The 72,089-nt window shown below is 39.9% G+C and overlaps 2 protein-coding genes, 1 long non-coding RNA gene and 1 other non-coding gene across 5 annotated transcripts; 2 read left to right on the top strand and 2 right to left on the bottom strand.

The window, feature by feature from the left end:
• The first annotated feature begins 37,199 nt into the window (after positions 1-37,199).
• LOC127099318 (small nucleolar RNA R71) lies at positions 37,200-37,305 on the top strand. The gene has a single exon (XR_007793835.1). It is a non-coding gene; the product is annotated as a small nucleolar RNA R71 (small nucleolar RNA).
• Positions 37,306-41,289: 3,984 nt separating this feature from the next.
• On the bottom strand, positions 41,290-42,797 carry LOC127096209 (uncharacterized). Its single transcript, XM_051034806.1, has 4 exons — positions 42,637-42,797; positions 42,428-42,564; positions 41,899-42,340; positions 41,290-41,812 (listed from the first exon to the last, which is right to left on the bottom strand). The coding sequence occupies exons 1-4, from the start codon at positions 42,795-42,797 to the stop codon at positions 41,290-41,292; spliced, it is 1,263 nt and encodes a 420-aa protein (XP_050890763.1).
• A 5,129-nt stretch (positions 42,798-47,926) lies between these two features.
• Positions 47,927-48,749, top strand: LOC127095292 (uncharacterized). The gene is made up of 2 exons (XR_007792665.1): positions 47,927-48,246; positions 48,442-48,749. It is a non-coding gene; the product is annotated as an uncharacterized LOC127095292 (long non-coding RNA).
• A 63-nt stretch (positions 48,750-48,812) lies between these two features.
• LOC127095291 (uncharacterized) lies at positions 48,813-56,671 on the bottom strand. 2 transcript variants are annotated; one of them, XM_051034002.1, is made up of 10 exons: positions 56,370-56,671; positions 56,183-56,277; positions 51,209-51,273; positions 50,870-50,913; positions 50,593-50,670; positions 50,248-50,401; positions 49,963-50,136; positions 49,745-49,804; positions 49,554-49,668; positions 48,813-48,956 (listed from the first exon to the last, which is right to left on the bottom strand). In XM_051034002.1, exons 1-9 carry the CDS (start codon positions 56,498-56,500, stop codon positions 49,558-49,560), a joined length of 912 nt encoding a protein of 303 aa, XP_050889959.1. In that variant the 5' UTR covers positions 56,501-56,671; the 3' UTR covers positions 48,813-48,956; positions 49,554-49,557. The 2 variants fall into 2 exon arrangements, with proteins under 2 accessions (XP_050889959.1, XP_050889958.1); XM_051034001.1 differs by lacking the exon at positions 48,813-48,956 and having other exon boundaries at positions 49,353-49,668.
• Positions 56,672-72,089: the final 15,418 nt, after the last annotated feature.

Here is a 72,089-nt window from a genome sequence, read left to right as displayed (position 1 = left end):
GATAGTTTTGTTATTTTCTACATTTAGATTTAAAATATTATGTTTTTTTGGATATGTATTCTGAATTTTGTTGTTCTTATTTTTTATGTATTGTGTTTTCTAACCATTGTTTGCTTGGAGTTAGTTGCTGAACTTCTTTGACATGTTTAGGTTTTAAGATTCAAACTTCATAATAAATAGATTCAAACTTGAAGTTGAGATTTATAACTTTTGTCTCCAGTTGTGTTTTTGTGCTTAAATTTACTGGCAGCATGATTTTGTTTTATAATTGATATATTGAAATTTATTCATGCAAATGTGATTCTGTCGCGTAAAGCAATGCTCTTGCAAATATCAGTTACTATGAAAGAAATGCCTTGGTACTGGTTACTAATGATGGTAATTATAAATCATAACTCTTTCAGATACAAGTACTGATGGATGAGTTTTTCACTATGGAGTATTAAACATTGTGGGACTTCTTCTTTTAGAGCAACACCTTTATGAGAGACACGCCATAAATTCACCCAAAACCTTAAGGTGATAGGTGGATGGACTCTCTCACTTATAAATGTTTAAGTCTCCACATTTCCATCTAATGTGGGACTATTACCCACACTACTCACACTTGATATATTCTCAACACTCCCCCTCAAGTGTAAATCCACAATGCTCCCCCTCAAGTGGAAGCTTTTCTTACTTATACAAACTCTTGTACCACATGAAACGTTTCTTACTCACCACCCTTGTGGCACCGTTGAGACTCTTCAATAGAACGCTTCTTACCCGTTGACTTTCGATACAAGTAATCTATTCATTTTCTCGAACCAAATGCTCATTATACCATTTATTGGGAGAGTTTTTCACTATGGAGCATTGAACATTGTGTGACTTATTCTTTTAGAGCAACACATATGAAACAGAAACATCACATATTCACCCAAAACCTTAAGGTGATAGGTTATGTAACACCCTAAATTTTCCCCGCGTAAATTTAAAACATTTATCAGAGTAAAAAAATCAACATGTAATTTAGGATGTCACACTACAACATACAATCAACATGCAACAACAATATCATGCACAAAGACTCATCTCCATAGTCAATGTACACCGCCAATATTGACCATCATGCATCAAACACATGTTATATAGCTCAACAACATCAACATACAACATAACATGCAACAACAATCCAGTGTAACTGGTTACCCTAAATTTTTTAAGTTATAAATTTTAAAAGTTTTTACAAAATTACTCACAGTGTAACCGGTTACCCTAAAACCAGTAACCGGTTACACTACATCCAGTAGTGCAACCCACACTGTCGCACACACATGGTAACCAGTTACTCAAAAACTGGTAACCAGTTACACCCTCAATCCAAGTCACTGTGTGGCCTCTGTTTCACAGGGTAACCGGTTACCCAGAAACATGTAACTGGTTACACCATTCAAATTTTACCCAGAAACATGTTTTTAAGTAGTGTAACCGGTTACTACAATTCGGTTAACCGATTACATTGTTGCAGAGACACTTTTTCTGCAACTTTTTCAAAAAAAAAATCACATAAAAATTTATCCCAAAATCCCATTTTTCTTACAAATCATTTTTATCACATTTTAACAAGAAAATCATTTTTCCCAAGTTCAAAACCCCAACTTATTTACACCGAAAATCATCATAACTCAGTTCCGACTCTGACCCAAAACAACCTCAATCACACAACTTTGACAACAACCAATCCAATCAATTTTATGATTCTAACAGCAACAATTCATCATTCACACATGATCATGAACATAAAGAAGAAAACACAAAATTTACATGGCATAATATACCCACCATCATCATGTTAACCTTTAGATCATTAGAACTCCATCCTTACCTTAGAGTTCATAGCAGTTGACTCTTTAACCTTCGACAATGGTGAATTCTCCCCTTGAGCCCTAGCCTCTTCTTCTTCTTTTCTCTGTTTCTTCTCTTTTCTCCCAAATGTTACATTCTCTGAGTTTCCATCCCAAATCCCTTTTCTATTTTTATTATAATTCTTATTATTTTATTAACTTATTATATTATCACTAATTTCTTAACAACAATAACAATAATCCACTCACTTTAAATAATTAAATTAATATTCCTCTAATATTAATTAATTAACTAAATAATAACTAATATAATTAATTAGTTTTACTCACCACACCCGAATTTCTACACTTTTACTCACACACTCCCCAACACCTTAATTTCTAAGGCAACTACCTCACACCAAGGGTACACAATACATCAAAACACCAATCAACATAATACAACCACAACTATCACATAATTAAATTACGAAAAGTAATTTAAATGAAATCGGAACGTTACAACTCTCCCCCACTTAGAACATTTTCGTCCTCGAAAATTACTTGATGCAAACAACTCTGGATACGACTCTCGCATTCTGCTTTCCAACTCCCAAGTCATATTTCCTCTGGCAGAGCCTCACCACACTACCTTCACGAGAGCAATCTCTTTGCCTCTCAACTGTTTCAGTTCTCAATCATCAATCCTTATAGGACGAGCCTCAACTCTAAGGTTATCCCTCACCTGAACCTCATCCATCGAAATCACATGCGACAGACCTGGAACATACTTCCTAAGTTGTGAAACATGGAACACATCATGTAGATTTGACAAATTCGGTGGCAATACCACTCTATAAGCTACGGGTCCAACTCGTCCAGATATCTGATATGGACCAATAAACCGAGGAGAAAGCTTCATCAACTTCAAAGCACATCTTACACCGGTCACCAGAGTGACTCTCAAGAATACATGGTCTCCCTCTTGAAACTCAAGATCCTTTCTCCTCTTATCATGGTAGCTTTTCTGCCTATTTTACGAAGCTTTCATCTTCTCCCGAATCAACTTCACCTTCTCAGTAGTCTGTTGGACAATCTCAGGTCCAGGCACTACACTCTCACCAGATTCATGCCAACACAAAGGTGTCCCACACCTTCGACCATATAAGGCTTCAAAGGTGTCGTTCCAATACTAGAATGGAAACTGTTATTATACATGAACTCGATTAACAACAAATGATTATCCCAAACACCTCCTTTCTCGAGAACATAAGCTCTCAACAAGCCCTCTAATGACTGAATGGTCCTCTCTGTCTAACCATCGATTTGCGGATGATAAGTTGAACTCAGCCTCAACTTCGAACCTAAAACTTCCTATAAACTCTCCCAAAATTTGGAAGTAAACTGATCGTGTTGATTCGCAAGTGCACGAATTATGTCAAAGTAATATAAAAGAATATCGATCCCACAGAGATCAATCGTCAATCTATCGATTACTATCGTTACGGTGTTTATCTAAGACGATATAAAAGAGATATTGGGTTTGCAAAACAACGGTAAATAATAAATGCAGGTAAAGACAGGTTGAATGTAATTCACGTCAGTTTAGTGATGTTTCGATTGTCTAAATAGAACTACTTATGAGGCAATATTTTCTACTCTTGAAAAGAATCCATTTAACAGGAACTGTCGCTTTCGCGTATTCAGAACCAAGTTTACCCTTAAATTAAGGCCTTTTATTGTCACTTATAAAAGGTGCGCACAACGCTAAAGTAGTAAACCTATTTTTAAGAAATGAGACTCGTAAACTTAGTTGAAAAGTGATTTTGATTTGGAAAGTTTACCCAAGGAGTTTCCTGATTTTAAATCTATCAACGCGTCCGAAAACAGTTTCAAAAATAGTTTTTCCTTAAAGTGATAAAAATTCCTAGTTACTAAGCCAGGGTGCTTTCGCACTCCTCGAATAATTAAAACTAACCAAGTTTGTTTTAGAAAACTCAAGTTAAAAATCAAAACAGCCTTGAAGTATTTCTACAGATTCAATATGTGAAACATTACTTTAACCGCGATCCTTACATTCTAACCTTTAAAAGATTTAGCCAGACACGGTAACACAAACAAACACAACGGTGTTAATCATGATGAAAAGTTTGTTTTAGAATGTGAGGCGTAAAGAGCGAGTAAAGTGCGTAAAATAAATAAAGTAAAGTGAGTGCAGAAAATAAATAAAGTAAACTGAGTGCGAAAAAATAATTAAAGAAAGCGAGTGCGGAAAATAAATAAAGTAAAGCGAGTGTGGAAAATAAATAAAGTAAAAGCGATGCGGGAAATAAATAAAATAAAAGCGATGCAGGAAATAAATAAAATAAAAGAGATGCGAGAAATAAATAAAATAAAAGCGATGCGGGAGATAAATAAATAAATCGATAAATAAGAACCTGCTCCGAATGGAGGGATTTAAATCTGGTAGAAAAATAAACCTCCGACTCCTGAAGCTAAAGAAGACAGCAACTCGAAGTGACCCAACTCAATCTCACTAAGGTGCGATAACACCCCGATGTGACGGATTACCGCTATTACAAATGATAAATATATGCTTAGTGTTATAAAACTAAGTTGGATGATTAGAAAACAAAATGGAATGAACTATTTATAGAGGATTTCAGCAACTTGCAAAGACCATGGTGCCCTCCAACTTCCCCTTAGTGGGAATGTGACTTCCAAAGATGGCGCCTGCCATCCCTTCATGGCGCCCGCCATGTGTGTAAATGGGGTGGATCATGGGAATGTGTCGGTTACCTCCTAGTTGAGGGCTGATGACTCATGGCTTCTCCTATAGCGGCCGCCATGTGCAACGCCATATGTGTAATTTCGCCGAAAAACCCTAATTTTAGGTCTTTTTGCTTCGTTTCTTCCAAAAGAGTCCGAAAGTGCTAAATATCTGAAAACAAGAGAAAAGAGAGCATAATACAAACAAAATGATAATAAAGTCCTAATAAACATGTGAAATCTAAGTCAAAAACACGGTGTAATTGAGTGTGATCAAATTCTCCCACACTTAAACCTTTGCTTGTCCTCAAGCAAAACTCTTTATAGTTTATGCAAGAAAATCAGTATCAACTAGAGTTAATTCGAGGCAAAAAGACTTACGAGTTCATTCAAGGAAGGTATCGATAGGTACTAACGAATCGAACTAAGGGTATTGTTGTGACACTTCCCGCAATTGCGGTTGTAGGCTTCGTTCCTATACAAACTAATCCACATTACCCCACCATACCTAAGCCTTCTTTTTGTTTTCTTAAAGTCCTTTTCATTCAGGTGCAATCACATTAAGCCCGTTATCCGTACATGCTCATAGTAAAGTGACCGGTTAGTGATTATGATCTTAAGCATGGGGCTCTGGTACATAAGTTGGTGTAACCCTTTCATTCAACCCAATTTGCAGTCGTGGGGGATTGGATCGTAATCCATCCTACCAAGTTCAGCACCAGATACCTCTGAACCAACAAGCAAATATGCTTATTTTTTTATTTTTCTAAGCATGGGGCTCCGGTACATATGTTGGTGTAACCCTTTTATTTAACCCAATTTGCAGTTGTGGAGGATTGGATCGTAATCCACCCTACCAAGTTCAGCACCGGATACCTCTGAACCAACAAACAAATAGGCTTATTATTTTTTTTTCTTCTGCATGTTCCGCATATGTTTGTATTTTGCTGGGTTAAATGACCGTGTGAGAGTCACCTAGCCTGGATTTTCATGCGATTTGAGAACAAATCAGGAATTTTTGTGATCATTCACTTATTTTCATTGGTCCCCTACGTAGAGCATGCTTAAGCCGGAGCTGACTGCTAGGATAAACTACTTAAGGACTTATTTGGAACAAAAATTGGGGTTGCAGCATATGGGGTATCGGTATCAACTCTTATAATCATGAAGCCTAAGGTGTTAAGACAATACCTATTTTTAGAAAAAGTTTTCCCAAGTCTTTTACTTCCTGTTATAAACCTGTCTTATAGCCTGAATGTTCAAGATGTACTGTTTTCTTGGCTAAAATTTTTTGGTAAGGTTAAAGAAATGGGGGAAATAAGGATACACTACACAGATGACTCGTCAGACACATGTTATTTTATTGAAAGGAAAAAAACAAGCAACTAAAACATAAAACATACTAAAATTAAAGGAAAACGGTAAAAAGCGATAAAAGTAAAGGAAAGCGATAAAAAGCAATAAAAATAAAGGAAAGATGAAAAGTGATAAAATCTCCTCCCACACTTAAACCGAACATTGCCCTCAATGTTTCGATATGAGATAGGGTAGGAGTAACCTGGAAGAGAGAGAGAGAGAGAGAGAGAGAGAGAGAGAGAGAGAGAGAGAGAGAGCGCTAGGGGTGAGCACCGGTACCGTCACCGTCACCGCCCTGGTCAGGATGCCTGGGTCGACGATGTCTGGTTCGAGTACTAATTCCTTCTTGCAGCTGCTGAGAGCGACCTAGGAGAGATTCTTGGGTGGCCTCGATGAGAGCGAAGTGACGCTCATTAGCCTGTCGCTGGTGTTGTTGCTCGTTAGTGATCGCAAGCAAGGACTCAATGACAATCCGATGTGCTTGCTCACTACGCTGCTGGGAAGCTACCATAAAATTCATATTATCTAACAGTTGTTGGTTTATGGTGTTCAGGAGGGTGTCACGCCTTTCCTCACGAGCCAGGTGCTCGCGCCACATCTCCTCGGTGATGTAAAAAACGGGAGTGGTGCCTGCAAAAGGGTTAGAGGAAGAAGGTGCGGTGTGTGCAGGTGATGCAGCAGGAATATCATGAGCAGGTGACTGGTCGCGTCGGTCATACTCATCATCGGTCCCTTGGCCATCTTCCATAGGAACGTTAGGTGGCAAAGGACCAGTAAAGGGTGGAGCATTAAGATCGTATGTCCAGTTACTCGCATGTCGCACATCCGTACGCTAAGAGCAAGGTAGGACAACACTGGGTACAGCTGCACCATGTATCATAAGATAGAAACCACCTTCTCACCGCACCTTGTATAATTTCATATCTTTAAAAAACTTTAAGTTAATGGTGCGGTGAGGGAGTGGTTCCAAGGTGGCTAACTCAGCGTGTAAATTCAATGCTCTAGCGATGGAGGTAATCAAACCACTGAAAGAGATGGTTCCTCCTTTCTTAAGGATAGCAGACATATGGGCCAACATGAAAGGAACGGGATTGATCCTGCGATTAGTGAGGCAACCCTGTAAAAATAGCAATTCTCGGGCATTTACTTTGTTAGAATTTTCCCAGCCAAATATAGTACATGCCAAGAGGTAGCGAAAAATACGTATGGTCGGGTTATGGATATTAGAAGCCAAAATTCCTTCAAAGGAAGTGACATTCACATTAGATAATCTGTTCCAAAAAGTAAATGCCTCGAGTGCCCATTCAGTATCTAAGGGCGTCTCACAGATAGCACCATCACCATAAGGCATTCCGAGCAAACCCGCTAAAGCATCAGTAGTGTACTCGTATTCTACATAGACGGTACCTACCGTGCTAGCAGTGCTGGGGTAAACAGTGTAAATTAGGGAACTCAAAAATTCCCTAGTGAGCCTATCGTAGGTGGGTGCTTTACTAGCAAAAATATCGTGTAATCCTAGATTATCAAGCATGTGGAAAACACTATGGTATGTGCCTAGAGTGTACAAACAGTCTTCCTCGACATACCTGGTAGCGGGGATCTCTCGAGTTTGCAATCTTTTCAAAATCTTGTTTTGTCGCTCACCGGGCTTTCCTCCATGAAGAATGATGTCCTTAAATTCCATTCCGGCCATTAATGGTGATTATAGAGAAAAATGAGTATTTATAGAAAAGAAATGAAAAAATGGAATTTAATGGATTTTTGGTGGAGAAATGGAGAAGTGAAGTTGGGAAATTGTAATGGTTTGTAGTGAAAATGAGAAGCTTAGGAATTTTTTATGAACTTTGGTGGAGTTGGGAGAAGAAGAAAATGGGTTTGGAGAGGTTGAAGAAGGTATAAATGGTGAAAGAGGAAAATCTGCCTGTTACGTCATGGCGCCCGTCATGAAGCCTATGGCGCCCGCCATGTCTTCGGATTTGGTTGGGCCGACTATGCTGTTTGCTTCTTGGGCCTCAATTCTCTCGTCTTCATTTTTGTAATGGGGGGTGCATATAAGTATCCATGAATGCTGTTTTTTTGTTTTTGATTTAAGCTTGATAAAATAAAATAAAACGAAATAAAACAAAACAAAATAAAGTAAAACAAAATAAAATAAAACAAAATAAAATAAAATAAAATAAAACAAAATAAAATAGTAAAGTAAAATAAAACAAAATAAAACAAAATGGACATAAAAACATAATAATTATAATAATGCATATATATATATATATATATATATATATATATATATATATATATATATATATATATATATATATATATATATATGTATATGTATATGAAGAGTCAATAATAATTCACGAGTCCAGAGATCTTAGGAAAAATAAAGCAAGCATAATGTCAGCGGAAACAATAAAAATAGGCATGAATAATAAGTAACGGGAAAAATAGGGAAATTCAAACGGTGTTTCTTGGTTCATGATGGCATCAATGCTCGGGGTATGGTGGAGTCTATTCGTCTTTGTATCCTCGAAGCTCCATGATCTGGCGTCGGAGATCGGCAATCTCATCATACAGCATATCAGTCTCGGTGTCGTGTGAGGCAACTGATACTTTAACCTGCAAGGCAACATCAGCAAGCTCCTGGCGAAGCTGAGCTATCTTCATGCGAAGCTTAACCAATTCGGACTGTATGCTCGGAGTCTGGAGATTCGGATTGTTGGTACGGACTTTGATTCTGATCGGTGCAATCTTCGGCGCATCTACCGTCTCTCCCCGCCCTTCTATGGCGTAGGCCCAGTTGGCCTAATCAATCACACAAGTCACATGAGGGTCAGGTAAAGTGAAGTAGTGAATGGGCTCACCCTCAATTAACAACCTGTATTGATTCGGTTGGAAAGAAGATCTCCTCATGAGGCCACGGTCCAGACAGAAATCAATATCCATCAAGGTGTAGCTGCAGTAAGACGTCAGGTGAGATAGTCTTCTATCGAGTCCCAAGGCTGAGGCTATATGAGTCACCATGCTTCTAACATGTATAGGGCTTGCAGCAGAGCGAGCATTAAGATATAGACTCTCGATCAAGAAAGCTCCACAATTTACTGGGCGTGACTGAGTGGTACAGTACATGAAGAAGATCTCTTCAGCACTCACATGCGTATCAGGGTCACTCTTCCCCAGGAAGGTGTGGGCAATGATCATCTGGAAGTATCGGAAAGCAGGGTTGTGAATCTTGTTGGAGATTTGGGTGGAAGGGTCAGGACTACCTCCACACATAATATCGCTCCAAAACTTCTCGATGTCTCGGCTCAGAAAGTAGCTCATGGGGAGCTCAGATGAAGCATCATAGGCAGTCTGAAAACCAAGCAAGTCGCCGAAACGCTTGTGGTTGAAGGTGTATTCTGCCCCAAACAACCTGAAGTTAATGTATGCTCCATCACTGGCGTGACCAACATAAGGCTCGTAGATAAGCGAGCTCAGGAACTCCAAAGTCAGGTTCCTGTAAGTCACGTGCATAACATCAGTGTATTCATCCCACTGCAACTGATTGCGCAAATGCCTGACACTAGGCTCAATGCCTAATGCCTCCATACAGCTCGAGTCGGGATATCCGGTGGGCAGCATTGGGCACTGTGAAAGCATGGCGTAGTGCTGCTCTTGAACTGGGTCACGAAAGATTACTGGCATAGTGTCGATATAATCCATTCCTGAAAAGTTAGATTAGAAATAGAGGACACCTGAAATCACAAATATTATAATTGTTAGTCTCCACATAGATATACATAAAAACAAATAAAAACATAAATTGAAAATAGTAAAAGTAAAGTAAAAGAAATCATGGGTTGCCTCCCATGCAGCGCTTGTTTAACGTCTTTAGCTTGACGATTCGAACTTTATATGTTAGAGGTAGGAACTGGAGGGTCGGTCAGAGTTTGGTCATGACATTCTGTGGGGATGTCACCTCCTTGGTATTGCTTCAATCTTTGTCCATTTACCACGAATGGATTACAGGAGTTGTTTCGGGTTTCAACTGCTCCAGATTTTAGGATTTTGGACACCTCAAAGGGGCCTGTCCATCTCGAATGCAGCTTACCTGGAAAAAGACGTAATCTCGAATTGAAGAGGAGAACAGAGTCTCCTATATTAAATTCCTTTTTCACGATCCTTTTGTCGTGCCAAGGTTGGTTCTCTCTTTGTATATAACGGCATTCTCGTAAGCGTTCTGGCGGAGTTCCTCCAATTTGTGAATATCAAGGATTCGCTTCTTCCCAGACGTTAGGTAATCCAAATTTAGGGTCTTGATGGCCCAATATGCCTTGTGCTTGAGTTCAAAAGGTAAGTGGCATGACTTCCCGTAGACCAACTGGTACGGTGTAGTTCCAATAGGGGTTTTGTAAGCAGTTATGTAAGCCCACAATGCTTCTGTTAGCTTTTCAGACCAATCTTTTCTAGATATTGATACAGTTTTCTCCAAGATCTTCTTAATCTCTCTGTTAGAAACTTCCACTTGACCATTAGTCTGGGGGTGATATGGTGTTGCTACTTTGTGTTTCACTCCATATTTCCTTAGGAGTTTATTAAATATCCTGGATATAAAATGTGATCCACCATCGCTTATGACAAGTCGTAGAACTCCAAATCTGGGAAAGATATTATTCTTGAACATCTTGATGACTACTCTAGTGTCGTTGGTGGGTGCGGCGATAGCTTCTATCCACTTGGACACATAGTCAACTACTACCAAAATGTACTTGTTTCCCAATGAAGATGGAAAAGGTCCCATGAAATCAATACCCCAAACGTCAAATAGTTCTACTTCTTGGATATTCTTCAAAGGCATTTCGTTACGTCTTGAGATGTTCCCAGCGTGCTGGCACCGGTCACATCGGACAATATAAGCATGGACATCACACCATAATGTCGGCCAATAAAGACCAGCTTGAAGGATCTTAGCGTATGTCTTGGATGTGCTTGAATGTCCACCATAGGGTGAAGAGTGATAATGTTCTATGATGTTTCTGACTTCTTCTTCTGGGACGCAACGTCGAAATATGTTATCAGTTCCTCTTTTGTAAAGGAGTGGTTCGTCCCAATAGAAGTGTCTTATATCTTTAAAGAACTTCTTCTTCTGTTGATAGTTGAGATCAGGTGGTATGATATTAGCGGCTAGATAGTACACAAAATCAGTGTACCATGGTACTCTGCTAATTTCTGAAATCGTCCCAAGGTTGTCTCTATCAGGTTCAAGGGGAGCGGTATCTATCTTAGCTATCAGTCTGTCATAGGTGAAGTCATCATTTATAGGTAAATGATCTGGCTTTAAATGCTCCAATCTGGAAAGATGGTCAGCAACTACGTTTTCTGTTCCTTTTTTGTCTCTACTGTTTAAGTCAAATTCTTGTAGCAAAAGGATCCACCTGAGTAATCTAGGTTTTGCATCCTTTTTGCTCAGAAGGTGACGGATAGTTACATGGTCTGTATAGACTATAATCTTAGATCCTACAAGGTAAGACCTAAATTTATCGATTGCGAAAGCTACAGCTAGGAGTTCCTTCTCTGTTGTTGTATAATTTAATTGAGCGGCATCTAGGGTTCTACTAGCGTAATATATTACTTGTAGTTTGTTATCTTTTCTTTGCCCTAAAACAGCTCCTATAGCGAAATCGCTAGCATCACACATTATTTCGAAGGGTTTAGTCCAATCCGGGGTTTGTAGAATGGGTGCTGAAATTAATGCTTATTTTAACTGATTAAAGGCCTTGATGCATTTTTCATCGAAAATGAATTTAATGTCTTTCATCAGAAAGTCGGTCAGGGGTTTTGTTATTTTAGAGAAGTCTTTTATGAAGCATCGGTAGAAACCGGCGTGTCCAAGGAAACTACGGACTTCTCTAACTGTCTTAGGAGGGTTAAGGTTTTCTATAACTTCTATTTTTGCTTTATCAACCTCAATGCCTCTTTAAGATATTATATGTCCTAACACTATGCCTTCTTTGACCATAAAGTGGCACTTCTCCCAGTTTAACACAAGGTTAACTTCTACGTATCTCTCTAGGATTTTCTCAAGGTTAATAAGGCAGTCTTCAAAGTCTAATCCACACACCGAGAAATCGTCCATAAATACTACCATAATTTCGTTGAGATAATCTGCGAAGATTGACATCATACAACATTGGAAAGTAGCTGGCGCATTACAGAGTCCAAACGTCATTCGTCTGTAAGCAAACGTTCCGTAAGGATAGGTAAAGGTTGTTTTCTCTTGATCCTCGGGGTGAATGGGTATTTGGAAAAATCCCGAATATCCATCAAGATAACAAAAGCAAGAGTGTCTGGCAAGACGCTCCAGCATTTGATCTATGAATGGAAGGGGGAAATGGTCTTCCTAGTTGCCTTATTGAGCTTCCTATAATCTATGCACATACGCCATCCGCCTTTTATGCGTTTAGCGACATGCTCTCCCTTTTCTTTCTGCACGACTGTGATGCCTCCCTTCTTGGGTACCACATGTACAGGACTTACCCACTTACTATCGGAAATTTTATAGATTATACCAGCTTCCAGTAGTTTAAGGACTTCCTTCTTCACCACCTCGCTCATCACAGGGTTGATCCTCCTCTGATGTTTGATCCGCTATCGCACGCGGATCAAAACGAGTAGTTTTTCAAAAATGTAGTTTAACGATAAATTGACTCAAATATCGTTCTCAAGGATTCTTGTTTAATTAATCTACCGATAGAACAAAAAGGGGGGAGTTTGGTTGGTTTAGATTTGAAAAAGTGATTTTTAAAAGTGATTATAAAATAAGTTGACACGAACCAACCTACTGCATCATCTTCCGACTTATCATTGATTCTTATAAAATTCCAAATCCCTAACGGGTCTGCTCCTATTCGATTACAATTACCATTAACAAGCGTAAAGGAAATTATGCGAGTAATATATCCAAATTCCGAATTAAGCAAACGGATTAAAAACTAATGTGAATTAAGCAGACGCAACTTGATCGTTCGTGATAAAATAAAAGCTATGTTAACACGAAATTGATTCGGGATCATCATTCATCAATCGAATTTAAGGATTCTATCCTATAACAACAATTAGATTAAGCAAATAATTGGAATTATAAGAAGAATTCAAAGGAAACAAATTGGAATTAATAAAAACCTCAAAGCGGATTCTGAATTACAGCAGGTTGATTCAAAAGTGATTAGTTCTCCATAGTCATCTTGCTAGCTCTCAAAAAATCGTACATGAACAGAAAAACGTAACCTTGTTTTTGGCTGCCTAACCTAGATAAAAACACCCAAACCCGTTTCACAACTCAACCGGGTCAAATGTACGATCCGGGCCCAATACAACTAACCCAAACAAAATATAAAAATAATGCAGCAGCTTCAACGAAATTTCTGGCCCTGCTACAGTTTGATTCAGCTCTCAACTTCCGAACAAAAGTTGTAGATCTTTTTCTTAGCTTTCCATCGACTGGTAGCACGTTTCAATCCGATACTCCTAGCTCAAGATATGATTTTTCTCACGAAAGCTGCTAATGCTGGAAATTAAATACGAAAATTAAATAAGTGCAAAAATAACATAAATTATGAAAACACATTAAAACATAAAAATAATCAAAGAAAACCGAAGAAATGCTTAAGTACAAACATGGAAGAACGTGCATCAAAATGCACTGATCAAATTCCCCCACACTTGAACTTTTGCACTCCGAGCAAAACGGAAAACAAAACAAAACACAGACACATCAACGGTTACTCATTCTAGGCTACAAGTCATCTTCTGTTAAGTTTGCTTTGATAGGTACTAATCTTGCACACTAAGGACATTGTAAGAACAATAGTCCACAGTTATGTAGACATAAACCTCCTGAATATACAAATCAACTCGAATCATGTTATTATATTAAAGCCTAACTTACTCATCCTTCTTTGGCTCTTTTTCATTCAGGCGCAATCACATTAAGCCCGTTATCTCCACACACTCATAGCAAGGCGACCGGTTAGTGACTCTGATCCTTTTCTGCACGGGGTTATGGTACATAAGTGGCATAATCCTTTGCTTACTCAATTGTAGTTGCGGGGGATCGGACCGTAATCCGCTCTACCAAGTTCAACACCAGAAACCGCTGAACCAACTACAAAAGAGTCTTATTTCCAACTTTTTTGAAGGTTCCACAGCCGTTGGGTTAAGTGACCGGGTGAGGGTCACCAAACTTAGAAGGTTCATTCCTTTATTTTTTTCTCTTTTTTTTTTGGAACACTCACTTATATTCATCGGCTTCCCTGCGTAGAGTGTGTGTGAGGTGGTGCTGACTGCTGAAATAAACTACTCAAGAGCTGTCAGAGGATGAGAATGTAAGACTAAAACATAATAAAAATTTCAACTCAATTTCCATATGCAAGAGACTTACGGTGTTAAAACAATACCGATCTTGTGAATTTTTCCCAAGTCTCCGCAAACTAATCTCAAATTAGCCTATAGCCTGAAACTTTCAAGAAGATGCATTTTTTTTTATTTTAAATTTGAACCAAAAACAGAGAAAAATAAAACAAAGAAAACAAACAAATAAATGGTTCCCTCCCCCACACTTAAAACATACATTATCCTCAATGAAAAAGCATAAATATAAAATAAGAGTGAGAGAAAGGAAAGAACACACCCGAGGAGTCAAGGCGGATAAGTGATTTCATAAGCAGCCTTTCCTAAAGAGATCTCTTCTACAGTCTCTTCTTCCAAAGTCGGGTTCTCATGGAGTAGCTTTGGGGAGTGTCCATTGACCTTGAAATTTTGATTAATGCATTTGTCTTGTATTCCAGGATCAAAGAAGTATCTTCGATAAGTAAAAGTGTTGAATGGACACGTGAAAGTGATCTCCTTTTTTACAACATCAAGAATTAAAGGATTATGGGGCTGCCTCACTACTTTTGTTTCATCTTTAAGTGAGATCCTATACATACATATGGATGAGCTAATATCACGAGTGCCAGCCAAGGTCCATCCAATTCCCTTCTTATATTTCTGATTAAGTTGAAGCTTTGATGGATAATATGAATCCTCGGGAAGTGGTTTAGGCTCTAAAGAATGTGGTTGTTCAATGCATGGTATGTTTGGGGCAGCCGGAATGTCAAGAGCTTCATCCAAATAAACAACTTCGTTTATACTATCACCCTGCAAGGCAGCATCAATCTCAGCACAAACAACACAAAGGTTAGTGTTAGTACAATCATCACATGAATAAACATCATCAAACTCAGATAGAGATGGAAAATCAAGTGAAAATAATTCAGAAAAGGTGTCATCAACCAACTCAGAGATCAATTCAATATGAAAAATATAATTCTCCTCCAAGGGATGTTTCATGGCATCAAAAATGTTAAATTTTGCGACAATGTCACCAAATTCCATGGACATGGTTCCATCGTCAACATCAATTTTTGTCTTCGCCGTTTTCATGAACGGTCTGCCTAAAATGATGGGAGCTCTGCTTGTCTTGGTTTCTCCTTCCATGTCTAGAATATAGAAATCTGCAGGAAAAATCAAATCGTTAACTTGAACAAGAACATCTTCGACTACCCCGGCGGGTCGAGCGTTGCTCCTGTTTGCCAATTGAATGATTAAACCTGTATGCTGCAAAGGACCAAGACAAAGGTTATTATAAACAGAAGTAGGCATAACATTAATGCCCGCTCCCAAATCAAACATGCAATTCTCAAATTTACTATCCCCGATGGTACAAGGAATAGCAAATGTTCCCGGATCCTTCTGCTTTTGTGGCAGAACCTGAGTAGTGAGGGCTGAAACATTTTGCTCGCCTACAATTTGTTTGGATGATTGTTTGGGCTGAATAAAGGCAGAAATATTTCGTCCTAAGTTTACTCTTTCACTTCCCTTAATCCTCCTCTTGTTGGTACACAAATCTTTCAGAAACTTTGCGTACTTAGGAACCCGCTTAATAATATCAAGTAGCAGAATGTTTACCGCAACCTTTCGGAAAACATCCAGTATCTCTCTTTCTTTGTCTCCCTCCTCAATTCTTTTATTTTTCAGAACTCTATGTGGGAAGGGGACTGGTGGCCCATACTCCTTTTCTTTCATTTTTTCAGTTTCGACCACAACAGAAGAAGGAGAAGAAAGTTCAGCTGGGTGAGGCTCAGAAGGAGAAAGTTCAGAAGTTAACTCAATGATTTTTTTATTTTTTCCAGGGGCTGGTTTTGTAACTTTTCCGGATCTCAAAGAAATTACGCTCACATTAGCATTAGGACCATTCGGATTGACAACTGTCTGGGCTGGAAGTTGGTTCGAACCTTGAGCTTGCATGTTATTTATTTGAGTAGCAAGTTGTCCCATCTGTGTGTTCAAGGTATGAATGCTAGCATCGGTCCTTTGTTGGAACTGGAGGTTGTTCACGACCATTTGCTTAACAAGATCCTCTAAGGATGGTCCGGAAGGTGCAGGGGCAGCCACTTGAGGTGAGTTCTGTTGTTGGCTAGATTGTGGATTTCCATATCGAAGGTTGGGATGGTTCCTCCAATTGGGATGGTATTTGTTGGTGGACAGGTCAGGAGTGTTGTTGTACCTGTTTTGATTGTAAAGGTTGGCTGCATAAGCTTGTGGCAGCTCAGTAATGGACTCGTCTCTCAAAATAGGACAAGTATCGGTCGGGTGCTCAGGAGAAGTACAAATGCCACACAAAGTTGTTGTTTGAGGTTTTTCTACTGCCATTTGTTTGACTAAGGCAGTGAGTTCGTCAATTCTGGTCTCTAAAGCTTTGTTGGAAGAAACTTGAATTTGACTCACGCCTTTGCTTTGCACAGAATTGTCTATAGTGGTGAACTGTTGAGTATTAAGAGACATATTTTCAATAAGGGCTTTGGCAGTAGCTGGAGTTTTATCGACTAATTCTCCACCACTAGCAGCATCAAGAATGTTCCTGTCCATCGATAACAACCCCTCATAAAAGTATTGGATGAGGAGTTGCTCAGTGATCTGGTGTTGAGGGCAGCTAGATACCAAGTGATTGAATCTCTCCCAATACTCGGTCAGCGACTCATTGCCTTGTCTAATACCACAAATCTCCTTTCTTATTAAGGCAGCTCTGGAGGCAGGAAAATATCTTTCCAAGAACACTTTTTTCAGGGCTGTCCAACTTGCAATTAAGTTTGGCTCGAGATAATAAATCCAATCCTTTGCTGCACCCTGCAATGAAAAACGAAAAGCTCGAAGTTTGATGTGATCTTCGGTGGTCCCTTCAGGCTTCAATGGTGTAGAACACACCACCTGGAACTCTTTCAAATGCTTGTGTGGATCTTCACCTGCAAGACCACTAAACTTTGGCAACAAGTGTATTAAACCCGATTTTAATTCAAAAGGAACAGCAACAACATCATATTCAATACACAGACCATTGTAATTCACATCAGGAGCAGCTAACTGCCTTAAGGTTCTATTATCAGCCATTGCAAAATCAAGTTCAAAATCCGAAGCAAACAAGTTATGCAAATAGTCAGACTCATAATCAGACTCAATTGTGGGGGGTGAACTATTGGTAGCCTGGACTGTTCTACGTTGTGTGTGCAAAGTTCTCTCTATTTCAGGATCAAAAGCAACAATTTCAGAACAGCGAGACCTAGTAGCCAGGACTAACGGAACAACAATGCAGCAATAGCAACAATAGTGAAAATTCCAACAATGTCCTAAAAGTCAAAAAAACAAACACAAAGAAAGAAATCGATCAAAAATAATTCAAAAAAATAAACTGACACCGAAATTAATCTAATGACTTAAAAATATAATTTTGATATTTTTTTCGATTTTTTTCGAGACGGTGAAAACACTAAATAATTGCTTAAAAATAGAAAAATGATGAATTTTGGATTTTTAAAAATTTCTCCCAATAGTACTTTGTAGTATGGGATAAATGACCAGAGAATTATTTCCCTTCAGATACCCGGAGCAGATTTCGAACAGACACAATTTCTCAAAAACCGACTTTTTTACGATTTGGACTCTAAAACGCGAGTTGGACGAAACTCCGAGGAAACTAGGACCTATACGCTTAGACACTAAACCTATGACTCTAAAAACGATTAAAAGAAACAAGAATCCCTGGCAACGGCGCCAATTTGATCCGCTGTCGCACGCAGATCAAAACGAGTAGTTTTTCAAAAATGTAGTTTAACGACAAATTGACTCAAATATCGTTCTCAAGGATTCTTGTTTAATTAATCTATCGATAGAACAAAAGGGGGGGAGTTTGGTTGGTTTAGATTCGAAAAAGTGATTTTTAAAAGTGATTATAAAATAAGCTGACACGAACCAACCTACTGCATCATCTTCCGACTTATCATTGATTCTTATAAAATTCCAAATCCCTAACGGGTCTGCTCCTATTCGATTACAATTACCATTAACAAGCGTAAAGAAAATTATGCGAGTAATATTCCCAAATTCCGAATTAAGCAAAGGGATTAAAAACTATTGCGAATTAAGCAGACGCAACTTGATCGTTCGTGATAAAATAAAAGCTATGTTAATACGAAATTGATTCGGGATCATCATTCATCAATCGAATTTAAGGATTCTATCCTATAGCAACAATTAGATTAAGCAAATAATTGGAATTATAAGAAGAATTCAAAGAAAACAAATTGGAATTAATAAAAACCTCAAAGCGGATTCTGAATTACAGCAGGTTGATTCAAAAGGGATTAGTTCTCCATAGTCATCTTGCTAGCTCTCAAAAAATCGTACATGAACAGAAAAACGTAACCCTATTTTTGGCTGCCTAACCTAGGTAAAAACACCCAAACCCGTTTTACAACTCAACCGGGTCAAATGTACGATCCGTGCCCAATACAACTAACCCAAATAAAATATAAAAATAATACAGCAACTTCAACGAAATTTCTGGCCCTGCTACAGTCTAATTCAACTCTCGACTTCTGAACAAAAGTTGTAGATCTTTTTCTTAGCTTTCCATCGACTGGTAGCACGTCTCAATCCGATACTCCTAGCTCAAGATATGATTTTTCTCGCGAAAGCTGCTAATGCTGAAAATTAAATACGAAAATTAAATAAGTGCAAAAATAACATAAATTATGAAAACACATTAAAACATAAAAATAATCAAAGCAAACCAAAGAAATGCTTAAGTACAAACATGGAAGAACATGCATTAAAATTCACTGATCAATATTTTCTGGAAGGTTTTGAATCCTCCTCTAGTGAGATCCTGTGCATACACACGGATGGGCTAATACCTTTTAAATCAGAGATGTTGTACCCTAAGGAAGAGGGGTATCTTCTTAAAACATTCAAGAGTCTATTCGTCTCGTCTTGGTTTAAGGTGGCACTAACTATTACTAGGCAGTTCGTTTCTTCATCCAAGAACTCATATCTTAGGTTCTTGGGTAGTTCCTTAAGTTCTTGGGCTGATTTTTGAGAGTTAGGTGAAGGGTCTGGAGTCAGATCCAAACATTCGTGAGGTTCCGTTTCCTCTGACTCGTCATCCTTTTCATTCGGGTTTGAAAATGGTTCGATCTTAGGTTCTCCTTGATCAAATTCTCTTATGCACTCATCTATGATATTGATCGCATGACATGCGTCTCCTAGAATTGGTGCCATCAGGAATTTCGAAAGAATGAACTCGATCTTTTCATCCCTTACTTCGAAGGTTAATTTCCCTCTTTGAACATCTATTATAGCTCTGGCTGTTGATAAGAATGGTCTACCTAAAAGGATAGGGATATCTTCGTCTTCTTTGATATCCATGACCATAAAGTCTGTTGGGATATAAAGTTGACCGATCCTAACTGGGATATCTTCTAAAATGCCTACAGGATACTTAACAGACCTATCGGCTAATTGGAGGGACATCTTAGTTTGTTACAATTCTCCTAAGTTTAACCTTTTACATACAGCTAAGGGCATTAAACTCACACTAGCGCCTAAGTCTAGGAAATCTTTGTCGATCACATGACTCCCTAAAATGCAAGGTACAGAAAAACTACCAGGATCTTTCTCCTTCTTAGCGAGTTTATCCTCGGAAATAAAATTGCATTCCAAGGGTTTTGGATCGTCGAGCCTACGCTTGTTGGTTAAGATGTCTTTGAGAAATTTGGCGTAAGACGGAATTTGGGTGATAGCTTCGGTGAAAGGAATCTCTACATGAAGCTTCTCTATTACTTTTATAAATTTTTGGTATTGGTTGTTGACTTTGGTTTGTTTAAGTCTTTCCGGATATGGGATTGGTGGTTTGTACGGGGGCGGTGGTTTGTAAGTTTTATCCTTGGTTTCACCTTCTTGGTTGGTTTGTTTCTCGGGTTCTACCGGTTCCTCTTCTTGGTTGGTAGGTATAGAAGTTTTGGACTCACTCATTGCTGGGTTATGAGGCCCTTCGTAAGCGGTCCCACTTCGTAACGAGATAGCGTTAGCTTGCCCTCGAGGGTTTGGTTGAGGTTGTCCAGGAAATTGGCCTTCAGGTGTAGTTTGTGGGGCTTGGTTTTGTGCTACCTGTGAGATCTGGGTTTCAAGCATCTTGTTGTGAGTGATTATCTGATCAACCTTGGTTCCTAATTGCGTTATAAGTTTGTTTACGTGAATGTTCTGGTTTAGGAATTCTTTATTCTGCTGAGTCTAGCCCAATATAAAGTTTTCCATGATCTTCTCAAGGTTAGACTTTTGGGGCACAACTTGCATAGGTTGGTTTGGTTTTTGGGCTTGATAACCTTGCGGTCTCTGAGGTACATGATTTTGGATAGGGTTCTGGTTTTTATGGGAGAAATTTGGATGATTCTTCCATCCAGGGTTGTAAGTGTTTGAAAATGGGTTACCTTGGGCGTAATTCACTTGGTCGGTATAAAGTTCGTTCAAAAGGTTACACTTCGCCGATTCGTGTCCTTTAGATCCACAGAGTTTGCACTCTGTGTGGACTATGTCATACGGTGAACTGGACTTTATGGATTTGTAATCGCAATGTCGCGGTTAGCAAGAGTCGCCACCGACTTTTCTTTTATCCCATAAGGAAAGGCGGAAAAGAACAGGAAAGACCTTAATTTTAAATTCTTAGGTTCGGGAGGTACTTTATACAAAGGGAAGGTATTAGCACCCTTTGTATCCATGGTTATCCATGGGCTCTTAATTGCTCAATCATTTATGTTCTTTAGTTTGAAAAAGGTGGTTGAAAAATGTATAAAAATGTTTTGAAAATGAGAATTTAACTTTGTAATGATTCTTGCATGAATGTATACAAAGTGATTATCTCGTTCAAGTTTTTTTGAAAGTAGTTTAGAAAAATATAACTCGGCAATGATCCTAGTACGGATGTATGCTAAGTGGTGATTTTCCAAAAAAAGATGTTTGAAAGGTGTGAGGTGTGAAGAGTATTTTTTTAGGTTATGAATGAGCAATTAAGGTTATACCTGTCCGAGGTCTTTTCGGGCATTTCCTATCCTTATGAGGGTAAAACTGTCCTTACTATTGGGAAGCAAGTAGTTTTATCCTTGGGATGTTTAAGGGTCATCGTAGGGTCATCGGCTGGTCATTGAAGGCAACAGTGGTGAGGATACCTTAGCATTCGAAGGGACTATCATCATTTAACCGTAGGCTACACCGAAGGGTCATCGAGGGACAAAATCGTGTTTCGAAGGCAACATCCGAGGGACTATGATGATTTTTACCGAAGGGTCTTTGCTAAGGATATCCCCATATTCGCGGGACATGACCGTAATATTGTAATCGTGGGGTAATAAAGAGAGGTCCGATATCATTTAATTAAAGTCCATGTTTTAAATTCATTGGGTAATTAGGATGATTAATTAAAATCAATACATTAAGAATCAATACATTAAAATTAATTAGGCAATCAATATGAATCTTCACATTAAAGTGAAATAATTTAGAATCCATCTCCATGAAGGCTTCCCATGCGTAAAGTGGAGTACCTATTTCTTCGGAAGTATGCTAGCCTTTACACCATGAACACACGGATTAAAGCATCGAGGTAAAATACAATTGGAAATTGCACCATAAAATAAATATAACAGCCAGGAACTTAAGCCAAATAATGCAGAATCATCATTAGGTAAACATAAAATGGGCAATAAAGAGGCAAAGCAGCCCCTGGCCCGTTCGCTTCTGCTTCGCCTAGCGAAGGCTCAGCGAAGGCTCGCTGCGGGCTCGCCTAGCGATGAGCTAGCGAGCGGCCACGGGTTTGAAATTATGACCTCAATCAGCAGCATGGCCTATGGCATCCAACACATAGTTATATGGTTCAGTTTCACAATGTTCAAGCACATTTAAATTCTCATGCAAAGCTTCAAAATGTTTATGAATTCAATTATGATATCCTCCACTAATTAAGAACATGAAGTGGTACCATATACCAAAAGAGAGTACAAAACGATGTCACCTGCAAATTAAGACACTAATGCGGTACCACATGCAAAATAAGAATACCAAGTGATAATCATGTGTAAATTAATATCCTAAAGTGATATCATATGCCAATTAAGAAACTAAAACGATAATAGTGAGGCAAACCTGTTTGCAAATCGAGTTGCAACCTTGAATTGGTGAGCCGGATTGAGTTGGGCGGCGGTAGCTTCGGAGCGGGTAAACGGCCTTCAGGGTTTCCGCCTTCTGAACTCTTTGGATCAGTAGGGTTTCTGTGTTTCTCCCTCTGGATGCGTGTTTCCGTCTGTCTTCGTCCGTCTCTGTGTGTTCTTTTTCGTGGAAGCAGAGCATGTATTTATAGTAGTGGCAATGGTGACCTAATGGGCTTAAAATGAAGTCCAAAAATTCAAATTCTCGCAAGCTTCGCTAGGCGAAGGAATTGCTCGCCTAGCGAGCAAACTAGGTCTGGGCTTTTTTGCTGGATCTGATGCTTCGCTGGGCGAGTGGTATGATGCAATGTTCGCTAGGCGAAGCCGCTGCTCGCCTAGCGAGCAAACTGTTTTGGGCCGCCTGTGGATTGGGCCTGTAGTGAGCTGGGCTCTTGTCCATTTGGCATCAGTGCCTTGCAGAACAAGTCAGAGGGTCTTGGAAAATGCTTTGTAACACCAATGGGAAAATTTTGGGGTATGACAGCTGCCCCTGTTCAATATTCTCGAACCGAGAGAGTAGAATGGCATGTGCCGTTCGTGGTCTGGAGGTGAAAGATTATTGAACACTAGAATGCCCCGAAAATTTGCGCTTGTCCATCAGTCTTGACGGAGATGGGCTTAAAGATGCCATCCAAGAGACTTGCTGAGGAGATTTCCAGATTGTGTCGTACGTTAGACGATGTCTGCAGATATGGATGTCATACCGGGTCATACGCTAGACCGTATGGTGAGCCATCCATTATGCTGTCGACTTCGCTGGGGAGTCAGAGTATGCTATACTGCTGGGGATAAGAGATCAGAATGGATCATACGTTAGACCGTGTCTGAATACCAGAGTGAGCTGCTCATTAGGTGGATGACTTTGCTGGGGATGAAAGATCAGAATGGATCATACGCTAGATCGTATCTGAGTCGCAGAATGAGCCGTACGTTAGGCTGAGGCTGCTGAAAAGGGAGTAGTCGTATACTAGACTACCATTCAGGAATGTACCTGTCCGAAGGTAGCACCTGAGAAAGGGAGTAGCCATATACTAGACTACCATTCAGGAATGTACCTGTCCGAAGGTAGCACCTGAGAAAGGGAGTAGCCGTATACTAGACTACCATTCAGGAATGTACCTGTCCGAAGGTAGCACCTGAGAAAGGGAGTAGCCATATACTAGACTACCATTCAGGAATGTACCTGTCCGAAGGTAGCACCTGAGAAAGGGAGTAGCCGTATACTAGACTACCATTCAGGAATGTACCTGTCCGAAGGTAGCACCTGAGAAAGGGAGTAGCCATATACTAGACTACCATTTAGGAATGTACCTGTCCGAAGGTAGCACCTGAGAAAGGGAGTAGCCGTATACTAGACTACCATTCAGGAATGTACCTGTCCGAAGGTAGCACCTGAGAAAGGGAGTAGCCATATACTAGACTACCATTCAGGAATGTACCTGTCCGAAGGTAGCACCTGAGAAAGGGAGTAGCCGTATACTAGACTACCATTCAGGAATGTACCTGTCCGAAGGTAGCACCTGAGAAAGGGAGTAGCCGTATACTAGACTACCATTCAGGAATGTACCTGTCCGAAGGTAGCACCTGAGAAAGTGAAGGTTTAACTTTGTCGTCCATTAAACCATACTTGAGCTGTTGAAGATCAGAAGGGATCGTACGCTAGATCGTATCTGAGCTGGAGGTCCAAATGGGTCGTACGTTAGACCGTATTGGAGTTGCAGAATGAGCCGTACGTTAGGCTGTATCTGAAGAAGAAAGTAGTCGTACGCTAGACTACACCCCGGAATATACCGTACGCTAGGCAGCATCTGAGGATTTGAATATCCAAATGGGTCGTACGTTAGACCGTATTGGAGTTGTTGAGAGTCAGAATGGATCGTACGTTAGACCGTATCTGAGTTGAAAGAGTCATATGTTGGGCTGAATCAGAATGAACCGTACGTTAGGCTGTATCTGATAATATTTGCAGAGAATATCTGGGGTGGGCTTAGAGATGCCACCATTAGGAGGATGTCAGAATGAATGTTGACACGGAGTATATCCGAGAGCTGTAGTTGAATCCTGAATGTAATTGATACGGATGTCCGTCTGAATGGACCTTTGTGTTGATTGTATCAAGAGGATAATTAACCTGAAAAATAACGTTAGCCTCATGCAATGTCATGATGCATGAGATGTTTTATGCCTGCGAACCTGGTATGTATGTGTATGCATGTATATATTATGAAATGATGTAAAGTGTATGATGCGGAATGAAGTAGATGTGAGCGTTGGATGCAGGTATGTAGTATGAAATGATATAATGAATGCATTAGGCGTCTGAAACATTCTTCCAAAGGACACTACTGGGGAGATAAATCTCAATCTGCTGGTCAGAGACATTGGTGTTGATGGCCCTTCCTTAGCTGGGGATTTGGGTCCTGTCCAACGGGGCCTGGCTGGGGATAGAAGGGATGACCTGTCTGTCTGGTGGTGCCGACCTCTTCTGGGGAATAACTGGCGTTGCCGGGGAATCGGATTAGCAACGGATTCCTTGGGGAAGTGCGATTAGACCTTCTCCTCGACCCTGAAGTCGTGTAGTAATTGCTATTGCTATTTTAGGCATGCATTTTTGGTAAACATTGGTCATATTCAAGTGCATACGTCAATTCAAATTGAATCAATGGACGTTTACGCAAACAAAACAGAAAAGGTAAAACTAAAAGCATCTTTTTGGAAATGAAATTGTATTGATTTTGAAAGAGGGCCTATAAACAGGCAATTCGTGTACAAGGAGACAGAAATCCTAGTAAGAGGAAATTGTCAAGACAACCAAAAGAAAGCTATGCAGAATAAGTCCTATTGATTTTGATTCCACTACTGTCGTTATGTCTTCAAGCATCCCATCTCCTGCTGTCGGATAGAAGTGATTGGCTTGTTCAGTCCCTGGAACTTGGTTGAAGCTGGCAGAGAACGGGACATAGTCATACGCTTTAATCCCTAATTTTTGCCTGGACTGCCTTTTCAGGTTTTCAGTCCACCGGGATACCCTTTTTTGCCCAAGCCGCCTTTTCAGGTTTTCGACTCGCCGGGTGTACATTTGTATATGTTTATCCCTAATTTTTGCCCGAACCCTTTTGGTTCGCCGGGATGCCCTTACTTTTGCCTAGGTACGTCGACCTAGCGGGTCTCTTTCATGCGTAGTATTTTTTAACTATGTCCGCGTTCACAGGATGCGGGAAGTCTTCGCCATCCATTGTAGCAAGTATCATGGCTCCACCAGAGAATACCTTCTTAACCACAAATGGCCCTTCGTATGTGGGAGTCCACTTGCCTCTGGGGTCACCTTGTGGTAGAATGATACGCTTGATCACCAAGTCGCCTACCTGATATACCCGTCTCTTGACTCTTTTGTTAAATGCCTGGGCCATGCGCTTCTGATATATCTGCCCGTGACAAACAGCCGCAAGTCTCTTTTCGTCAATCAAGTTTATTTGATCAAGTCGAGTCTGAATCCATTCATCTTCGTCTAAGCCCGCCTCTTTCATGATTCTTAGAGAAGGAATCTGGACTTCCACTGGTAAAACGGCTTCCGCTCCGTAGACTAAAGAGAAAGGAGTTGCCCCTGTCGAAGTGCGTACTGAAGTGCGATAACCATGGAGAGCAAATGGTAACATCTCATGCCAGTCTTTGTACGTTACTGTCATCTTTTGTATGATCTTCTTGATGTTCTTATTAGCAGCCTCCACGGCGCCATTCATCTTTGGCCGGTACGGAGAAGAATTATGATGCTTTATTTTGAACTGCGTGCAGAGTTCAGTAATCATCTTGTTATTCAAATTAGTACCATTGTCAGTGATAATTCTTTCAGGTATGCCATACCGACAAATAAGACTATTCTTGATGAACCGTGCCACCACATTCTTGGTGACAGAAGCGAAGGAGGCTGCCTCTACCCACTTCGTGAAGTAATCAATCGCGACGAGAATGAAGCGATGTCCATTAGAAGCCGTAGGTTTAATCTCTCCGATCATATCGATGCCCCACATTGCAAAGGGCCAAGGAGCTGTCAACACGTTCAATGGAGCAGGAGGCACATGTACTTTATCCGCATAGATCTGACACTTGTGACAGGTTCTGGAGTGATGGTGGCAATCAGCTTCCATGGTAGACCAATAATACCCTGATCTCAGAATCTTCTTGGCCATGGTATGTCCATTAGGATGAGTCCCAAAAATACCGTCATGCATGTCTTCCATAATCTTTCCCGCTTCCTTTTTATCCACACAGCGAAGCAGAGTCGAATCATGATTACGTTTGTATAACACTCCATTACTCAGAAAGAATTTAGCGGAGAACTTCCTCAGGAATTTTCTGTCATTGATGGATGCCCCTTCAGGGTATTCCTGAGCTTCTAAGTATCTTTTTACGTCGTGGAACCAAGGTTTTTCCCGTACCTTCTCAGTGTTAAGTCCATAACAGTATGCTGGTTCATCTAACCGTCCAATGGTAATCATGGGAGCTTCGCTGCCCCATCTGACTCTGAACATAGATGACATGGTAGCTAATGCGTCTGCCAGCTGGTTCTCATCTCGTGGAATATGTTCAAATGTTATTTCTTCAAAGTATGGGATCAATGTCATCACCTGCTCTCGATAAGGGATGAGATTCGGATGTTTGGTATCCCATTCTCCTTTGATCTGACTGATTACCAAGGCTGAATCTCCGTACACACTCAAAAACTTGATTCGCCAATCTACAGCAGCTTTGAGTCCAAAAATACATGCTTCATACTCAGCCATATTATTGGTACAATGAAAACATAGTCTAGCAGTGAGAGGCGTATGGTAACCTCCAGGAGAAATGAGTACAACCCCAACACCATGGCCCAATGCATTAGAAGATCCATCAAAGACCATAGTCCATCGGGATCCCCATTCGGGTCCTTCATCTGGTTTAGGTTTTTCATTATCAGCAACAAACATGACATCCTCATCTGGGAACTCAAAATTCATAGATTGGTAGTCATCCACCGCTTGATGAGCCAAATGATCAGCCAGCACGCTTCCTTTGATTGCTTTCTGGGTAGTGTACTGGATATCGTACTCTGTTAAGATCATCTGCCATCTCGCTATTCTTCCGGAGAGGGCAGGCTTCTCGAACATGTATTTGATGGGATCCATCCTAGAAATCAACAAAGTGGTACGATTCAACATATACTGTCTTAGTCGGCGAGCAGCCCAGGCCAAAGCACAACAAGTTCTCTCGAGCAGTGAGTATCTTGTTTCACAGTCGGTAAACTTTTTGCTCAGGTAGTATATGGCATGCTCTTTTCGACCAGACTCGTCATGTTGCCCCAATACGCACCCCATTGAATTTTCTAACACGGTCAAATACATGATTAGAGGTCTTCCTTCAACTGGTGGTATCAGAATCGGAGGTTCCTGGAGGTAGTTCTTGATTTTGTCAAAAGCTTCTTGGCATTCGTCATTCCACATCATCTCTTGATTTTTTCTCAGTAATTTGAAAATGGGTTTGCAGGTAGCGGTCAAGTGGGAGATAAATCGAGCAATGTAGTTCAAGCGTCCCAAGAAACCTCTGACTTCTTTCTCCGTACGGGGAACTGGCATTTCTTGAATAGCTCTCACCTTAGCCGGGTCAACCTCAATTCCTTTACCACTGACAATAAAGCCCAAGAGTTTACCAGATCTTACTCCAAAAGTGCATTTGTTCGGATTCAATCTCAACTTGTACTTCTTCAACCTCTCGAACAGTTTGTATAAATGAGCGAGATGTTCTTCTTCAGTATGAGATCTAGCTATCATGTCATCCACATATACTTCTATCTCATGATGAATCATATCATGGAACAAAACCACCATAGCACGCTGGTACGTTGCCCCGGCGTTCTTTAGACCGAATGGCATTACTTTGTAACAGAAAGTGCCCCATTGCGTCACAAACGTAGTTTTCTCCATGTCCTCAGGTGCCATCTTAATCTGATTGTAACCTGAGAAACCATCCATGAATGAGAATACTTTGTGTTGAACGGTATTGTCTACCAGAACATCAATGTGCGGGAGTGGAAAGTCGTCTTTGGGACTTGCTTTATTCAGGTCTCGGTAATCTACGCACATTCGCACCTTACCATCCTTCTTTGGCACTGGCACCACATTAGCAACCCATTGAGGATAAGAAGTAACAGCTAGGAAACCGGCATTGAATTGCTTCATAACCTCGGCTTTGATTTTCTCAGACATTTCAGGACGCATGCGGCGAACCTTTTGCTTGACAGGACGGCAGTCTTCCTTCGTAGGCAGCCGATGTACCACTATATCAGTATCCAACCCGGGCATGTCTTCATAAGACCAAGCGAAAACCTCTACATAGTCATGTAACATCCGAATCAATCTTTCCTTGACACTGTTTTCCAATCCTGCTCCTATTTTGATTTCTTTTCTGTCTACCTCAGTACCCAGATTTACAATTTCGAGGGATTCTTCATGCGGCTGTATAGTCCTTTCCTCTTGCAGTAATAGTCTGGCAAGCTCTCCCGGGACTTCACAATCTTCCTCACTTCCATCTTCGGCTTGGTAGATTGGATTTTCAAAGTCATAATGAACAGTAGCGGAATTATTATCACTAGGATCCAGAGTGGATACGGATCTGCAATTTGTTACGTGAGTGTGTGTAAGAAGGCATAGCTTGTTTGAAAGACGACAGGAAAAATAAAGAGCGCAATATTTGAATGCGAAAAGGTCCATTGATTTATTGAATATGAAAATATGCTTATGAAATGACAAAACCCTTAACAAATTAGCTATTGTGCCCCGGGTATAGACACAATGCTTTAGGAAGTTCAATTAAAATTTGCAATGCTAAATAGACAATAACAATTACTCCTGACTAAAGGAGATCGGGATAGTGTCTTCAGCCTTCCAATTATTGGGTCCGTCGCCAATTGTTGGGTAGATCCAACTATCCAGGTCGCAATCACTGTCAGCATCTTCTACAGCATTGATTTGATCTTTGACCGTCTTCTCAGAGTTGAATCCCAGACCAGCTTTGTCAGACTTGTACGGTACGTTGATCAGTTGACCCCAGCCAGTACAGCCACCATCTTCAACCACAGCTTGAGCATCTTTCAGAGAGATCATAGCAGGAGGAGCACGAGTAACTTTGGGCACACAGGGAGTTGGCTTAAGGACAGGATTGGGCGGAGGAACCACTTCAAATGACTGAGACGGAGTCTCGAAGAATTCACCATCCATCTCGACATATCTGAAGGTATGCACACTACTGACAATGTATTCTTCTTCCCCACACACAGTGACAATCTTTCCCTCTATTGGATATCTCAGCTTTTGATGGAGAGACGAAGCTACAGCACCTGCCCCATGAATCCAGGGGCGTCCCAGCAAGCAGGAATAGGCGGGGCGAATGTTCATTACATGAAAGGTAGTGTTGAAGACTTGAGGTCCTATCTTGATAGGGAGAACAACTTCACCGTGGATAACACTCTTTGCACCATCGTAAGCCCGCACCACAATGTCACTAGGCCTCAGTTCAACGCTCTTGCCGTCAAGTTTCTCGAGCACGGCTTTCGGTAACACATTCAAAGAAGAGCCATTATCGATCAGCACATGAGACAGGGTGATCCCTTTACACTCAATGGAGATATGCAGAGCCTTATTATGGTTCTTTCCCGCTGGTGTCAGGTCAGCATTGGAAAAACCTAGGCCACCGTCGACAGTCAGATTAGCAACATAGTTTTCGAACTGATCGACGGAGGTCTCCTGAGGTACATGGGCAGTCCTCAGGAATTTTATCAACGCATTGGCATGAGATTCAGAAGATAACAGCAATGATAACATTGAGATCTTAGATGGGGTATGCCCCAACTGCTCTACAACATCAAAGTCACTCTTGCGAATGATTTTCGACACTTCTTCCATTTCTCGTTTGGCAACGTCTTCAGTAGTATCTTCGACCGGTGTCCCTGACTGAGAAGGATTGACTGGTTCCTTTCCTCGAGTCTCAGGAGCTGGGGGTGAGATCTCTGGAGAGAAGATCCTTCCGCTTCGAGTAATTTTACTAGTCCCAACAATGTCATTAGGATTAGCAGAATCACCAACTTGCTTTATGCCATGGATGTAAACCTCACCTCCATAATTCCACGGAATGGCCTTGCTTGAGGAGTACGGTATTGGGCCAGGTACAGTAATGATCAGGGGAGCTACCTTGGGCTCAGCAATGATCTTCACAGGTACCCTGGGAGCGGTAATCTTAACCGGAACTTTGGACCTTGCAATCATAGATATTTCTTCAATAGGGTTTTCCGTTTTAGAAACCCTTTCAAAGAGAATTGTACGGTCGTCCATCAGCCGTTGAATGCCATTTTTCAATTTCAAACAGTCCTCGGGCCAAAGCGTGCAGAGATTGCAATCTTCAGTACAACCTGGAAATAAACCAGCTTGCAATAAATTCCGCTTTATGATCGGGAGAGGAGATGTTAAGTCCGCTACAGTAGTGATGAGAGGATCGTCATTGAGAGTATTAACAGCTTTGTCATGATTAGGCATAGGTGCATTGATGACATTAGGAGTCTCCGGAGGCTCGAACTCAATTTCCCCAGCATCGATCATGTCCTGAATCTTATTCTTCAACAGCCAACAATCATTTGTATCATGCCCGTGGCTATCGGAGTGATATGCACACCTGGCATTGGGATTATAACGAGGCGAAGCAGTGTTGACATTTGCAGGAGGACCTCTGAGAGTGATCAGGTTTACCTTTAGCATACTTTGCAATGCTTGTGCTAAAGTCATATTGAGCTTGGTAAACTGCCTTCTTGGTCTGTCTTGTCTTTGCTGGAAATTTTGAGCTGGCGGGGCTGCAATCGTCACTGCTCCAATGGCATGGTCACTGATTTTCTTATTATGATTCTTTTGTCCATACACAGCATTCGATTCACTCTTCCCATGGTAGGACTTTTTACTGCTTGTAGAAGTAGCTGCCTGCAATTTTCCACTTCGAATGCCGCTTTCGACCCGTTCACCTGTCAGTATAAGTTCAGTGAAACCTGATGAAGAACTCCCCAGTAGGTGGCTATAGAATGGGCCAGTCAGGGTACCCATGAACAGGTCTACTAATTCTCGGTCGGTCATAGGGGGTTTGACTCTGCCGGCCAAATCTCTCCATTTCTGAGCGTACTCTTTGAAGCTTTCTTTAGATCCCATGGCCATATTCTGCAACTGCAGCCGAGTAGGTGCTAGTTCAGAATTGTACTGGTACTGCTTGTAGAAAGCCGTTGCTAAATCAGTCCAGGTGCGGATGTCAGAGCTCTCGAGCTGATAATACCATTCCAACTGAGTGCCAGATAGACTCTCTTGGAAGAAATGGATCCACAGTTTCTTATCAGTGGTATGCGGCTGGATCTTTCTCACATAAGCCCTTAGATGCATCTGAGGACAAGACGTACCATCGTACTTATTGAAAGTGGGGATTTTGAATTTGCGAGGAATGGTCACATCGGAGACCAGACCCAAACTTTCGAAATCCAGACCAGGTGTCTTCTGACCCTCCATGGCTAGCATGCGTTCTTCCAGCAATTTGTACTTATCATCTCTTGGAGAGTACTGTTCATTTTCATACTCCTCATCATCATCCTCAGGGTTAGAGAAATCAACATTCTCCTCCTCTGAATCATTTTCCGCCCCCTCTTCTGGGCCATTCGGGATTCCAAATTTGATTCCCGTAGCCTGTCCTTTACGCCTTCTGCCCGGGTTAATGAAGCTCACAGCTTTCTTGTCTTTCTTCTTTTCAGCCAAAAGAGCCTTCAGTTCCTCCTGCCCCTTGGATAAGCTTAACATCATCTCCTTGAATTGAGCATTCTGAGTCTGGAGATCTTTAACAGTCTGTTCGAGATCCATTTTTCTGTTTAAGAGGCAGACCGTGAGAATATGGTCTTTTAGAACACCTGTTATGCAATGTTATGTTATGCGATGCAATGTATGAAATGTTTTCAAGGACTTGTGGAATTTAACTCTGCACAAATCCCCAACAAGAGGGAAATGTTTTATTGCTACTTTTTTTTTCAATGTGCATTACAAAAAGGAATAATAGTAAAAATACAAAGAAAGCTCAAATCTCCCAGGGGCGACTTCTTTTCGGGCGAAGATATGCATTGAGTCTTCGTTCCTCATTAAGCTGACTGGTGAGCTCTAACACTTTCTTCCTTTCTGCATTGAACTGAGCTTCGAAAGTATCTCTCTCCTCTCTCAACTGGGTCCAGGATCTTTTCAATTCCTCAGCATCAGTAGGCATATCTGGATAAGGAATGATCTGGGAAGTAACTCCTTCGACCTCTGATTCAACAATTAATGGTCCGACTGCAAGATATGGCATGACAAGTTCACGAGCTCTGGCGCGTACCCATCTGAGATAAGGCTCCATAGGAATAGAATTTTTCTTTCCTAAATTGCTCCTTTTCACCATGCCCCAAGCTCGTACAAACCTTTGGCGGAGACCTTGAGAGTCATTGTCATAGTCGAACACTGTACCTTGAATAATCATTTCGTGTGGACCCTCTCTTCGAGCATGCCCAAACTGACGTAGGGCTAAGGTAGGATTATAAGTAATACCTCCTCTCATCCCCATGAGGGGTACATTAGGGAATTCTCCACAACGGTCGATGATGATAACATTTTCTCTGAGGTTAGAACACCAACGGATGTCTAAATGGGAGAGTGCCATTATCCTTTGGGACCATTTCAGATTTTGATCATTCTTCAAGATTGATTGAGGAAGGTGCGAAATAAACCACCTAGACAATAGAGGTATGCAGCACATGAGAGTCCCTTGCCTCTTCATGGTACGAGTGTGAAGGGAATGCAAGACATCTCCAAGCAAAGTAGGCACAGGATTATGAGTGAGGAATATCTTAATAGCATTCACATCTATGAATCGGTCCGGATTAGGGAATAGCACCAAACCATAGATTAGCAATGCTAGAACATCTTCAAAAGCATGGACATTCATAACTTTTAGGAATTCTCGGGCCTTACTTATCAGAAATTTGGCAAGTAAACCTTTCGTTCCACTCCTCGTTACCCAATTGGTCTCAATGTCAGACTTTGTCATGTGTAAAGCCGCGGCCACTTCTTCAGATTTCGGAATCTTTTCCAGACCACTGAAAGGTGTTTGATCCAGGATAGGTATCCCAAGCAGCTGGGAGAATTCTTCTAATGTGGGTACCAACTGATAATCTGGGAAAGTGAAGCAATGATGTTTAGGATCGAAGAACTGGAATAGAACTCTCATCATATCTTCTTTGAAACCGGTGGTAACTAAGTTGAGAAGGTGACCATGTTTCTTGTGGAACTGAGCATGATCGGGGAGTTCTGACACCAAATCCTTGAGTTGAGGAGAGATCGTTACAAGATTAATCCGGATAGTTTTCCTGGAAGCCATAACCTGTTCAAAGAGCAAAGCTAAATTCCTAAGTCCTTGAAATGGTTAGTATGATGATGCTATGATGCTATGATGATGTTATGATGTTATGATGTTATGATGTTATGCTGTTATGCTGTTATGCTGTTATGCCAGCACAGACATGTCACACAACGATTATTCCTAGGTTTTAAGGCTTGCATGAGTTCCATAGGTAAGTACCCTCCCCACTGAAGTTTGGTTGGTTCAACCTGTCCTAGAATAGTAACCGGGTTCTAGAAGGATCTCAGATCGTCGACCTTTCTTTAGGTCCACTTCAGTGCAACACCAAGTGGTTGACCGAAGCTTTCCTAAAGTCCAATCTCAAAGAGTGTAGTATCGAGTATCAACCAACCTCAGTCGGAACCGAAGCCAGTTATCTCACTACTTTCTAATGGCTAGGATGAGTCAATTAGGGTTCTAAAGGTCTGGTTAATGCTTTGATGACACCACGCGGAAGCCAAATTTTTCCTCAAATAACATGAGGACCATCAGGACAACCAAAGTGTCACATTAACCGTAGCCATCATTTTGACCATTCCAGTATACGCCGGATAGTCGCGATGATCTATTGCTACTTACCTAAGGTACACTAGATCCGGGTGTAGGATCTTTCACTCAGACAATCCCTTAAAACGAAAGAACAATTAAAACATAAATGATTTTTAAGGTGGACCTCTCTTTATCAGTCCCCAGCAGAGTCGCCAGTTCTGTCATACGGTGAACTGGACTTTATGGATTTGTAATCGCAATGTCGCGGTTAGCAAGAGTCGCCACCGACTTTTCTTTTATCCCATAAGGAAAGGCGGAAAAGAACAGGAAAGACCTTAATTTTAAATTCTTAGGTTCGGGAGGTACTTTATACAAAGGGAAGGTATTAGCACCCTTTGTATCCATGGTTATCCATGGGCTCTTAATTGCTCAATCATTTATGTTCTTTAGTTTGAAAAAGGTGGTTGAAAAATGTATAAAAATGTTTTGAAAATGAGAATTTAACTTTGTAATGATTCTTGCATGAATGTATACAAAGTGATTATCTCGTTCAAGTTTTTTTGAAAGTAGTTTAGAAAAATATAACTCGGCAATGATCCTAGTACGGATGTATGCTAAGTGGTGATTTTCCAAAAAAAGATGTTTGAAAGGTGTGAGGTGTGAAGAGTATTTTTTTAGGTTATGAATGAGCAATTAAGGTTATACCTGTCCGAGGTCTTTTCGGGCATTTCCTATCCTTATGAGGGTAAAACTGTCCTTACTATTGGGAAGCAAGTAGTTTTATCCTTGGGATGTTTAAGGGTCATCGTAGGGTCATCGGCTGGTCATTGAAGGCAACAGTGGTGAGGATACCTTAGCATTCGAAGGGACTATCATCATTTAACCGTAGGCTACACCGAAGGGTCATCGAGGGACAAAATCGTGTTTCGAAGGCAACATCCGAGGGACTATGATGATTTTTACCGAAGGGTCTTTGCTAAGGATATCCCCATATTCGCGGGACATGACCGTAATATTGTAATCGTGGGGTAATAAAGAGAGGTCCGATATCATTTAATTAAAGTCCATGTTTTAAATTCATTGGGTAATTAGGATGATTAATTAAAATCAATACATTAAGAATCAATACATTAAAATTAATTAGGCAATCAATATGAATCTTCACATTAAAGTGAAATAATTTAGAATCCATCTCCATGAAGGCTTCCCATGCGTAAAGTGGAGTACCTATTTCTTCGGAAGTATGCTAGCCTTTACACCATGAACACACGGATTAAAGCATCGAGGTAAAATACAATTGGAAATTGCACCATAAAATAAATATAACAGCCAGGAACTTAAGCCAAATAATGCAGAATCATCATTAGGTAAACATAAAATGGGCAATAAAGAGGCAAAGCAGCCCCTGGCCCGTTCGCTTCTGCTTCGCCTAGCGAAGGCTCAGCGAAGGCTCGCTGCGGGCTCGCCTAGCGATGAGCTAGCGAGCGGCCACGGGTTTGAAATTATGACCTCAATCAGCAGCATGGCCTATGGCATCCAACACATAGTTATATGGTTCAGTTTCACAATGTTCAAGCACATTTAAATTCTCATGCAAAGCTTCAAAATGTTTATGAATTCAATTATGATATCCTCCACTAATTAAGAACATGAAGTGGTACCATATACCAAAAGAGAGTACAAAACGATGTCACCTGCAAATTAAGACACTAATGCGGTACCACATGCAAAATAAGAATACCAAGTGATAATCATGTGTAAATTAATATCCTAAAGTGATATCATATGCCAATTAAGAAACTAAAACGATAATAGTGAGGCAAACCTGTTTGCAAATCGAGTTGCAACCTTGAATTGGCGAGCCGGATTGAGTTGGGCGGCGGTAGCTTCGGAGCGAGTAAGCGGCCTTCAGGGTTTCCGCCTTCTGAACTCTTTGGATCAGTAGGGTTTCTGTGTTTCTCCCTCTGGATGCGTGTTTCCGTCCGTCTTCGTCCGTCTCTGTGTGTTCTTTTTCGTGGCAGCAGAGCATGTATTTATAGTAGTGGCAATGGTGACCTAATGGGCTTAAAATGAAGTCCAAAAATTCAAATTCTCGCAAGCTTCGCTAGGCGAAGGAATTGCTCGCCTAGCGAGCAAACTAGGTCTGGGCTTTTTTGCTGGATCTGATGCTTCGCTGGGCGAGTGGTATGATGCAATGTTCGCTAGGCGAAGCCGCTGCTCGCCTAGCGAGCAAACTGTTTTGGGCCGCCTGTGGATTGGGCCTGTAGTGAGCTGGGCTCTTATCCATTTGGCATCAGTGCCTTGCAGAACAAGTCAGAGGGTCTTGGAAAATGCTTTGTAACACCAATGGGCAAATTTTGGGGTATGACAGACTACTGCTATGGTGTTAGTGTTTGTAGACATATGTTCGATCCTAAGGGCTAAAGCGTCCATTTTCGCCTGCATCATGTCTAGAGAGCTTACCTCATGTATTCCACCTTGGGTCTCCTTTTTCTCTATTGATGCTCGTTCAGTTCCCCATTGCTAATGATTTTGGGTCATATCCTCAATTAGGTCACAAGCTTCTGGATAAGGTTTGTTCATCAGCACGCCACCTGTGGCAGCGTCGATGCTCATCTTGGTGTTATAATGGAGTCCATTGTAGAAGGTATGAACGATCAGCCATTGTTCTAGGCCATAGTGTAGACAGAGTCTTAATAGCTCTTTATATCTCTCCCAAGCTTCGAAAAGCGATTCTCCTTGGTTTTGAGCAAATCTAGTTATTTGGTTTCGAGCAAATCTAGTTATTTGGTTTCGAATAACAGCAGTCTTACTAGGGGGGAAATATCTAGCAAGGAATACTCTCCTAAGGTCTTCCCAGGTAGTTATTGAATTAGCTGGAAGTGAATCTAGCCATGAACGTGCTCTATCCCTGAGGGAGAAAGGAAATAATCTTAAACGGATTGCATCGGGTGAAGCGCCGTTAGATTTAAAGGTGCGACTAGTTGGATAAAAACTTTTAAATGTTGATTCGGGTTCTCAGTAGTGAGACCCGCGTATTGGTATGTTGCACTAATTGCAACAAAGACGATTTTAGTTCGAAATTGTTAGCAAGAATAAGGGGGTTTACTATACTCGAACTAGGTTCCTCATCAGAGGGTTGGGCAAATTCCTTAAGAGGTCTCCGGTCGCGATTCTCGGCCATAGCTTTCGTAATTCGGATGAGTAAGAGGCGTGTACGAGTATAACGTTCGGGTTCCGCTAAAGGATCTACTAAATTTCTGGTACTACAGATTCTTCTCATTTACTGACTAATAATGCCTTAGTTTGTACGGTGTAACAACAGGGTACGAAATTTGACGAAGTTGGTCCCCGGCAACGGCGCCAAAAACTTGACCGTGTTGATTCGCAAGTGCACGAATTACGTCAAAGTAATATAAAAGAATATCGATCCCACAGAGACTAATCGTCAATCTAACAATTACTATCGTTACGGTGTTTATCTAAGATGGTATAAAAGAGATATTGGGTTTGCAAAACAACGGTAAATAATAAATGCAGGTAAAGACAGGTTGAATGTAATTCACGTCAGTTTAGTGATGTTTCGATTGTCTAAATAGAACTACTTATGAGGCAATATTTTCTACTCTTGAAAAGAATCCATTTAACAGGAACTGTCGCTTTCGCGTATTCAGAACCGAGTTTACCCTTAAATTAAGGTCTTTTATTGTCACTTATAAAAGGTGCGCAGAATGCTAAAGTAGTAAACCTAATTTTAAGAAATGAGACTCGTAAACTTAGTTGAAAAGTGATTTTGATTTGGAAAGTTTACCCAAGGAGTTTCCTGATTTTAAATCTATCAACGCGTCCGAAAACAATTTCAAAAATAGTTTTTCCTTAAAGTGATAAAAATTTCTAGTTACTAAGTCAGGGTGCTTTCGCACTCCTCGAATAATTAAAACTAACCAAGTTTGTTTTAGAAAACTCAAGTTAAAAATCAAAACAACCTTGAAGTATTTCTACAGATTCAATATGTGAAACATTACTTTAACCGCGATTCTTACATTCTAACCTTTAAAAGATTTAGTCAGACATGGTAACACAAACAAACACAACGGTGTTAATCATGATGAAAAGTTTGTTTTAGAATGTGAGGCGTAAAGAGCGAGTAAAGTGCGTAAAATAAATAAAGTAAAGCGAGTGCGGAAAATAAATAAAGTAAAGCGAGTGCGGAAAATAAATAAAGTAAAGCGAGTGCAGAAAATAAATAAAGTAAAGCAAGTGTGGAAAATAAATAAAGTAAAAGCGATGCGGGAAATAAATAAAATAAAAGCGATGCGGGAAATAAATAAAATAAAAGCGATGCGGGAAATAAATAAATAAAGCGATAAATAAGAACCTGCTCCGAATGGGGGGCTTTAAATCTGGTACAAAAATAAACCTCCGACTCCTGAAGCTAAAGACGACAACAATTCGAAGTGACCCAACTCAATCTCACTAAGGTACGATAACCCCCCGATGTGACGGATTACCGATATTACAAATGATAAATATATGCTTAGTGTTGTAAAACTAAGTTGGATGATTAGAAAACGAAATGGAACAAACTATTTATAGAGGATTTCAGTAGCTTGCAAAGACCATGGTGCCCTCCAACTTCCCCTTAGTGGGAACGTGACTTCCAAAGGTGGCGTCCGCCATCCCTTCATGGTGCCCGCCATGTGTGTAAATGGGGTGGATCATGGGAACGTGACGGTTACCTCCTAGTTGAGGGCTGATGACTCATGGCTTCTCCTATAGTGGTCGCCATGTGCAACGCCATGTGTGTAATTTCGCCGAAAAACCCTAATTTTAGGTCTTTTTGCTTCGTTTCTTCCAAAAGAGTCCGAAAGTGCTAAATATCTAAAAACAAGAGAAAAGAGAGCATAATACAAACAAAATGATAATAAAGTCCTAATAAACATGTGAAATCCGAGTCAAAAACACGGTGTAATTCAGTGTGATCATAAACCTCAGATCTTTATCTGACACAATACTCAACAGACTCCATGCAACTTCACAATCACACGGATATATATCTCTGCCGACTTCTGCATAGAAAAACTGATGTTAATCAGAATAAAATGGGTTGACTTCTTCAGTCTATCAACAATTACCCAAATGGCATCATGCCCTCTCAGAGTATTCGGCAACCCCGTCACAAAATCCATAGAAATTCTATCCCATTTCCATTCTGGAATATCCAACGATTGCATCAATCATGCATGTTTCTGGTGTTCAACCTTTGACTTTTGGAAAGTCAAACAAGTATAAACAAACTGAGCCACATCTCGCTTCATTCCATACCACCAAAAGATCTTCTATAGATCCTAATACATCTTAGTAGCTCCTAGATGAATACTCAAGCTACTTCTATGACTTTCTTCTAAAATCATCTTCTTCCACTCAGCTTCGACAGGGATGAAAATTATGTCTCTGAACCTCAACACACATTGTTCATCCACTTTGAAATCATTACTTTCAGTCTGATTACTTACAAACATCAAGTCCACCAACTTCACGTCCAACTTGTAACTCTCTTTAATATTATTAAGAAAATCATTGTTGATCTTCAGCATACCCAACATCACACTCAATGGTGTCAGCTCACAGACCAAACTCATGTCTTTGAACTGTTCAATCATTTCCAACTCTCTAACCGTCATAGCAGACATATGCAAAGATTTCTGACTTAAAGCATCAGCCACGACATTCGCCTTACCGGGATGATAATTCAAGCCAAAGTCATAATCCTTTAAGAACTCCAATCATCTATGTTGTCTCATGTTCAACTCCTTATGATCAAAAAAGTATTTCAAACTCTTATAACCATTAAACACTTCAAATCTGGAACCATAGAGATAATGCATCCAAATTTTCAACACGAACACCACCGCAGCCAACTCTAAATCATGAGTAGGATAGTTTCTCTCATGAATCCTTAACTGTCGTGAAGCATAAGCCATAACCTTACCATCTTGCATTAGCACACCACCTAAACCCATCAATGACGTATCACAATACACCACAAATGGTTCATTTGGTTCAGGTAAAATCAAAACCGGAGTTTTGGTCAACCTTTTCTTCAGCTCTACAAAATTGTTCTCACAATGAACGTCCCACACAAACAGTTTACCTTTGCAGGTCAACTGAGTTAACGGAAGTGCCAACTTGGAAAAGCCTTCAATAAACTTATGTTAATAACCATCCAAGCCCAAAAAGCTTCTAATCTCCATCACTGACTTCGGGACCTCCCATTGTAGATTTACATCTACCTTGGATGGATCCACAACAATACCACCACCTGAAATAACATGACCAAGAAAGCTAACCTCTTCCAACCATAATTCACACTTCGACAACTTATCATAAAGATTTTTCTCCTTCAACACTTGTAATACAACTCGCAAATGCTCAACATGTTCTTCTTCTAATTTAGAATAGATCAGAATGGCATCGATAAATACCACAACAAAACGATCCAAGTAGGTATGGTAGATATGATTCATGTATTCCATAAATACTTCGTGTGCATTAGAAACACCGAACGACATCACCAAATACTCATAGTGTCCATATCAATTTCTAAACATCGTCTTCTGTACATCTTCATCCTTCACTCTAATTTGGTGGTAACCTGGCCTCAAATCAATTTTTCTAAACACACATGCACCCACCAACTGATCCATCAATCCATCTATTCTCGAAAATGGATATTTGTTCTTAATCGTCACTTTATTCAACTACCGGTAATCTACACACAACCTCATGCTATCGTCTTTCTTCTTTACCAACAACACCAGAGCTCCCCAAGGCAACACACTTGGTCTCATAAACCTCTTCTCTAGCAGATCTTCTAACTGTTTCTTCAACTTTGTTAACTCCGATGCAGACATCATGTATGGTGCCAGAGAAACAGGTCTGGTACCATGGACAAGATCAATAGAAAACTTCACCTCTCTCTCTGGCGGTACATCTGAAATGTCATCTGGAAACACCTCTGGTAAATCCCGTACTACTTGCAATTCGTCAATCACCATTTGACTCTTAGCAGATAACGTCGTGAACAACATAAACATATGAGTCTCCTCTTCCAAAAGCTCCTCCAACTCTCTAGTAGAGAAGAAACCAACTTTTTCCGCCTCGCCAGGAGTAAGAAACCGCACTGACTTATTATAACAATTGATATAAACATGATTGAACTCCAACAAATTCATCCCTAAGATAACACCAAGATTCTCCAATGGCAAGCAAATAAGATTAATGCTAAAATATTTATCAAAGATTAATAGAGGACAATTCAAACAAACTGAAGTAGTAGTTAATGAACCTTTAGCGGGAGTTTTGATAACCATTTCTCCATCATAGAAGACACAACAAGGCCTAGCCTTTTCACACAGTCAACGGTAATAAAAAAATGAGTAGCACCAATATCGATAATAGCATTCAAAGGCGTATTATTAATATAACATGTACCTCTGATCAACATGTCATCACTGGAAGTCTGAGTCCCCGTCAGAGCGAACACCTTTCCTCTAGTTGAAGCTTTCTTATGCTTCGAGCAATGAGTGTTGATATGACCTGGTTCACCATAGTTGTAGCAAGTCACCATATTCTCTTTGCAATCAGCAACCAGATATCCTGACTTCCCACACTTGTAACACTTCTTCATATCACTCTTATATTCACTGACACGGTGACCCAACTCACCGCACCTATAACACTTAAGAGGAGTAGGAGCACCTCCCTTACTTGGCCTCTTACCATCAGTAGCTCTCTTTTTACCTTTATCAGCTGGAGCACTATATGGCTTCCCACTGTTCAAATTCTACTTTCTTCTTCTCTCGCTCAACCCTCTGTAGTGAGCCGGCCGAGCCTTACTATTATCCTCATAAATTCTACGGTTGTTCACCAACTCTAGAAACCTCTTGATTTGTTGGTATCCAATCGCCTGCTTAATCTCAGGACGTAAACCATTCTCGAATTTGATACACTTCGAGAACTCAACAGTCGCTTGACTGTAATGAGGGTGGAACTTAGCAAGTTCCACAAATCTGGCATCATACTCAATGACCGACAAGTTACCCTACTTCAGCTCTAGAAACTCAATCTCCTTCTTCCCACGAACATCCTCAGGAAAGTACTTTCTCAGAAATTCCCCGCGGAACACAACCCAAGTTATAACTTCAACTACATCATCTAACACCTGACGAGTGTTGATCCACCAGTCATCAGTTTCCTCAACTAACATATGCGTACCGAACCGCACCTTCTATGCTTCAGAGAAATCCATCACTCTAAAAATCATCTTTATCTCCCTGAGCCAAGTTTGTGCTTCATCAGGATCGTACCTACCCTTGAAAGTAGGCGGATTATTCCTCTGGAATATCCCTAAATGTCATAAATCGTCATTCCCACCAGCATTAGGCTGATTCTGCACAGCCTAAGTAACAACCTACAAAGTAGCAACAATAGCAGCGTCGTTTCTTCCAGCCATTTTTTGTTTGACACCAACAACAACAACAATGGTTAAAGAGACAACATCAACAATATTCAATTTTCACACCATACCGACTTAACAACTTGGTCGGACAGACCGACCTACTCTGATACCACTATGTAACACCCTAAATTTTCCCTGCGGAAATTTAAAACACTTATCAGAGTAAAACAAATCAACATGCAATTTCGGATGTCACACTACAACATACAATTAATCTGCTCAATCGAAAAGACATGTAACATTTTACAATTATAAAAATAGTAGTAATAACCACATGTCTGAATGTTAACTTTTATTAAATTGAAACGAAACAACAATAAAAAACAGTTAACTCAACATATCCAACATCAACATAACTTATCATATAAGAAATGTTAAAGCATAAAGGAAGACATAGCGTTCCAATTCCCCAGTGTTACACATTAGAGCAGACGCCGACACAAAAATAAAACGGAAGACTTCATCTTCCACTCACATCTAAGCTCCTACTGTGGATTATATACACGTTATCCACGTGGAGGCAACATTTAAACAGAAGGGATGAGATATCATAATTATATAAAGAAAAGCATGATAATAAGTAAGCATTAGATTATCACCTACACATCACCAATTCTACAACATAATTCCACATAATCCATACAACGGTTATTCGCACATAATAGCAACATAACAAACATTCAACATAATAACAACATAATCAACCATCCAACACAATAAAAAATGCAACCAATGTACAATGCAATGAGATTCAACAACTCGACTCAATGCATGTGGTACCAATACGTGAACACTCAGGTTCACCACTTCGATCCTCACCTCTTAGGATCTAAGCCACCAATTCATTACCATCCCCTCCGATAACGACTCACTGATTCCATCATCTTCAAAATCAGCTACTAGCACAATCCATACAATGGGATTTAAGGCTCACCAACGACTGACCATTTATCCAATAACATGAATGCATACAACATACAATATATGCAACAACAATATCATGCACAATGACCCATCTCCATAGTCAATATGCACCGCCAATACTGGAAATCATGTATCAAACACATGTTATACAGCTCAACAACATCAACATGGCAAGCAACAACAATGCATTTAAGGTTATGTCACACCATCACATAAACATTTCAATACATATCAACACCATCACACAGAAAAAAATATTCAATTTCAGGTACTGAAACTAATTTTAAATGACAGTATATGCTCTCATCTTTCTAACGCTTCGAACGACACTCGAATCGGACACTCGGAACAAAAGTTATAAATTTTTAAAGTTTTTAAGCAATTGCTCCCAGTGTAATTGGTTACCCTAAAACCAGTAACCGGTTACACTATATCGAGTAGTGCAACCCACACTGTCACACACACACGGTAACCGGTTACTCAAAAACTAGTAACTGATTACACCCTCAATCCTAGTCCCTGCGTGACCTCTGTTACACGGGGTAGTCGGTTACCCAGAAACCTGTAACCAGTTACATCCTTCAAATTTTGCCGAAAAACGTGTTTTTAAGCAGTATAACCAGTTACTCCAATTTTGATAACCGATTACACTGTTGCAGAGATACTTTTTCTACAACTTTTTCAAAACGAAATTCACATCAAATTATCCCAAAATATCATTTTTCTTACAAATCACTTTCACCATATTTTAACACGAAATTCACTTTTCCCAAGTTCAAAACCTCAACTTATTTACACCGAAAACCATCATAACTCAGTTCTGACTTTGACTCGAAACAACCTCAATCATACAACTTTGACAACACCAATCCAATCAATTTTATGATTCTAACAACAACAATTCATCATTCACACAATTTAACAATTAACAAATATCACTGTGATCATGAACATAGAGAAGAAAACACAAAACCTACATGGCATAATCTACCCACCATCATCATGTTAACCCTTAGATAATCAGAACCTCATCCTTACCTTAGTGTTCATAACAGTTGACTCTTTAACTTTCAACAATGGTGAATTCTCCCCTTGAGCCCTAGCCTCTTCTTCTCCCTTTCTCTGTTTCTTCTCTTTTCTTCCAAATATTATGTTCTCTAAGTTTCTATCCCAAATCTCATTTTCTATTTTTATTATAACTCTTATTATTTTGTTAACTTGTTATATTATCACTAATTTCTTAACAACAACAACAACAATAATAATAATAATAATAATAATAATAATAATAATCCACTCAATTTAAATAATTAAATTAATATTCATCTAATATTAATTAATTAACTAAATAATAACTAATATAATTAATTAATTTTATTCACCACACCCCTCTTCTACATTTTTGCTCACACATTCCCCAACACCTTAATTTCTAAGGCAACCACCTTACACCAAGGATACACAATACATCAAAACACCAATCAACAAAATACAACCACAACTATCACATAATTAAATTACAAAAAATAATTTAAATAAAATCAGGTCATTACAGATGGGTTCTCTCACTTATAAATATTCAAGTCTCCACATTTCCATCCAATGTGAGACTATTACTCACACTACTCACACTTAATACATTCTCAACAAGTACAACACTCATTTTTCTTCTTCATCGTGAGCCACCATGATACCAAACATGCACTTCATTTCATTAACGTATTCATAAAACCCTAACCGCACTAGGATGTCAAATTCGTTTTTTTTTCTAACACTTTTATTCGTTTAAAGCTAGCATTGTACGCAAAAGACCATCTGGTTGCATATTTTATTCGTGTGGATAGTGTAGAGGTGCTATCGTTCATGCGACGCTCGTGATTAATCAGTTTTGACAATCAAAGATTATGTCCTATAAGAGGTGATTAATCAATCACTGAGTCATGATTATTTATAAAGATGTATCATAAGAGAAATTTTGTAATTTTATATGTTGTGTTTACCTTGATCATTTGCAATTTTCCTACCGTGTTATTAGAGCTATTTACAAAACCATGAATCGGTTTTGTGTGGTTACGTGTTTTTTATGATTATGAATCATATTTTGTCTTGTATCCTAAAGAGGAACTATGAATCCATTAAATCATGTAATGATATAATAACATGTTTATATGTATATATATTATATATTAACTTCGTTCAATTAACATATATGAGATTTACACAGATAGTTAAAATTGATGTAATTGGAATAAGCAAATTGATATGATTCAATATGTAATAATGTAAGTTGATTCTACATATTAATCATGATGTATGTGCATTTGAACAAAAAATTGGCGTTGACATTATGCAATTAGGGTTTAAGGGTTGATGCCCATTTATTGATTATGTGTTAAGCATTTATTTTGTGTCGTTGAGGTTAACTTCATTACGGTTCATGTGTTGATATCCGTAATCGATTGTACTTAGTTAAAGTATTGATAATCATATTACATGGTAATGCAAAAAATATCATTATCTTGTCCCTCAAAGATAAAGTTTTAAGGGAAGTCACCAGAGACAAGACTGTGATATGTGGGTCAAACTTTAATCGTTGTATAAAACAATAACTCTACTTATTTCAGGTGGTGGAGAACAAATACATTATGAAGTAATTGACCGAATTTCATAAAATTATTGACGACTTGCAAAATATTGAGATGAAAAGCTGACAATAAGGACAAGACTATACTTTTGTTGAGATGATTATCTATATTCTTTTAGAATTTCAATGATGCATTTTTTGTGTGAATATAAATACTATCACCTTGAAGGAGGTACAATTGGCGATAAGAAGCATAGAGTTAACCAAGATGAAAGATTTAAAAGCTTACCATAATTGCTAAAGCTCATTCGCAATTGAGTTATTCATGTTAAGAGGAGGAGAGAGTCATTCACAATTGAATAAAAAATAAGAAATATTCTTATAAATTTGTTGAACTAATTTATTAGGAGATGTGTTTTTTTTTCCATAGTAGATCAGTTTGATTTAAACGAATTCTTCTTATCGTGACTTTATTTATAGTAGTTGATAGATTATCATTACTTGAGACTATTTAGAATAGTTTTAAACGAATTCTTCTTATCGTGATTTTATTTATAATAGTTGATAGATTATCATTATTTGAGACTATTTAGAATAGTTTTAAACGAATTCTTTTTATCGTGACTTTATTTATAATTAATAAATGATAGATTATCATTACTTGAGCCTATTTAGAATAGTTGTTATTGCTCTTTGTTCTACCCATTAAGTTTTTGGTGTGCTGAAATATGGTTAAGGGACTAGATGATGTGCAAGGTGTAATTTAGTAGTTAGATTAGATGGATCAATGGTTAAACTAAACGAGGTTTTCAATCTTCTAAATATACGAGGATTCATCGGAAAGATCTTTCTTATAGATATATTTTTATTTTATTTTAACATATTAAAAAGAAGATTGAGTAACTCTAAATAAAATCATGCATGGTGCACAACATCTTTCACTAATCCACTATAGTTTAAGGCTATATGCAAACTATAGAAGCTTTGTAACACAAGTTTTAACAAACTTAGTTGAGTAATCTTTTTTCTCAGTTAAGTAATTAATGTGAGTGACGTGGCAAATCTGAGTCAACAAGACAATTCAGAAATTTTCACTCTTATAAGGCACCCTATACCAAAACAAAGGCTTGTGAAAGAGGCTAAAAAAAAGAGGCATATACTTGCTTGAAATGCAAGAGGACTACCTAAAAGTCACAACAAGAAACCTTCTCAACGTGTGCCTTTTACCACTAAGTTTTATGCTAAAATGATGGTGAAAAACATGGAAATGTATCTTCAAATATAAGACTGTAAGAAAGGTAAATAGGTACCAAGAGATGCTTCTATTTTGTGGTGAACAAAAGCATGAGATAGACAGCTTATTGGTGGAATGGCTTAATTCTTCTACAAGCTTGAAAAGGGCACTGTACCAGCAACATATTTTAACTCAAAAAAAATACCTCAGTTCCATTTTATCAATATACTTAATGTGTCACAAAATATGAAAGTGACATTTACAAAATCTTAACCCTTTGTCTAAGCAAACTCTAGAGTTTGTTCTCCTCTTTATCTCTCTCACCTCTCTTGTTATTTACCTTCACATTTCTTCATGTGCATGAGCCACAACACTTCACCAAATGGGGTGGCTTCAATCCCTCTTCTCTCCTGTCAAAAAGCTATGGTTCAGGTTGAATTCAACTCAAAAGAAGAGTAAGTTTAATAACATTCTCTCCTGCATGTACTTGGGAATTCTGTCCTCTTTTTTACAATATTTCTGTCTGCACTTTGCATAAAGCTTCTCTTTTCTTGAACAATCAAATCAACCAACAATACCACAGTTTCTTTTCTTTTCTTTCTGCACTGAATTTCTTCCTTTCTTTCCATCCACTAACACAAATTTTTCAGGAAGAGGGCTTTACATTCTCTATGAAGATGTCAAATCTTGCCCCTATGAAGACGTGCATGTCCTCTGGTCAATACTAGTGGAATCACATTCATCTTCTTTACAATCCCAAAAATAAAGGCCATGCATGGAAACTATACAGGATTGAGAAGAATCTCATAATGTACATAAATATATTTATAATGTCCATAGTACCATAGTTTTTTTTTTCTCTTTTTCTTTTAACTTCTGTAGCATCGACACATAATGACTCTAAAATTTTGTTTTTAACGCGACCACTATAGCTTATAAGCTCTTATTTATAATCTTATTCATGCTTTTGATTTCTGCACATATTTTCAGCCATATCTAAAACTTGTATACATCATCAAGGTAGGGTAATCACAGAAGCATTTCTTGAGTGTTTTTCTTGGTAAGGCTTTTTCCTGTTAAGCTGTCTATTATAAGCTGTTGAAAAGGTGGTTTCTTACATGGATTTTCCTTGTTGATGTTGACTTGTGAAAGCTCAAGCTATAGCCTAGTCAATCACAAGTTATTAGATTACAGAAAATTGATGAATTAGGCATTTCATTTCAAATCACATAGCAAGACGCAAGTTTCATAGAGAAAGTCTTTTTGTGCCACCAAACAATAATGTAGCAATGACACTGACATGTATACCTTAGCAAAATCACTAGAAATATAAACTTACTTTGCACTTGTTTGAGTAGAAATCACTTTTAAAAAATTAGAATAATCTAAAGAAAATAAACATTCATAAATCATAACATGAGATTTGAACTATTTTATAACCGTCTCAGATGAGATTTGAACTATTTTATAACCGTCTTAGATGATATTTGAACTTTGTTCATTGAGTTGGCGATGTCAATTTTTCATCACTGAGCTAACATCTCGTATACAATGAAAAATATGAAGCAAAAGTGATTCTTAGCCAGAGTGTAGCACTAGCAATATTTTGAAATTGAGGTAGCACTAGCAATATTTTGAAATTGAAATTGAGGTAGCACTAGCAATATTTTGAATGAAAAATATTACAGCCTTTAGAGGTAGCACTAGCAATATTTTGAAATTGAGGATTTCATACGAATCGCGAACACATGAAATGTCTTACAGCATTATAGAGCCAATGAAGAGGGAGATTCCGAGACATTTTGTAGCCAATTCTTAAAATAGTTTTGACAATCTTCCTCGGCCTGAGAGATAGCAGCAAGAGGAGTGACAGTAATCTAAACAAAAAGCAAAAAAACATTAGCAATAAGCTGTGTATTCACTGTCAAATAGTTTTTATTTATATATACTCACATATCCTTCCTGCAAACATTTGTGATCGGTATCATCATGATCATGTTGAGCACCTCTTACCTACACAAATAAAATAGAATACTACATCATACTTGAGAAAAAGTCTATGCAGTGAAACGATGGTTAAAAGTTAAAACAAGAAGAATTTGTCAAAAGATATTGGAAATAATCTTATTTAAATGAATATGGAGATTTTCAAGGAAGAAAAATGAACATACTTCTCTAGCAAATAAAAGACTTTCAGGTGATATAGAAGACGTGTTAAAATCTGAACGTGCTGCTACGTCTGCAGTGGTCATATCAGAAGACATTTTTCGTCCTTCCGTCTCAGAGGCGATTTGCTTCCATCCCATTTTGATTATACTTTTACCCTGCTTAGTCAATTTGTACCCCTTTTTGGAAGATGCGGAAAACAACAAATTAATCTAAGTCTGCATCATAACAAGGCTATGTATGCTAGTTTTAAATTTATTAAATTAAACATCAAAAAAAATCCACCATACCTTATGATTAGCAACATTGCTTGGAATATCAATATTCAAAAAGCACTTGTGAGGGTATCTTTGGTTCTTTATATCAGCCAGTAAAGCACTTATGACAGGTATGCATGCTTGCGCTGCAAGGGTGAAGTCATGTAGGTTACTTGTTGCTTTAGCCCTGGATTTACATATAGCGGCTCCAAATGGTCAAATTGGATAGTAATTATCATTTTCAGTATTAGACGATGGATGAACGGTATGATATCATTTTTATGACCAAAATATTAATAAAAGCTCTTTACAAGTTCAATTCAAAACAAATATTCAAGATATTCTAACAGTATAGCCAAAAAAGTATTGCTACAATACCAGTCATATGAAATGGAGATAGAAGGTATATCATAGAAGAACGCCTCTCGAGCTCCAGCAACTGTGCCCGAGTAAATACTGCACGAAAGGAAACCTAATCAGTACATTTATGAATACAAAACCGTTGTGTTTTAGTAAAAGAAGGCGGCTTAAAATCCTGTATCCTCCTTTCCTGTCTATTGACGAACATTTTCTTTTAAGGCGCAAAGGAATAATTTGCAGTTTGAAATATGAAAAGTATTATGATTAAAGATGTGGAAAAAAAGACACTACTTACATGTGATAACCGCAGTTGTTACCCATGTTTATGCCACTTAATACCTGTAAATATGCATGACACATGTGTTAGTCAAAAAGATATTATGTAAGGAATTTTTCAGAAAAAAGAAAACCTCAACAAACTAGTGAAGGTAAGAAACCAGAAGTAGCGCAAATACAGGACAAGATGTTATCAAAGGTTTACAAAGACTACCTAAATAAATAAAATAGCTGGCATTCTGTGATTAAAAAAAACAAGCAAATAGAGCAAGGAAAATAAACAAAAAGTCCATATAACAATGTAATTACTTAGAATGCAAAACTAAAAACCTCAACAGCAGGGGTAGAGGTGCCATACCAGATCAGCTACTGTAGGAAAAAGTGCTTTGGAAATTCCCAGGGAAGTGCAATCAGCTGGAGTCCCTGTAAAGAATTTGCATAAGGACATTCTGCAAGAATGTAGAGTATGTACTAGTAATGTATTTGAAAGTAACTTACAAACGAAGAAGAATTATGCAATTTTTAATACCAATTATTGGAAACGGTAGGTACTCAGATTTACACACAACAACAAAACAAATGAAATAGGAATCATAACATTCTCTCTCTTCCTATTTTTCCTAACATATACCCTCCATATCTTGGGTACACCATGACACGGCATCATTACCAATGTTCGCTGACACGGCATCATCACCAATGTTCGCATATCTAGTTCTATCATTACTCCCCCCTTGAGACACAGACTTGTCGTCAAGTCTGAGGGTAGGGAACTGCGTATGCATAACAAACTCCTCCCATGTAGCTTTCTCAACGGTCCTGCCTTTCTAATAAATGAGTCACTGCTTAACATTAGACTCTCCCTTAGTGATGGTGCGAGCAGCAAGCACTGCTGCTGCCATGGTTCTGCAGAATCACACTCAAGGCTCTAAGGCATCTCAATTTCGATCCTGTAATTTCCGACAGCCTTCTTAAGTAATGAGGCATGGAAGACTGGGAGAATTTGTGTTGTGGGAAGCAGTTGGAAGCAATACACAACCGCACCTGCTCTCTCCACTATCATGTGAGAGTCAGGGGGCTGTCTTCCATCAACCAATTCAGATGAAGTGGAGTCTGTGGATGCATGGAATGTAGTATTGTACCAATATTCACCCAGGGCAGCCACAGCACCCAGCCAGGTTTGTGGCTGGTCAGCTATGCAGCAGCGCAAAACATCTCTAAGCAACGGTTTATAACTTTTGCCTGTCCATCTGTCTGTGTGGGTGGTATGCGGTGCTTGTTTTTAACTAGTACCCTGCAATTTGAAATGTTCACACCAGAAATTACTCACAAAAAAGGGGTCACGATCACTCACAATAGAGGACGGGATTCCATGGAGTCGCGCATCTCCTTATTAAACACTTCTGCAAGCAAGCGGGAATTAAAAAGACACTTGGGTGGAATAAATGACTGTTTGGATAGCCTGTCAACTACCACAAAAATCACTTCAAATCCTTTTGATTTGGGCAGACTGGTGATAAAATCCATCCATCGATTCTCCCAAATCTGTTCTGGCACAGGCAGGGGATGCAGTATACCCTCGAAACTCTTTCAAGAGCATAGGAATCCATGGAGAACTAGCAGACACCACAAGTAGTCCGTCATACCAGAGTACACCGGTCACATAAGAAAAACCAGATGGTGCTGCTTTGCCCCCCTCCAGTGCAGTAATAATTTCCTGCAGTGCTGCGTCTTTGTGAACCTCTTCAATCACCTCGCGCCATTATTTTCTAACTCAGGTTTGAAGACTGTCAAACTGGTATCCCAGCAGCTTTGCTGCCTAGTTTTGCTGATTCATGGTTGTTTAATATTCTTTTGATTGGTGCAAACGGTAAATTTTATCCCTAATAGGTAGGGGCACCAATGCTGAATGGCAATAGCAACAACCATGAGCTCTTTCTCATACGCTGATTTGTTCAAGTTTCCCTCTCCTAACACCTTGCTGAAAAAAGTGATAGGTCTTCCCGCCTGGATTAAAATTGATCCCAGCTCGTTTCCGGAGTCATCACTCTAATGAGTTCTTTATGAAAATCAGGGAGCCCCAAAACTGGGGTTAAGGTACTCTTCACAATCTCCACACATGAAATTGTCTTGTTTGGTCAAATCAGTTAAAGGCCTAACCATCTTCCTATAATCCTTAATGAACTTGGTGAGACAAGGAAACCCCTGGCCTCCTTTAACACTCGTAGGAATAGGTCATTGTAAGACACTAACTACTTTGGCGGGATCCATTGCTAGCCCTTCTTTGAAAATGATATGCTCAAGGTACTCAACACTAATTATGGAAAAAGTGAATTTCTTTTAATTTGCCACGAGACCTTGCTCTGCTGCAAAATATCTAATACTAAATGGCTACATGCTTGAGGTGATCCTCCCAATTTGGGCTATACACTAGTATATCAACAAAGAACACCAACACATACCTTCTTAAGAGGGCCCTTAAAATTTCGTCCATCAAAGACTAAAAGGTGGAGGGTGCATTCGTCAAACCGAATGGCATCTTGAGGTATCTGTAATGTCCTTCATGAGTACGGATGCTGCCTTATGCACATCCTTTGCTAGCCCTTCTTTGAAAAGGTCATTGTAAGACACTAACTACTTTGGCGGGATCCATTGCTAGCCCTTCTTTGAAAATGATATGCTCAAGGTACTCAACACTAATTATGGAAAAAGTGAATTTCTTTTAATTTGCCACGAGACCTTGCTCTGCTGCAAAATATCTAATACTAAATGGCTACATGCTTGAGGTGATCCTCCCAACTTGGGCTATACACTAGTATATCAACAAAGAACACCAACACATACCTTCTTAAGAGGGCCCTTAAAATTTCGTCCATCAAAGACTAAAAGGTGGAGGGTGCATTCGTCAAACCGAATGGCATCTTAAGGTATCTGTAATGTCCTTCATGAGTACGGATGCTGCCTTATGCACATCCTTACTCTTCACCCTCACTTGTTGGTACCCGGGTTTGAGGTCTAACTAATAAAAGTAGTGTGCCCCATGCAATTCATCTAAGAGTTCATCAATTACCAGAGTAAGGAATTTATCCGGAATGATTACCATATTCAAAGAAAGGTAATCCACACACATCAACCTCCTTTCATATTTTTTTCTTCCCAATACCACGGGACTTGAAAAAGAACTTTGATAGGATGAATTACCCCTGATTATAACAATTCTCTCAGCTTGTTTTTCTATTTTGTTTCTTGTGGTGATGAGGGTACCTATAGAGGCGAACATTGATTGGGCCTTCTCCTTCCTTAAGGTAAATAGCATGCTCGTGTTTTCTCTTAAGGTAAACCACGCGGTTCAGTGAACACCCTAGGATACTCACGTAGCTCTTGAATCAGTGGAGTAGGAACATCTAGGTCATGCGGCTATTCTTGCTGACATAAATAGCCCCTTACACCACAACTTGGGTCTCTAACATAATTTGCAGTGCCAATTGATTTTTGTGTTCCCTGCCTTCACCCCGCAGTTCCACCAATTTAGAGTCAAATGAGAAATGCAACTCGTTATGTGCCCAATCTACCAACATGCCTCCAATGGAAGCCAACCAAGACATTCCCAAGACAATATCAATACCATCCAGATCAAACAACCCGACATCATTGGTAGACGTCATATTTCCTATGTCCAGCACCAGCTTCCTCCAAACCCCTTGGGCTCTCACCTTAAACTCATCTCCCAATTTGATTGAGAGGAGTTGTTTCTTCTAATGGCCACCCCATTGACCTAACTAACTTAATTTGATATAAAATTGTGCTTAGGATCATTGTGCACCAACAATGGTACTCCCTGCACTTGCCCCCTCAATTTGATTTTACGCACGTTTCTAGTCCTCGTTGGGACCATGTCATCAATCTGAGCCAAGCTCATCCTTGATCTCGACTACCTCTTTGTCTTCCTCCTCTATCTCTACATTTATGACTTGAACTTCTCCTTCATCAAGTGCATCAAGCTCTGTCACCATCACTCACAGCTACAATCAAAACATAGGTGGCACGGGTGGTAGGCACCGCCACACTTAAAACATAGGTTTTTCTACCTCTGCCATGCAATCTCTTGAGGCGAGAGACGACAAATTTTGCGATCTCGAGGAACAGATAGTCAGGATTGACCAATTTCCTCTTCTATCATTAGACTCTCCTTGGATCCTTTGATCATGATCTAGTCACTGCTCCAAGTGTGGTACAACTGACTAGACCCAGATCCTATATTCAGATTAGGGAAATAAGACAAACCCAACTAAGATCCCTTAGGCCCGTGATCATGTGACCCATTCCATCAACACTTAATCTCTTGGATTTCCAACTCCATTGCACGTGTGATATTCATCAACTTCGCGTGTGAAACAGACCAACCGCCTTGAGAATCCTCCCACGCCCTTGTATTCCCCTCTGAAGCATGGGTACTTTTAAAATGGTGAAGTACCAGAACCGGGTACTCGTACGGTACTCGTGGTACTTCATTTTTTCTCATTATTCGGTTTTGAATGAAATTTGTGGTTTTTTCAAATATCAATATAGTATATTTTTGTGTTTTAATTTTTTTGTTATTGTATCTTTAACATTATTTTTGGTTTTTTTCAATTTTTAATAGTGGTGCTTTGTTATGAACCTAACAATTTAGTTCTCTACTCATACATTTTATAGAAAATTCTTATTTCTTATTAACGTACCCGTACCTTGGTTTTTTTAAAAATGCCGTATCCTGTACCGGTACCAGTACCCGAACTGGGTACCGTACCCGTACATATGCATCATGGATATTCCCTCTCAAAGTCCATGGATGAAGTAACCTGCATATTGTGCTTCTGGTAAAGGATCCATCTGTGCAACCAACTGTTCAAATTCCCTGATTCCATCCTAAACACTTTCTTCAAACACACTACCATCACCAAGACCTCCAAACCTCCTCAGCAAGGCGCGTCTCTAAGTTTTCCCATGTCAAATCTACCACACCGTCAACAAGAGCTTTGAAGAAGTGGATGGTTGGTGGATCCATCCAAACAGAGTTGAGTCAGACTCACCTTGATCTCTGGGATCATACATTGGACATAGAAAGAGAGTTCTGCTCTCGCAATCCACCCAACGGGGTTTTTGCCACTCAGCTATAATCACAAAAATAGAACAAATGAACTAGGAATGATAAAGTGGAGTGTAAATGCAATCAACCCAAAAATATACAAAAGGAGAAAATCAACATGCATATTCATGGTTGAGCACGTGCAAACAGTAACAAAGTGAGGTAGTATGCATATTCCAATTTCCAAAGCATAGAAAAACATACCAGAAACTGCATAGGCCGTGGTTCCATCAATGTGAACTTTCTTGGCAGCTACAGGGTGAGTCCAAGTAATACAGTGACTAACTGCTGACTTCTCGCTAAAAATGATCCAATTTTGAAATAGTTATTAACTAACACAATACTAGCGTGAAAAATGTATTGTTTGGGAGAAAAAGAGTGAGTTACGTACGAATCAGGAGCGCAAACTTGAATATTGTAGAGATTGGTGGCGACGAGAGCGGTAACCAAAGCTCTGAGGCCAGGTGCATCGATTCCATCATCGTTTGTGATCATGATGGTGCCTCTGTTACCTTCTTCCATCTTATTAAGCTCGGAGAATCAAAGATTGAGGGTTTATTGGTAGGAACAGAAAAATGGAATACTACGCGACGCCAAATGAATCTGTTGGATGTGAGGGAGAAAATGAAACACGAGTATGTTAGGGATGAGAATGTGGGTCTTAATTGTTTTTGACATCACTATGTAACATTCTACACTTTGGTCCACTAGTATTTAAATGTTAATTATATGGGAAATGATAAGTTGACTTAATATGCTTTGAATTCAAGTTTTAAATAACCTAGAAATGTACCAAGTATGGTTTGAAAAAATCAAGAACAGATTTCTTTGATCCAAAACACAAACCATATTTATCGATAATTGGCACATCAAATGGGTCGAGTTACTGCTTTCTTTGGTGTTCCTCAAATGTCTATCCAGCCAATCCCTCAAGTCCAAGCAGACGGGAGAATTAAAAAAGTCTCCCTAATAACCAAGGGCAACAGCGGGTTGTGCCCCAACAAGTCAAACAGTATGTACAAGGGGTAGTCGAAGCAGGCGTAGGTCAAAATGGCCCAGAGTTGATATTTGTCAATAGAAATCAGGATACATACCAAGTGATTAGGAATTTCCAACTAAATAATTTTGGAATCAAAATAACATAGCCAATGTGGTTGAACAAATCCTAACCCAAAATGGGATTGATGTCGGTCTGCATAGACCACACTTTATTTCTGCCTTGTTGGAGTACGTATTGCAAACTGAACTCCTTAGGGGTTGGAAAATCCTCAAGTTTACTAAGTTTGCAGGTGACACCAGTGAATCTACTGTCGAACACGTCGCTCGATACCAGAGGAGGTTGGTGACTTGGTGTAAGACCCCAATTTTGGCCCTAAGATCCCTCATGGCCCATATCATATCATATCGTGGCCTCAAGGATCATTGCATACCCTAGCTTCCCTCCTAGTGGGTGGGGTACCTTGTGAGTGTGATTCTTGATCACCAAGCATGTATTGCACTTGTATATCATTGCTTTTCATATGTTTACTAACCAAATGTACAAAAATATTGTCATCTAACCATGTTGCTTGCAGCTGAAGCAATCATCAGTCAAAATAGTCAAATCAGGCCTTGAGCAATAGATGGTGGCCATTCTTGAAGAATTTGGACACCATGATCATTCATAAAGAGTTCATATAACTTATGATGTCATTTGGAATCAAGATCTCAATTGAAAGAGGTTTGGAATTCATCAGAACATGGCCCAGTCAAGAAAAGTCAACAAAAGTCAACTATGGTCAACTGTGCATTTAATCAGGGATTGGAAGGTGTGAGATGGTTAGAAAGGCCTCATTCATGTCCATACAAGCCTCATTTGGCATTTCAAAGATCAAGGTTGAAGGATTTGAAGTCAGATAAAAAGTTTCCAAAAATGGAAATGACCTGTAATTCTCACCTGCCAAAAATGGAAAGTTTTTCTCCCAAATATTACGTGTCCAAGAAAGCTTCAAATCAAAATTTGTCCAACATGAAAGTTGAAGATCTTATCCTCACAATTCCAAAAAGTCCAAGAACTTGAAAATCCCATGTATGGTTGTCAAGATATGATCCAGTGAATTTAAAAAATGACCCGTAATCAGGAGGACATAACTTCCACATGGAGTGTCCAAATTGGTTGTTCTTTATATGCACAAACTCCATTTGACATGTACTTTCATGGTGCATAATTGGATTTCTTCAAAAGTGGTCGATGCAAAAGGTCAAATTTCAACTGGACTGTTAAATGAACCAGGGGCAAAATTGTCCAACTTGTGAAATAATTGGAATTTTTGAGTGGGGATTTTTGCAACACCTCACAAATGGCATTTGAAACTTGTTGGAATACTCATAACATGCCAAGGCTTCATGGTTTGAAAATTAGCTTTTGAAATGAACTTGAAAAAATGGACAAAGTACCATCACATAGTGAAATTGAGAAGTATGAAGAATTTGGACATGAGACTAATTCCATTAGCTTCCAAATGATATTTATGGTTTGCTTGAGGTGATAAATTACGGTTCCATTGATCAAAACCATCCAAGGACAAAAAGGCCAAAATGCATTTTCAAGCTTCATTTGCTAATCACTAATTTTTTGCTAATCTTGATTATGAGTGGGATTAAGCAACCATATATAAGTCTAATTATAACTGTTTTCTCAGAAGACTAATCATAATTCACAAATCCAAAAGAAAAACTCTCAAATTTTCTCATTTTGCTCCAATTTTCACAACACTTTTTTGGATCATTTCACCAAGATCTCATCAATTTTGTGCGAATTTTTCTGTTGATTCATAACCTGCAGGTATTGTTGAACTTCTGTTGATCAAGATTGAAGCAAAACCATGGCCGATTCTTGCTGTTGCGAAGCCTTCTTCTCCAATGGCAGTTAGCAAAATCTCTCGATTCGAGCGTGCTTGAGCTGGATTCTCTTCATCTTGCACCTTCCACAACGATCCTCTGCATCTGTTTCTGCCATTCAAGCCTCAATACACGCGGAATCCATTGCTGCACTCCAAGAAAGGTTGGAATCGAATCTCGTAATTGCCTCCATTTTGTTAGGGATTTGGTAGAATGTTCATCGTAGATCACGTAGCAACTTGTAGAATTGAAAATCGTTAGCTTATGAGAGAGAAATCTAAGATCAAAGTTTAGATGCAAGATCTTCTTTCCATCGATTCGCTCCATATAGGAAGTTCTGGACGATTTCGCTTTGATATTCGTGTTCTACTCGGTTAGACCTTTCCGACGCATATCCATTTATGAGTTTTAGTGGTGAAATGATGAAAACTGAATTGGAAGGTGATGAACTCGAAGAACTCATGCGAAGAAGCTGCAGAATTCTGGAATTGTCACGCTTTGATCCGTGCGGGCGCGATTTCGTTCAAAATTGCTGTTTCCCGCTGGATTGGGCGAACCACAATACGCCAGCGCATTAAACAACACGACACCGTTTTTGGCTTGGCTTAAAGAATTACAGATTTGCCATTCGTTCATACTTAATTAATTAAATTCATAAAAAACCTTAAATAAATATTCAATAATTATTTCAAAACTTCAAAAAATCATAAAATATTCAATTTTAGTCCAATTAATTTGGGACTTTTTTTGATAATCTCCATTTTTAATCTACTTTTTTTTAGGCATAGAAATTTAAGTTGTGCCTGGTAGAAAATTTAATTGGCATAGGGATGTTCATCATGTGTGTGAATTTGATGTGTTTTACCATTTTAATCACAAAATAGTCATGCTAGCTCCAAATTGGATGAAAATTTATATGATGATTCTTGACCCTCTCCTGGAGATTTTGACATATGATTTGTAATTTTTGGACCTCTGGTTTGCTAGATGTGATTAATTCTTTTTGAGTGTGACAATATGTGTCACACTTTGATATGCTGAGTTTATGAATTATTTTTCCATGCTTCCATTAAGCCTATGGTTCTGATTTTTTGCATGAGATACCTTTGATATGTTAACTTTCAACATGAATTTTTGTGGATTTTAATAATCCATTTTCTAATTGATTAGAATTTTTTCTTGCTGCTTAGCATTTTTAGGACTTTGCTTGTGTAACATTTTTCCCTATGTTGCCAAATTCTCATCCCTAATCCTATGCATGTGAAATTTGGTGGAGTGTTTCCTGACATATTAAGCTTCACTTTGGCTTTGGTCCCATTAATTTCCCATGTGATATCACTGTTTTACAATTTATTGAAGTTGACATATGATTTGTGATCTACTTTGGTTGTGTTTTTGCATGCCTTGACATGTTGAATTAATTGACATAGTTCCACTAGTCCAAATGGCATGAAAATTGATATGTGGCTTGTTGAATGTCCTCTGTTTAGGGTATAATTTTTGTGGAATTTTCTATGCTGTTTTGATATTTTTTTGGATGTAATTATTCTGGCTGTGCATATGTGTTTCAACATTGCTTACTTTGTCTTAATTTGTGCATAAAATGAAATAAGTGCATAGTTTGGATATGAGACCAGTTGGGATCCCTTTGTAATTGAAATATCTTGATTTTGATCATGATTTACTTGCTGTTTTAGGATTTTTCCCTCCTTTGGACCCTAGGCTTGGCCTAGTGGTCTTGTTTCTTATGTTTGAGCTTGACTTTGACTTTTCAGGTTAAAAAGCTAATGCCTTAAGGAGGTTGATTCATAATTGAGTTGTTTACTTTGATTATTGTGAACTAATTTGTTTGTGTTGTAGGGTGCTTGGTTCACATGGACTTGGTGCTATGCACATTATTGTTTGATTGTTGATTGATTCTTATTGTTGTTGCTTTGTTTATGTTGGGATGCTGATCATATTGGACTGATTTCAGGTACCCTTTAGTTGCTCAGTTCTCTTAAGAACTTGCATTGCTTTGCTTAAATAGCAATTTGCATTGAGGTATAGCACCCTCTTCTTCATGTAGTCTGGAGACCCGACCTGTTGTTTGGCCGGGCAAACTGTCTGAAGTCCTCCTTAAGAGGCAATGTTTGTGATTGTTTATGTTTGTCCCAAGCAGGAAAAGTCCTCATTTTAGGCAATCGGTGGATATAAGAGATATGTAGCCTATCTCCCACTATTCTGTGAGTCTTCTCCTTGCTCCCATTACATGGTTGTAGCATTGAGATCCAAACCCAAGATCTATCGAGTCTAATTGGGGAAAGAGTTCCATCTTTCTGAACTCCCCCACATTCTTATATTTACATGCTCTTTCGGACCTGAGATAGAAGCAATGAGGCACACCCCTCATATCCTTTCATCTGCTTCACCTTAGCCCCTCAATGGCAAGGTTAAGAGCGACACTTACCTCTTACAGTGGACTTTCATAGTCAAACCCTTTTGCTTGAGCCTCATTGAATGGCTATAGCGTGTGCTACTTGAATTTATGTGATTGATTACTTGATTCATTTATACGTGATTACTTGATTGCCATTGTGCATTTACTACCATTGATTGCCGTTGTGCATTTATCATCTTTGTTTGCCATCAGTGCATGATCATTTCTTTTGTCCTTGTGACATTGATGTTTTCCCATTGAGGACAATTGTAAGTCCATATTGATTGGCTTTTGTTCCTATGACATGGAAGAGATAGAGTGTAAGACCACTTCATTGGTCACTCATATCTTCTTTGCTCTTTGTTTGAGCATTGTTGTTGTATGTGAGGATTCATTGTAAGTCCCTGTGATGTGGCATTTGTATTCCTAGGATCATACTGTGGAGGTTAACATAAGTCCAGATAGATTGGCAGTTGATTTCCCTGTTTTATTTTTTTGTTTTATTCTGATGGATATTAGTGTAAGTCCATAGAGTGGCTTCTGATATCCTTACTTGTTTTAGGAGACAGGTATAAGACCATTGAGTGGCATCCAGTATCCGCTTTTATTTACTTTCATCTGTTACCATGTTCATATTATTGCTCATTTGTAGCCTATTCCTAAGGACCCACTTGAATCATCTTCTATATGATTTCAAGAGGTGGACCCTCCTAAGAAGTTTTACATTCACTCTTCTATTCCATTCACCCCATTGTGTCCTAAACTTTTCACACATGTTTCAAAACTTGTATATATATGTTGTGCAAACATTCTCACCTTCTTTCCCAAATTAGAAACTTGGACCTTAAGTCCATGATTTTCCAAACTTCATTTTTGTAAATACTTCATTTTGAATTGACTTTAATCATACTTTGACCTTTTTGTAAATAATCCAAATCAATTAACTTCATCCATTCAAATGATTTTGTGGCTTTGTCCATGTTTATTAAGTTTTCATACATTAGCTATAGGTTTGATTTACCCTAGTTGGTTGATATTAATCTCACCTATTTGTCCTTAGTTGATTGAATTGTAAGTCTTCCTTGCTTATTATAGGGTTAACCCCTCTCTAGCAAGTTGAAGCTTTTCTCACATGGTGGACTTGTTGTTTCTTAAGGTTGAGTTTTCTCCCGTGGGTAACGTAAGACCTTAGAGCTTGTGTTTTAAAATTGAATCCACTAACTTTTGGAAGTTTTTAGCCGAACTACGAGGTTTTGATCCTGTAAAGGTACGTAGGCAATGGTTATCCATCCAAACACAAAAATAATTAATTTGTACATTCTTTTCTTATCATCCCAATCATGTTTGCACAATACTTATGTCATGACAAATAATAATTTTTCAAACAACAAAGTGTGAAAAGGGCTCCCTAGGAGTACCTAGGACGCATTGGGTGCCTAACACCTTCCCTTTGCGTAATTTACCCCTTACCCCGATCTCTGATCTTTTTATTGGTTTTCTACGAGTAAAACTTCTTAGGCTTTTGTTCGCTTTTTAGCCAGTCCTTAGGATAAATAAAAGTGCGGTGGCGACTCTATGTTATTGTATACTTTGCTTATGATTTAACCAATAGATCATATAGCGACGAATACACCGCTACAGAAAAGTGGCGACTCTGCTGGGGAGATCAACCTTGGTGGTATTGCCTACTTTTCACCCTTGTTGTGTGATATGTTATTATTTGTTATTTGACATATTTTTGTACAATTTGGGATAACTGTATTGATTGTAATGTTTGAATTGCTTGATATACAATTGCTATTTGCTTTGGTGATCTCTGTGAGATGAGTTCTATACCCGAACTCGAGTGCACTTTAGGATAGGAGAATGGCATAGTCTTGTTGACTGGTGTGGAGTAGTCCTTAGCCAGTTGACTTGCGAGTCCATTCACTTGGTGGAGGTCATGTTGGATTAATAATGTCACACAAGTTATTTGTGGTTAGGCATTATTCTTTCAATCATGTGCCTTGGAAGCCAAGGACCTTAGTTTACCAAACCCATCTTGACCTATTTTTAGGACGTAGTGCGGAGGTCGTTCAGATGTAAGATCTGATGCGATTGTTACGCGATACTACACTCATAAGAGTTCCTCTTGAGAATATTCTTGGAATACGAGTATTCGTTCCTCCGATAATATCCGAGAGATGGGACGATGATTATGGGAACCTCTGGTAGAACATGTCTGGCAGGTTTAAACCCTAGTACACTCCCTTTGGGTGGTTCTTAACCAAGACTCCATGCTCGTGACTCTCAGCAAACCCGTGATTCATGGTTGAGTCGTTCAGACACCGTTAATATCAATGGATCCCGGATCAGGTGTAAAACCTAAAATCCACCAAAGCGGCTGGTTGATATTAAGGGTGTTCGAGCCGGTTCATGTACCGTTAATATCAATGGAACTTGGGTGTCGATAAGGTGAAAACCTAAATCCACCAAAATGGATGATTGATATTAGGGATACATTGAGCTTTCCCATGACCTTTGTTTGGTGTGCTTTGCTTGATCCTTGAGTGTGATTGTTGCATTCATACATTCATGCATTCATCCACATTTCATGTCACCGAAAAAAAAGAGAAAATTTTCAAGGAACTTAAAAGGGTTTATTTGCAAAATTTTCAGACATGGAAAGACCAAAGAGGCATACAAAGAAGTACAGCTTTAGACAGCCTGATGTAAAGGAATTAAGGAATCTGACATCTTATGTATTAGATCCCTTGGGTATCAAAGCTCGATATGGGAAGCTTCTACCGCTGCTGACCACCCAGGTTGATGAGGGTCTGATGAGCACTCTTGCTCAATTCTATGATCCGCTGTATCACTGCTTCTTATTTCCGGACTTCCAGCTGTTGCCTACCTTGGAAGAATACTCTCACATTATTGGGATCCCGATTCTGGATCAGGTGCCGTTCAGTGGCTTAGAGAGTATTCCATCTGCTCGAGAGATTGCTAGCCTATTGCACATAGATGAGGCTTTGATTAGAGCTAATCTGATTACCAAAGGTGGAATTCAGGGTTTTCCTTCCGAGTTCCTTGTCGCTCAAGCTACCTTTTATGGAGAAGCCAGGAGTGAGGATGCCTTTGAGGCTTTGTTTGTATTACTCATCTACGGATTGGTGTTGTTTCCCAACTTTGACAAGTTCGTGGACATGAATGCTATTAGGATCTTCTCAGTTCTTAATCCAGTTCCGACTTTGTTGGGCGATGCCTATTTCTCTCTGCACCTGAGGAATATGAAGGGTAGTGGAGTTATCGTCTGCTGTCTGCCTTTGCTGTACAAGTGGTTTATTTCGCACTTGCCGCAGACACTTGCCTTCAAGGAGAACAAGAGTTGTCTACGTTGGTCTCAGAGACTCATGTCTCTCACCAATGATGATATCACTTGGTATGATCGCGTGTATGATACTGTGCAGATTATTGATTATTGTGGTGAATTCCCGAATGTGCCTCTTCTTGGTACATGTGGTGGGATCAGCTACAACCCTATACTTGCACGTCGTCAGCTTGGGTTCCCCCTAAAGGACAAACCTAATAACATTCTGTTAGAAGGTGTATTCTTTCAGGAGGGTAAAGATCCCCAAGGCCTGAAAGCCAGATTTGTCCGTGCTTGGCGCAGTATCCATAAGAAGAATAGGAACGAGTTGGGTCCGAAGAATTGCATTGCTTTGGAGCCATATACTTCTTGGGTCAGACAGAGAGCTGCAACCTACCTGATGCCATACGACTATCCGAGATCTACACCTTTGGATGTGGCTGGGCCTTCAACCCTCCCCATCCAACGTGTAGAGGAGTTGAGAGAAGAAGACCTTTCACGTGCCTGGATCCGTGAAAGAGAGGAATTGTTGCAACAGATTAAGGAGAAGGATGCTCTGATTGAGTTCCTCGAGCATAAGGTGATCGATGACCCGAACGACACCTGGACTTCTTTGCTTCCTCAGTCTTCCAAGTTTTGGAAGAGGAAGTACGATCAGCTTGCTAAGGCAAAGGCAGATATGGAAGCAACTTATGAGAGAGAGATCAAGAAGCTGTGCACTTCTCGTCTTCCAGCATCCCGAGCTAATAGGGATCCATAGGATGTTGTTTTCCTTTTCTCTTTGTAATAATCAAAACGCTGTACTTCTTTGTCCAATATATTGAATGAGATATTTTCCATGTGAAATTCCAAATGCTTAAATACTCAAAATATTGCAAATAATACCCTAAGGGTTCCTTGAAAATAAAACAAAGCATCTGCACAAGCATTTCATGCATCATGTTGCATAAGCAGGTACCCTTGTTTCTGGTCCTCTCGTCCTAACTCTGTGTTCTTCATTTATTTTGAAGACAAGCTGACTCACCGGTATTATACCCGAGCAAATTCTGCAAGAGTAATGGATCAGCTAGAGCAAGAGAACCGAGAACTGAGAGATGAAGTCGCCAGACTTGGCGCCCTGATGGAGCAACTTCTCGCTGCTCAGAATCAGCCTGCTCAACAGCCTGCAACTCCCCAAAGGACTGTAATCTCTGAAGTGGCCGTTCCGACTGTGACTGCTGTCAACGCTCCTTATATGCCCAATGCCATGCCAGCCGGGTACCCGTGGGGCATGCCTCCAGGTTTCATGCCTGACATCCCAGCTCCGACGTTTGCTCATATGCCGGCATCTAGCCCGGTCCTTACTGCTGCTCCTCCTGTTGTGCATGCCATGCCAAGGGCAGAAGACCCCATCTATCATTCCGAGCCATCTGAGGGCCCGGATGTTAATGAGAAAATGGATGCTATGAATGACCAATTCCTTGAGCTGAGGAAGGAATTGAAGACCCTCAGAGGTAAGGATCTATTCGGCAAGTCTACTGCGGAGCTCTGCCTTGTTCCAGGGGTAAAAATACCTATCAAATTCAAAGTTCCTGACTTTGAGAAATATAAAGGGAACACCTGTCCCCTTGCACACCTGGTTATGTACGCCAGGAAGATGTCTACTCAGACAGACAATGATCAACTCTTGATCCACTACTTCCAGGACAGCCTGTCCGGTGCTGCACTTCGTTGGTATATGAGCCTGGACAGTGCCAACATCAGATCCTTCAACGACCTTGGCGAGGCTTTCGTCAAGCAGTACAAATACAACGTCGATATGGCGCCTGATAGAGATCAACTCAGGTCTATGTCGCAAAAGGATAAGGAGACCTTTAAAGAGTACGCCCAGAGGTGGCGAGAGCTTGCTGCGCAGATTACTCCGCCGCTCGAGGAGAAAGAGATGACTAAGATTTTCCTTAAAACTCTTAGCTCATTTTATTATGAGCGAATGGTGGCTAGTGCTCCCTCAGACTTCACCGAGATGGTGAATATGGGGATGAGACTTGAAGAGGGTGTCCATGAAGGACGTTTGGCTAAAGATGAAGGCTCTTCTAGCAAGAGGTACGGCTCATTTGCTAAGAAGAAGGATGGGGAAGCACATGCTGTGCAGTCCCATAAATCAAGGAAACCTCCCGTTCAGAGGAAAACTACACGCCGTGCTGGTCATCAGCATCAGGTGGCCCATGTTGCGCCTGTCTTCAAAGATAATGCTCAGCATCAGCAATATCAACCTCAGCAACAGTATCAGCAACCACAGTATCAGCAACAGCAACGCCCATAGCAACAGGCCTACCAGCCTCGTGGAAGCACAACAAATCAAGCCAATTTGAGTTATGACCGGAAAAAGATCAGCTTCGATCCTATCCCCATGTCATACGCAGAGCTTTATCCCTCCTTGTTGGAGAGAAAATTGATAACTCCCAGGGATCCTCCTGCTATTCCTGCTAATCCACAGTGGTGGTACAAACCGGATCAGCATTGTGTATATCATTCTGGAGCTCCGGGCCATAATGTCGAGAATTGCTATCCACTCAAAACTAAGGTGCAAGACCTTATGAGATGTGGGATTTTGAGTTTCGAAGATTCGGGCCCAAATGTTACCAAGAACCCGTTGCCTTCGCATGGGAAATCTGTGAATATGGTCCAGGGGTGCCCTGGGAAATATAAAGTCAAATATGTGAGTCATATTAGACAATCGCTGGTGGAGCTACATAGGCTGCTGTGCCAGTATAGCCATATGGTACATGATCATGATAAGTGCCGTATCTGCTCAGTCAACCGTTTGGGGTGCGATCAGGTACGAAGAGAATTGCAAGAGCTGTTAGACGAAGGGACCATTGAGATTCTCCAGAATCGCAATGTCGACGAAGATGAACCTGAGGTTAATGTCATATCTCCAGTGTTCAAATTACCCGAGCCTGTTGTTATTCGCTACGATAGCAGCAAGCCGAAGACTTCTCCTTCACTTGTGATTAAACCTGCAGGCCCTGTGCCGTATTCCTCTGATAAAGCTGTGCCGTTCAGGTACAACCCAGTTGCCGTACAAGATGGGGTAGAAGTGCCTCTGCCTTCAACTGCTGTGACTAACATTGCCGATGTAAGCGGCCTGACCCGGAGTGGTCGAGTATTCTCTGCGCCTCCTAAGGCTCCTGTTGCTTCTGAATCTTCTGAGCGTCCGGTCGGGACTGCTGTCAATAGTCAGAATCTGGCACTTGATGTTGCCAGACCCTCCTCCATACAAAAAACTCCTGCTTCTTCAGCTGGCCCGAGTGGCATTTCGAATGAAGAATCTGATGAGATGCTGAGGCTCATCAAGAAAAGCGAGTATAACGTTGTAGACCAGCTTCTACACACGCCATCCAAAATCTCCATACTATCCTTGCTATTGCATTCAGAACCCCATAGGGAGGCTCTGCAGAAAGTATTGGACTTGGCGTACGTTGATCACGACGTCACTATTGAGCAATTTGACAGTATCGTTGCAAACATCACTGCTTGCAACACTTTGAGTTTCAGTGACGCTGATCTCCCTGAGGAGGGAAGAGACCACAACATGGCTCTACACATATCTCTGAACTGTAAATCTGATGCTATGTCCAACGTGTTGGTGGATACAGGATCATCTCTTAATGTGTTGCCTAAATCCACACTCTCCAGATTGTCATATCAAGGTCCTCCTATGAGGCAGAGTGGGGTTGTTGTGAAAGCTTTCGATGGGTCGCGCAAGACCGTTATTGGGGAAGTCGATCTCCCTATCAAGATAGGCCCGAGTGATTTCCAGGTTACTTTCCAGGTAATGGACATCCACCCATCATATAGCTGTCTCCTTGGCAGACCATGGATTCACGAGGCTGGCGCCGTGACATCCACCCTACACCAGGAGCTGAAATTTGTGAAGAATAAAAAACTGGTTGTGGTAGGGGGAGAAAGAGCTCTCCTGGTTAGCCACCTGTCTTCCTTCTCATATATTGATGCAGAGGATGAAGTTGGAACGCCGTTCCAAGCTTTATCTATTGATGAACCAATTGAGAAGAAGTCTCCATCGTTCGCTTCCTACCGAGATGCAAAACTGGCCATTGAATGTGGTGCAGTCGCTGGTTTAGGGAAGGTGATTGAGCTTGAAGACAATAAATCCCGGGCTGGCATTGGCTATCGTTCTGGGGCATATAATGAGCAAGGCTTGTTCACGAGTGGAGGATTCATCCATAATGATCAGTCTGTAGAAGAGGAAGTTGCTGCTATCATTGAAGAAGCTGCAGAGGGTATGAGCAATTTTGTTATTCCTGGTGGTGTCTGCCACAATTGGGTCGCTGTAGATGTTCCTACAGTCTTCCATAGATCAGCGTGATATGTTCGCTTTGTTTAAAAAACCCTTCTCCCACGCCAAAAGGAGAAGTGATGACATTGTTGGCAACATTTAAAATAATGATGTTTTCATTCAATTATTGCATTGTTAAACATTTGTTTTTCCTTTGTTTTCACTTTTTGCTTTTTGCATGAAATCAGTGATCACAAAAAAACCTGAAAAACAAGGAAACATCTTTTTCATCTGCATAAATGATTTGCTTGTTTAAATACAAAAGCTTTTCATTATCCAGAATCATTATGCAGGGATTTCTAAACCCATTGAACATAATGATCCAACGCCATCTCCCAAATTTGAATTCCTTGTATTTGAGGCAGAGGAAGATGATGTTGAAGGGATTCCTGATGAGATTTCCCGAGCACTTGAACAATGAAAAGCAGATCATTCGGCTGCGTCTCAAGAACCCAGCAACAGTCAAACTGGGGCATTACCAATGTAATGAAAGAAAAAAAAAGAGAAGAAGAGGGTGAAAAATCAAAATAAAATGAAAAATCAGGAAAAAATTTTCAAATAGAAAGAAAGAAGACTGATACCCTCAAGTCCCTAGTTGACTGATGCTGAATGGATTCAGAGTCGTTATGACCAACTGAATTTGATTGAAGAGAAGAGATTAACTGCCATGTGTCATGGTCAGTTATATCAGCAGAGAATGAAGAAAGCATTCGATAAGAAGGTCAAGCCTCGTGTGTTCAGAGAAGGTGACCTTGTGCTCAAGAAAGTTTTGTCTTTCGTGCCCGATTCCAGGGGCAAGTGGACTCCAAACTACGAGGGTCCATATGTTGTTAAGAGAGCCTTTTCAGGCGGAGCTTTGATGCTTACAACAATGGATGGGGAGGATTTCACTCGTCCTGTGAATTCAGATGCAGTCAAGAGATACTTTGCCTAGAAAAAAAAAGTATATGCAAATGAAAAACAGAATATCTCACTAAGTTGAAAACCCGAAAGGGCGGCTTAGGTAAAAATGAGCATCTCGGTGGAGAACCCGCAAGGGTCATCCAGGCAAAAGTTAGAGACTTGATAAAAAAGCATATTTGCATCCTGCTAGATTGAGTACCTCACCCTGGGGCAATCTAGGCAAAAATTAGGGATTTGGCAAGTAACTGCATCCTGACAAGACTTTCTGTTTCATCAGCTGTCTTTTCGTCAGAAGATTCTCGATTCGTCGTCAACTGAAGCTCCGAATACATCGAGATTCAAATTGGTAGAGAAAGGATCATTATGTTTAATGTAGCCCTCTTCCAATATATATCACTGATTTCAAATTTGTACAGATCTATGGAGTCTTGCCATTTGCAGACTACCATTCCATCAAATAAATTTGAGCTCTTATCCAATTATTTGCACTCTTATTTGTTTCAATTCAACAAATGTTTTGCATGTTTTACTTGATAAAAATATCATTGTTTTAAAAACAAATTTTTTCAAAATTTATTGTTTTAAACAAAGTGAACATTCATAATGATAAAAGGATACTCAAAGAATTTCTCAGTGCTCTCCCAAGGGTGGCATGGTTTCCAACAGGTAAGACATTTGTTCATATTCCTGGTTTGGTTTGTATCCTTCTTCTCCAGATTTGATTGTTGGGGTTGCCCCCCGAGTAGAGATTTGGTTGTTGGGGATGTTCCCTAAGCAGAGCTTCTGTGGATTTTGACTCCCCGAAGCAGAGTGGTGTGTTGAAGACTCAGTCTGTTCTCCAGCAGTAGTCTCTCCCCGGCTTGATTGCTCAGGTGTTCAGGATATTTGTGGTTAGTGGGTTGGTATCCCCGTATCCCGTATTTCTCCCCAAGTGAGTTGCCAGCATAATTACAAGTCGAGTTGTTGGTGGGGTTGTTCCCCAAACAGAGTGTTGTTGAAGACTCAGTTTTCTCCAACAGCAGTTTTCCCCGGCATGGATGCTTTCCTTGTGGAAGATTCGGCAGTTGATGGTTTGTCACCTTGGTGCCTCGTCACTTCCTCCAGTGGGTCGCTATCCCCAGACTTTATTTGTCTCCTTGGCGAGTAGAACAGTTATTGATATCCCCATTGCAGTCGCGAGCAAAGTTGTTGTCACTCTCCCCAGCGCGGTTGCCAGCGGATTTGTCTGTTTTCTCAGCACGGTCGCTTTCCTTTTGGAAGACTCGGTAAGTCAGTGGTTTGATACCCGGTACTTTACCTTTTCCCCGGCGAAGTCGTCAGTGGAGTTGTTTACTTTCTCCCTATCAGGATGGTTGTTATCCTTAGCAGAGCAGGATTTATTTTCCTACTCTGTGGTTGATTGGGTTGATATCCTTGTATTTTCATCCAACTTTCTCCAGCATTTGTCTGCAGAGCGGTTGTTGTGGCAGTATTGCCTGTTGAACCTCTTTCAATCCCCGGTATGGTCGGTTGATAGCTCCGTCATCCAGAGATTGTATTGATTTCCTGATTACTCTTCGATCCTCAGTAGAGCGGATTTTGTTGCAGAATCTGCTGATGTGATCCGTCAGATGTGTGTTCGCCCCGAGTAGAGTGGTTTGTTGCAGAATCTACTTGTTTGGTGCTTTCCTTCCTCAGTGGGTTGTTCCCCAAGAGAGTAGCTGACAGTATCCCCAGTAGAGTTGCTTGTGCAGCCAAACTCTATCCGGGTGGCCTTTGCTCCCTCAATGGGTTGTTCCCCAATGGAGTTATGTTGGATCCGTTCCCATAGCAATGTTTGCTAGGATCCCCTGCAGGACTTTGAGATTCTCTTGTTCCCCAACAGATTTGTCTTTGTGGCTCTTTGCCTGTTGTGACTTTCTGTGCCCCAGTTGGGGCAATCGCTGATCCATTGCTCAGATTTGGTATTCTCCAGATATCTCTGATTCTTTGCCTCTGCTGCCCCAGCAGTACCCGCAGATCTTTGCTTTATAGCATGTAGATCTCCAGCAGAATTGGCTTTCCAGTTGGTTTCCCCCTGAAAGTGTAATACCGGACGTTTGATTCCTGGACCTGTTGTGTTAGAAATGTTTGTTTTGTCAGCACTCATCAAACATAAACCACGCATATTCATAAAACATTCAGATATTCATGTTGCATTTTTGCCATATATCCTCTGTTTGTTGTCCCCTGCTACGGTGAT

This window comes from Lathyrus oleraceus, chromosome 6 (assembly GCF_024323335.1).
Source record: "Lathyrus oleraceus cultivar Zhongwan6 chromosome 6, CAAS_Psat_ZW6_1.0, whole genome shotgun sequence".
Classification (NCBI taxonomy): domain Eukaryota; kingdom Viridiplantae; phylum Streptophyta; class Magnoliopsida; order Fabales; family Fabaceae; genus Lathyrus; species Lathyrus oleraceus.
The sequence above is the reverse complement of the archived record's forward strand: the minus strand, read 5'-3'. Positions and strand labels throughout refer to the sequence as shown.

Bases quoted from the DNA above. Each gene is read 5' to 3' on its own strand.
- LOC127096209 (XM_051034806.1), bottom strand. From the start codon at position 42,797: ATGTTAGTTGAGGAAACTGATGACTGGTGGATCAACACTCGTCAGGTG. The intron at 42,341-42,427 runs GTAAGGCTCGGC...ATAGTGCTCCAG, and splicing joins TAGAATTTATGAGGATAATA to CTGATAAAGGTAAAAAGAGA. The intron at 41,813-41,898 runs GTTATCAAAACT...TAAATATTTTAG, and splicing joins TCTTCTATGATGGAGAAATG to CATTAATCTTATTTGCTTGC.
- LOC127095291 (XM_051034002.1), bottom strand. From the start codon at position 56,500: ATGGAAGAAGGTAACAGAGGCACCATCATGATCACAAACGATGATGGA. The intron at 50,671-50,869 runs GTAAGTAGTGTC...CCTTTCGTGCAG, and splicing joins AACAACTGCGGTTATCACAT to TATTTACTCGGGCACAGTTG. The intron at 50,402-50,592 runs GTATTGTAGCAA...ATGTAAATCCAG, and splicing joins ATCTCCATTTCATATGACTG to GGCTAAAGCAACAAGTAACC.